This window comes from Amphiura filiformis, chromosome 20, assembly GCF_039555335.1.
Source record: "Amphiura filiformis chromosome 20, Afil_fr2py, whole genome shotgun sequence".
NCBI lineage: Eukaryota > Metazoa > Echinodermata > Ophiuroidea > Amphilepidida > Amphiuridae > Amphiura > Amphiura filiformis.
The window spans coordinates 4,191,092-4,247,937 of record NC_092647.1 but is presented as its reverse complement, the minus strand read 5'-3'; the positions used below and the strand labels follow the sequence as shown (position 1 = coordinate 4,247,937).

The 56,846-nt window shown below is 35.7% G+C and overlaps 2 protein-coding genes across 2 annotated transcripts; both read left to right on the top strand.

Annotated features, from left to right (window-relative positions):
- Positions 1–8,901: 8,901 nt before the first annotated feature.
- Positions 8,902–32,365, top strand: LOC140142999 (uncharacterized). Its single transcript, XM_072165027.1, has 8 exons — positions 8,902–9,152; positions 16,973–17,187; positions 19,714–19,839; positions 21,070–21,244; positions 23,456–23,618; positions 25,378–25,828; positions 28,252–28,493; positions 32,006–32,365. The coding sequence occupies exons 1-8, from the start codon at positions 8,932–8,934 to the stop codon at positions 32,363–32,365; spliced, it is 1,953 nt and encodes a 650-aa protein (XP_072021128.1). The 5' UTR covers positions 8,902–8,931.
- Positions 32,366–34,422: 2,057 nt separating this feature from the next.
- On the top strand, positions 34,423–54,643 carry LOC140141860 (uncharacterized). The gene is made up of 7 exons (XM_072163731.1): positions 34,423–34,591; positions 43,609–43,823; positions 46,728–46,853; positions 47,564–47,738; positions 48,199–48,361; positions 48,932–49,382; positions 53,518–54,643. Exons 1-7 carry the CDS (start codon positions 34,434–34,436, stop codon positions 53,748–53,750), a joined length of 1,521 nt encoding a protein of 506 aa, XP_072019832.1. The 5' UTR covers positions 34,423–34,433; the 3' UTR covers positions 53,751–54,643.
- The last annotated feature ends 2,203 nt before the right edge of the window (positions 54,644–56,846 follow it).

The window sequence follows — 56,846 nt, the reverse complement described above, 5'->3', positions numbered from 1 at the left end:
CGGGGAGCGGGAAAATGAATTTCGGGGGGAGGGGCAAATTCGACAAATTTTGCGCAAAATTGCCGCAAAAAGTAGACATTTTTAATACGTAGGCCTAATTGGGGGAGGTGCCTAAAAAGTGGAGGGGGCAAACTGGGGGAAATATCAGAGGGGGGCGTAGCGCCGCCACTGTAACTGCTGCTTGCTTATTTATTTATTTATTTATTTATTTATTTATTTATTTATTTATTTATTAATCTAATCTAGTAATCTAATCTAGTTATCTAATCTATTATCTAGTAATCTAATCTAGTTATCTTATATAGCTATCTAATCTAGCTATCTAATCTAGTTTAGTTAAATAATCTAGTTATCTCAAGTTATCTAATCTAGTAATCTAATCTAGTAATCTAATCTAATAATCTAATCTAGTAATCTAATCTAGTTATCTAATCTAGTTATCTAATCTAGTTATCTAATCTAGTTATCTAATCTAGTTATCTAATCTAGTTAATTATCTAATCTAGTTATCTAATCTAGTTATCTAATCTAGTTATCTAATCTAGTTATCTAATCTAGTTATCTAATCTAGTTATCTAATCTAGGTATCTAATCTAGTTATCTAATATAGCTATCTAATATAGCTATCTAATCTAGTTTAGTTGTCTAATCTAGTTATCTAGTTAAGTTATCTAGTTAAGTTATCTAATCTAGTTATCTAATCTTGTTATAAGGGAGCGCACCACCATTAAACGCGCCCATTGAAATACACGGTAAAAGGCCTACATTTGGATCTCGTTTTGGCACTTGAATTACGTATTTCAACTATAAAGCTTAGTATCAGATTAAAGCTGATCATGTGTAGAATATTATTCTTTTAACGGAATATATTGCTAACCACCGACTTTTTCTGTTATTTTGCCGCAAAGAAAAATTGTGCAAATTTAACCCTAAAAAATCACTCAATTTGGAAACCGGACGTTGTTCAAATTCGCGCCAGAACTTCAACTCTGAAATAAAAAATTGGGACTTTTTCTCCGAATTCTTCATGTATATACTTGTCGGAAGCAAATGAGCTGAAAACGGGCAAAATTTGACTATACGTTTAGAAAATAAAGCCGAAACAAGCTCAAATAAGCGGTGGACTATTTTAACCGAATTTCACTGTTACATAAATCGTGGAGTGATTTGGTGGTGCGCCCTCTTATCTAATCTAGTTATCTAATCTAGTTATCTAATCTAGTTATCTAATCTAGTCATCTAATCTAGTCATCTAATCTAGTTATCTAATCTAGTTATCTAATCTAGTTATCTAATCTAGTTATCTAATCTAGTTATCTAATCTAGGGATCTAATCTAGTTATCTAATATAGCTATCTCATATAGCTATCTAATCTAGTTTAGTTGCCTAATCTAGTTATCTAGTTAAGTTATCTAGTTAAGTTATCTAATCTAGTTATCTAATCTTGTTATCTAATCTAGTTATCTAATCTAGTTATCTAATCTAGTCATCTAATCTAGTTATCTAATCTAGTTATCTAATCTAGCTATCTAATCCATATGAATCAAGTTATCTAATTTAGCTATCTAATATAGCTATCTAATCTAGTTTAGTTGTCTAATCTAGTTATCTAGTTAAGTTATCTAGTTAAGTTATCTAATCTAGTTATCTAATCTAGTTATCTAATCTAGTTATCTAATCTAGTTATCTAATCTAGTTATCTAATCTAGTTATCTAATCTAGTTATCTAATCTAGTTAAGTTATGTAGTTAAGTTATCTAGTTATCTAGTTAAGTTATCTAGTTAAGTTATGTAATCTAGTTATGTAATCTAGTTATGTAATCTAGTTATGTAATCTAGTTATCTAAAAAAATAATCTAGTTATCTTATCTGGTTATTTATCTAGTTATCTAACCTAGTTATCTAATGTAGTTAAGTTATCTAGTTAATTAAGTTATCCAGTTATCTAGTTCAGTTATCTAGTTCAGTTATCTAATCTAGTTATCTAATCTAGTTATCTAATCTAGTTATCTAATCTAGTTATCTAATCTAGTTATCTAATCTAGTTAAGTTATCTAGTTATCTAGTTAAGTTATCTAGTTAAGTTATGTAATCTAGTTATGTAATCTAGTTATGTAATCTAGTTATCTAAAAAAATAATCTAGTTATCTTATCTAGTTATTTATCTAGTTATCTAACCTGTTATCTAATGTAGTTAAGTTATCTAGTTAATAAAGTTATCCAGTTATCTAGTTAAGTTATCTAGTTAATCTAGTTAAGTTATCTAGTTAATCTAGTTAAGTTATCTAGTTAAGTTATCTAGTTAAGTTATCTAGTTTTGTTATCTAGTTATCTAGTTTAGTTATCTAGTTTAGTTATCTAGTTTAGTCATCTTATTTACTTATCTAATTTAGTTATCTATTTTAGCTATCTAGTTAATTAAGTTATCCAGTTATCTAGTTAAGTTATCTATTTAAGTTATCTAGTTAAGTTATCTAGTTAATCTAGTTAAGTTATCTAGTTAATCTAGTTAAGTTATCTAGTTAAGTTATCTAGTTAAGTTATCTAGTTAAGTTATCTAGTTTAGTTATCTAGTTTAGTTATCTTGTTTAGTTATCTAATTTAGTTATCTATTTTAATTATCTTGTTTAGTTATCTTGTTTAGTTATCTAGTTTAGTTATCTAGTGTAGTTATCTTGTTTAGTCATCTTGTTTAGTTATCTAATTTAGTTATCTATTTAGTTATCTAGTTATCTTATTTAGTTTAGTTATCTAGTTTAGTTATCTAATTTAGTTATCTAAATTAGTTATCCTATTTAGTTATCTAGTTATCTTATTTAGTTTAGTTATCTAGTTAAGTTATCTAATTTAGTTATCTATTTAGTTATTTAGTTATCTTATTTAGTTATCTAATTATCTTATTTAGTTATCTTATTTAGTTATCTAGTTATCTTATTTAGTTATCTAGTTATCTTATTTAGTTATCTAGTTATCTTATTTAGTTTAGTTATCTAGTTATCCCGTTATCTTATGTTGTTTAGTTATCTAGTTATGTTATTTAGTTATCTAATTATTTTATTTAGTTATGTTATTTAGTTATCTAGTTATTTAGTTATCTAGTTATTCAGTTATCTAGTTATTTAGTTATGTTATTTAAACAAGATAACTAAAATAGATAACTAAATTAGATAACTAAACAAGATGACTAAACAAGATAACTAAACTAGATAACTAATCTAGATAACTAAACTAGATAACTAAACTAGATAACTAAACTAGATAACTAAACTAGATAACTAAACTAGATAACTAAACTAGATAACTTAACTAGATAACTTAACTAGATAACTTAACTAGATTAACTTAACTAGATAACTTAACTAGATAACTTAACTAGATAACTTAACTAGATAACTTAACTAGATAACTGATAACTTAATTAACTAGATAACTTAACTACATTAGATAACTAGGTTAGATAACTAGATAAATAACTAGATTAGATAACTAGATTATTTTTTTAGATAACTAGATTACATAACTAGATTACATAACTAGATTACATAACTTAACTAGATAACTTAACTAGATAACTAGATAACTTAACTAGATAACTAGATAACTTAACTAGATAACTTAACTAGATTAGATAACTAGATTAGATAACTAGATTAGATGATAAGATAATTAGATTAGATAACTAGATTAGATTACTAGATTAGATAACTTAACTAGATAACTAGATTAGATAACTAAACTAGATTAGATAGCTAGATTAGATAGCTATATAAGATAACTAGATTCATGGATTAGATAGCTAGATTAGATAACTAGATTAGATAACAAGATTAGATAACTAGATTAGATAACTTAACTAGATAACTTTACTAGATAACTAGATTAGACAACTAAACTAGATTAGATAGCTAGATTAGATAGCTAGATTAGATAACTAGATTCATGGATTAGATAGCTAGATTAGATAACTAGATTAGATAACAAGATTAGATAACTAGATTAGATAACTTAACTAGATAACTTTACTAGATAACTAGATTAGACAACTAAACTAGATTAGATAGCTAGATTAGGGGTGGTGCAATAATTATGTGTACCCCGGGGGTGAATTCTCAAAATGGTCTGCCAAAAATCGCTTGCCCCCCTTTGGCCGTGCCAAAAACCCTTTGCCCCCCCCTTTCGACGTGCCAAAAAACCTTTGCCCCCCCCCTTTTGACGTGCCAAAAATCTTTGCCCCCCTTACACATGCAAGATTTTGGGGAACCCGAATGTAAAACCTTAAATTGTCTTAACATATAATGCGAGCGCAGCGAGCAGGAAATTTTGCATATTTGAACGTGTTTGTAACGTTTTCCTACGCCTTTTTAGGGCGTAATATAGAAACGATGCCCAAAATGTCTGTGCCAAAAATTGCTTGCCCTCCCCTTTCGACCTGCCAAAAATCGCTTGACCCCCCCCTTTCGACCTGCCAAAAAATGCTTGCCCCCCCCCCTTTTGGCCTGCCAAAAAAATCTTTAGATAACTAGATTAGATAACTAACTAGATTAGATAGCTAGATTAGATAGCTATATAAGATAACTAGATTCATGGATTAGATAGCTAGATTAGATAATTAGATTAGATAACAAGATTAGATAACTAGATTAGATAACTTAACTAGATAACTAGATTAGACAACTAAACTAGATTAGATAGCTAGATTAGATAGCTAGATTAGATAACTAGATTAGATAACTAGATTAGATAACTAGATTAGATTACTAAATAAATAAATAAATAAATAAATAAATAAATAAACATTAAATAAATAACTTAACTAGATAACTGATAACTTAATTAACTAGATAACTTAACTACATTAGATAACTAGGTTAGATAACTAGATAAATAACTAGATTAGATAACTAGATTATTTTTTTAGATAACTAGATTACATAACTAGATTACATAACAAGATTACATAACTTAACTAGATAACTTAACTAGATAACTAGATAACTTAACTAGATAACTTAACTAGATAACTTAACTAGATTAGATAACTAGATTAGATAACTAGATTAGATGATTAGATAACTAGATTAGATAACTAGATTAGATTACTAGATTAGATAACTTAACTAGATAACTAGATTAGATAACTAAACTAGATTAGATAGCTAGATTAGATAGCTATATAAGATAACTAGATTCATGGATTAGATAGCTAGATTAGATAACTAGATTAGATAACAAGATTAGATAACTAGATTAGATAACTTAACTAGATAACTTTACTAGATAACTAGATTAGACAACTAAACTAGATTAGATAGCTAGATTAGATAGCTAGATTAGATAACTAGATTCATGGATTAGATAGCTAGATTAGATAACTAGATTAGATAACAAGATTAGATAACTAGATTAGATAACTTAACTAGATAACTTTACTAGATAACTAGATTGAACAACTAAACTAGATTAGATAGCTAGATTAGATAGCTAGATTAGATAACTAGATTAGATAACTAGATTAGATAACTAGATTAGATAACTAGATTAGATAACTAGATTAGATAACTAGATTAGATAACTAGATTAGATAACTAGATTAGATTACTAGATTAGATTACTATATTAGATAACTAGATTAGATTACTAGATTAGATAACTTAACTAGATAACTAGATTAGATAACTAACTAGATTAGATAGCTAGATTAGATAGCTATATAAGATAACTAGTTTCATGGATTAGATAGCTAGATTAGATAACTAGATTAGATAACAAGATTAGATAACTAGATTAGATAACTTAACTAGATAACTGGATTAGACAACTAAACTAGATTAGATAGCTAGATTAGATAGCTAGATTAGATAACTAGATTAGATAACTAGATTAGATAACTAGATTAGATTACTAAATAAATAAATAAATAAATAAATAAATAAATAAATAAATAAATAAATAAATAAACATTAAATAAATAACTTAACTAGATAACTGATAACTTAATTAACTAGATAACTTAACTACATTAGATAACTAGGTTAGATAACTAGATAAACAACTAGATTAGATAACTAGATTATTTTTTTAGATAACTAGATTACATAACTAGATTACATAACTAGATTACATAACTTAACTAGATAACTTAACTAGATAACTAGATAACTTAACTAGATAACTAGATAACTTAACTAGATAACTTAACTAGATTAGATAACTAGATTAGATAACTAGATTAGATGATTAGATAACTAGATTAGATAACTAGATTAGATTACTAGATTAGATAACTTAACTAGATAACTAGATTAGATAACTAAACTAGATTAGATAGCTAGATTAGATAGCTATATAAGATAACTAGATTCATGGATTAGATAGCTAGATTAGATAACTAGATTAGATAACAAGATTAGATAACTAGATTAGATAACTTAACTAGATAACTTTACTAGATAACTAGATTAGACAACTAAACTAGATTAGATAGCTAGATTAGATAGCTAGATTAGATAACTAGATTCATGGATTAGATAGCTAGATTAGATAACTAGATTAGATAACAAGATTAGATAACTAGATTAGATAACTTAACTAGATTAGATAGCTAGATTAGATAGCTAGATTAGATAACTAGATTCATGGATTAGATAGCTAGATTAGATAACTAGATTAGATAACAAGATTAGATAACTAGATTAGATAACTTAACTAGATAACTTTACTAGATAACTAGATTAGACAACTAAACTAGATTAGATAGCTAGATTAGATAGCTAGATTAGATAACTAGATTAGATAACTAGATTAGATAACTAGATTAGATAACTAGATTAGATAACTAGATTAGATTACTAGATTAGATTACTATATTAGATAACTAGATTAGATTACTAGATTAGATAACTTAACTAGATAACTAGATTAGATAACTAACTAGATTAGATAGCTAGATTAGATAGCTATATAAGATAACTAGATTCATGGATTAGATAGCTAGATTAGATAACTAGATTAGATAACAAGATTAGATAACTAGATTAGATAACCTAACTAGATAACTAGATTAGACAACTAAACTAGATTAGATAGCTAGATTAGATAGCTAGATTAGATAACTAGATTAGATAACTAGATTAGATTACTAAATAAATAAATAAATAAATAAATAAATAAATAAATAAATAAATAAATAAATAAATAAATAAATAAATAAACATTAAATAAATAAATAAATGTAGGCCCTATAATTAATAAAATAAATTGCACGAGATCTTAGATTTTCCGATTGATTTACACATGATTGCAATATTGATACACCACCGAGCACCACACTGCAAGTCTGGTACTTCAATCTGTGGATATTACTCGAAAACCTGTTATATACGTCATTGGATTAATTATTCATGAAGTCGGTCCGGCGGTTGGTAATCAGCGATTACCACAAAATGGGAGGTTGCCATTTGCCAACAATTTTCAGTCCGCATAGCGGGGTCAAATAATCGAAAAGTCACCCAATTTTTCTTTTAACAATCATTCTCTATCAAACAGGAAATTATTGAGAGTCGCGGGAGCCAATGTTGAAAAACCATCCAACTGTTGCTTAACCATTGGTTTCTATGGGACGAGAACTTGTAAATTTTACTCATTATTTTTATACATAATTTTCAAAATTTGCCCAATTGGGCTACAAAATCATGGGTTGTCAATCCAAGTCATGATGGCGCTGTGAAAAAAGTTGATCGCATAATTTGCCAAGTAGTGCACGACGCGAAGCGTGTAAAAAACTTTGTGTTAGAATGTTACCTATTAATTTTTTTCGAAGGGGGTGTGGCCGGGGTACAAGCGATTTTTGAAACACACTATTGTAGGCCTAACGATTGAAGCTCATTGAAATGGCAGCCATGTTAAAGGACAGTTCTAAGAATAGTAAGATAGCTTTTAAAAGATGACAGAATCTCTAGACCGATTCGACCACCGCCCCGCAGCCCCCCCCTTGGGCCAGGCGCCATGCCATTGGGCCCCCAAGACATATTTCCATTAATAAAGTAACATTTGAATGTTTATCAGTAGGCCTATAGGCCTAAACATTGGTGTTCTTCTAATTAACACGTTACCGTAACGAATTTAACATCTGAACATTAAAGTAGTATTTCGTCATCCTCTTTTTATGACATTTTTCAGCAGGCCTAGATATCCACTTGAAAAGCTTATTCCCAAAATTTCAGTTCATTCCGATTTTGGATTTGCAAGTTACGCATGATTATGTGCATTGCACCATTGTACACTGCCCCGGGTACACTGCTCCATGGGCCACTGTATTGTCGTTCTGGCAGAATGAAATTCAAATTTGACGATATTTTTGCTAAACGAATTAATCTACAAGAATTGTTTTTTGTAGTCATAAGTTATAATGTATAGCCAGAGGTTTCCAGTATAGTAGGCCTATAATAGGCCTACAAATCATGAAATGTCAACTTTTTTTTTTTGTGAAAAGTGGGGGGATGAGGTTGTGGATCACGAAATGCAATAACATTTGGTTTTGCAAAGATAATAGGCTAGGTACTACCATGATATAGGCCTACTAAAAATAATTTTTAGTATCTATGGTACTAGGTCTCACTCCACAGTGCTGATATGATCACACCGGATCGATTTTAAAACGGCATAATTTTGCGTAGGCCCTATCTATAGTAACTGCGGTTAGTACGGTACACTGTCTATGACATCTGCATGCTATTGTTTTAGGTGATGACGATAACGATTTATATACTAGTAATGAAAATAAATACAATATCTATAACAATGCTTTAAAATTACCATTCAAAAAACAATATTTTCATGGACGACCGACAATTTTCAATTGTTGTCGTTGATGTTGTTCATTGTTTTAGTGACTGAGTAGATCAGTTGCCAATTCTTACGATTATATACAAATGACAAACAGAATTATCAGAATGAAATCACATATGAAATTACTTTATATGTTATCTCTCATTTCTGTTTTTCTTTTGGGGTGGTTTACCGGAAGCAACTTCAAGACAACTCTTCAACATGTTCAAAAACACCGTGTCACATATGATCGGAAAACCTTGTCATATGTAGAACCACAGATCCTGCAGGAAAGAAAACCAAACCCCGCGGACAGTGTTATCAGGTGAGTTTATTGGGTTTGTTTGCAGTGGCGGCACCAGGATTTTTTCGGGGGCATGGGGAGGGCAAAGTGAATTTCAGGGGGGTCGGGGGATCGTCCAATTTTGCACAAAATTGCTTCTAAAGGTGGAAATTTACGTAATTTTTGGGGTTTTGCCTCACAAGGGGGGGGGGGGCAAACTGGGTGGGGTGTGGAAAAGATGACGATATTGGGGCTATTCCAGAAAATAGATGTACACCCTAATAGAGGAGTTCGGATATGCGGACTTTTTGCCCAGTCGTGACTGTTGGAAATCCAGACTTTTAAAGTGCTCAAAGGCAAAAAAATCCGATAGAACAATAGTTCAAAATCAGAAATCTTCAATTTGAGAGCTCAGTTTTAACATTTCCGTGATTTTTCTTTCATTTAATCGGATTTCCAAGCTTTTTCCAGTAACATTGGCAACTGGAATTCCAGTCGTTTTCAGAAAGCAGACTTGGAAATCCGGACATTTCTTTGATTGAAAATTTACTCCTCTATAGGGGGTGTGCACCTATTTTTTGGAATAGCCCATTTGCAAAAAATCCCCTTGTACATGTTGTAGCAAGTTATAGATATGGTAACAATAACATTGACTTTCTTGAGGAAAAATTGGGGCCGAATGTATTTTTAAACTGAAATGTCTGAATTCATATTTGGTCCCATATCTAGAAATAAGGTAAAGGAAAAGGAGACCATCCTGTATAAACAGTGTTCTGTTAGGAGTCCCCATCTCTCTTTTATTGGTGATTGGGCAGGCAAGACTCCTCCTTGTAATGTTGCTTTAGGGGGATCGATACACATCCTCCACAGCGAGTCTGTTACCTTCTCAGCATTTAAGAATGCCAGTCCCCATTTATACACCTGGGTGGAGAGGAGTAATCGAGATAAAGTACCTTACTCAAGGGCACAACACGATGGCGTCGCCGGGGCTCGAACCCGGCAACCTTCCGATGAGATTATGAGTCGGAGCCCGTTCCGCTCGACCATCTAGAATTAATCATCATTATCATTATATCAAACCCGTATAGGCCTACATATATAAACGTATGTGCTAAATTATTTGGCGCTTTTCCTCAAAAAGTGCATAAATTAAAATTTTCTACCATTGGCACAGCAAACACAACACGTTGTCATGGTTGTACACGTTTAGATTTCGGGTTATAAAGGGCACAGAACGTTCTTTAAAAGGCCTTAGTCCCAAATGGATGAGCTCCAATGGTTAAAACATCAGTATTAAGAATGCGTGTTTTATTTTTGTAAGTTTGATGTAATGTTCGTTTGATGTTGTATTTATTTGGTGTTTTATTACATTGGCATCGAATTTGACTTCTAACTTTATTTTTGCAGTTGTTAATTTTTGTTCTCCTGTACTATGTGCATTTCCTCGTGCAATATGTTTAGTTAAGTTTCAGGGCTTTAGATTTATTTGTGTTTCTTTTTATTAATTCTGGTATATTTGCCTTCTTCTAAATATTGTCTTATAATTGACTTATATTTCTAAATATCTTGTACATTATTTTATGTTTTATTGCTGCAGTATAAGCGCTTTGTGGTCGCTTGATGTATGTGCTATATAAAAATAAAGTATTTATTAATATTATTTTTTATTATTATTAATTCGAATCATTTTTGATGATCTACGTTTTACCATGGAAGTAATTGGTGATTTCAACGGTCAGATTCATTACGTTTAAATGTGTTTGTTAATGTTTAATGGGTACGGCCGGCACAGCAGCAGCTGGACGGTGCAAACATGCATGCATAAGTCTGCAAAATAAAAGAACACCAATTTTCATCGATTTTCAATGACACCCAAAACAATGCAGATGTTGTAATGAAATTATATAAGGCTACACTAAAGTTATAGTTCTGCATGTGAAATAGTTTTAACTATTAAATTAAAATTTCCCGATATCGTATTTAAATATAAAGTGCATTTCATACTGGTAATAATCCCGAGATAAACCAGTAGGTCTATGTGATGCGTCTATAAAAGTCACGTCACCGTTCACGAAATCGAGATAGCCCTCAAGATAGACCAGTATAAAATGCACTTTAAATACGATATCGGGAAATTAGCTATATTATTTCACATACAGAACTTCAACTTTAGTGCAGTTTTAAGCAATATTGCATACGTAAATATAATTGGGGCCTAAAGATTCCACTTAAATAAATGTGTTAATAATATGCTTTAATTTAAAACCACTTTCATTAAAATCCATAGTTACCATAGAAAGGTAAGCTTAAAGGCATATATTGGAATGTCATCTTTCCCTGGGTAAGATCTGACAACAGGCCAGCCCATGGCCAGAGGGTAACATGAGTAGGTTTCCCGGGTAGGTTTGTTTCACCTTGAAGGCAAGGATAGTCTTGCTAATATGGGCTAACTTTCCCCTAGGTCATCCAATATGCCATGCATTAGTAGGACTACAACTGGTATCTACTGGTCACTTTATCGCCTATTTCCACATCTGTTAATTTTATATGTGCCTTTAAAGGCCCGTGATTTGCTCATCCGGACGATCATAAAAATCATAAAAATCATCTTTATCATTGTCATAGACATGCGCGTACGCAGGAATTTCTAAAGGGGGTGTGATGATAAAAAAAAAAAAAATAAAGAAATGACCGCGTAGCGGTCATCCCGTCGCGCCTGTGCGACGCAGGGGGGTGTCTGAGGGGGGATGTGCCCCCCTCAGAATTTAGAAACTTTTGCAAAATGAAGACCTAATTGAAGCGATTTGGTGGACAATTTTGGCACTATTAGTGTGTAAAATTTTAATTTGAAAAAGCCGAAAATTTGTGAAATGACGGTCCATGAAGCCTTTCGTGAACAAGTTTTCCCTACAGTTGTAGGCCTATTGTGTTAAACACAAATTGGTAAATGTCGAAAGCAGAAGCCAAAATGGCTACTTGTTTATCCACTACACAGGGGGTGTCTGAGGGGATGTGCCCCCCTGAGAATTAAGAAACTTTTGCAAAATGAAGACCTCATTGAAGCGATTTGGTGGACCATTTTGGCATAACTAGCATTATTAGTGTGTAAAAATTTAGTTTGAAAAAGCCGAAAATTTGTGAAATGACGGTTCATGAAGCCTTTTGTGAACAAGTCTTACTTAAAGTTGTAGGCCTATATATAAATTGTGTTACAAATTGGTAAATGTCGAAACCAGAAGCCAAAATGGCAACTTGTTTATCTACTACACAGAATGCCCCCCCCCCCTCAGAATTAAGAAACTTTGCAAAATGAAGACCTAATTGAGGCGATTTGGCGGACCATTTTGGCACCGTAGTGTGTAAAATTTTGGCTTGAAAAAGCCGAAAATTGGTGAAATAACGGTCCATGAAGTCTTTCGTGAACAAGAGTTTTCCCTCCTGCAGAAGTTGGAAAATTTTGCAAAATGAAGGTCCGATTGAAGCCATTTGGTGCATAATTTTTACACTATTTAAATCATTGCTTCAAACAGAAAAAAGGGCCCGAACTCAATTTGCACAATTAAAACCTTTACGTATGTACGTTGCCGGGGTAGGGGTGTGACGATCTGAGACGAATATACCTAAATATATTCAGGTGACGATATGGAGAGGTGTTGGTGTTAACATGTAGGCCCTATATCCATGTCAATTAACAATTAAATGGGGGTGGGGGGTGTGTGGGAGGGTGTTAACATTAATCGACATATTTACGTACGTTGCCGGTCAGTCAATACCGGGTATAGGGGAGAGAAAAATTTGAGTGGGGGTAGTTAAGACATCTATAGGCCTATGATAATTTGATATTATGTCCCCTATGCCATGCTCATCTCCCTCCTCTCCTCTCTTCTTCCCCCTCCCCCCGGCCCTCTTTCTCTCTCTCCCTCTCTCCGTTCTTTGCCTTTTCTCCCCCCATTTTTATTTTTTGGACAAACCCAAGGGGGGTGTTTCACACACGTAACACCCCCCCTGCGTACGCCAATGGTCATAGATATGCTAAAATAGCCTGCTAGTGGTTCAGCCGAATGCTGTGTATTTAAGACAAAATAAGACATTTTACATGAATCTGTAATTTATATACTGACAGTGTATAAATTAGCTAAACACAGCCAAAAAAGAAAGTCTCCAGTAGTTCCATCCCCATTTAATCAGAGTCTGATGAGTTTATGGCAAAATAATTTATATAATAGTTTTCTATACACTGTCCTTCAAAGGTTGATACCAAATTTGATATCGAAAGTTTAATCATCGTGAGCATAGAAACCGTTGTTTGGAAATTCGCGCAATTTTAAAAATGACATAGGGAATTGTATCACGTAGCAGAGCTAGCGTGAGTGCCAAGAATTACGTCGCCTGAATAGGGCGGCAGGTTAAAGGTTTACCCATGCATGTCAAAATGCAAATCAAATACCCCGCTCTTTCAATTGTTCGCAGGCAAGTGTGCAATGATTCCTGTACGGGTTGTACGGGTTGCTTCAGGCCACATAATAAGCATTGGATTTTGCGTGGTTAATTCGTAATTTGTCATTTTTAAAATGGCACGAATTTCCAAACAACGGCTCCTATGGTCATGATAATTAAACTTTGGATATCAAATTTGGTATCAACGTTTGAGGGAAAGTGTATAGAAAACTATTATATAAATTATTTTGCCATAAACTCATCAGACTCTGATTAAATGGGGATGGAACTACTGGAGACTTTCTTTTTTGGCTGTGTTTACATGTAGGCCTTATTTGAATGGGGCTTCAACTTCGTCAATACCGCTGTTTCATTTATTTTTTACAAAATCTTTCATTTCAAAAATACCAAATGACAATTTGAATGACTTATCCTTCACTTTTAAGCAATTTGTAAACAATTGTATTTTTCTACACTTGCGCTGGGATCACTGAATGAGTCTTTTATACGAAGATTTTCAATTGCGATTTTCTAGAAATGCATGTTTTTCGAGATAGACCATGCAGTATGTGATGCGTCCGACGTTTTGGACCTAACAGTTAGCAGCCTGCACAACCGATTCTTTAGAAATGCTTAGTCGCGCTGAAAGTCGATCGATACATGTTAAAATCAGCACAATTCAGAGATACACCTTTTGCTATGAAATTAATTTTCTCGGTCAAATATAAAGCAATATTATTTTTTCTTCAGTAATGTCAGTTAAAAACTTGGTGCTTGGATATACATTTTTTTTACAAATCCTGGTGTTAAAATTAAGCATCAAATTGTGTCTTTTAGTGTGATATTTTTGATTTTTATAGGCCTTCAGTTCGCACGCGAGCTTTTTACGGAATTCATTTTTAGCGTCTCAAACTAATATAGTTTGCTAAAGAAAGATATTTCCCACCTCTGTAAAGCACATCGTGTGGGTCTATATATTATAGTTTTGTTAGAATTTCCGTTTTTATTTTACCCTTTTTCCCTCCATACTCCGAAAATGTCTAACTCAGTACTTTTATCTCGAGAGCAACCAACAGAAATAGTCGATATTTCCTTTGTTGTTTATCCAGGTCAATTTTCCATTGAAAGCAAATTGCCCGACCAGCGATTTGTTAGCCCAAATCCCCAATTGAGTGTTCTGGTTAAACATGATCAGTAGGAGCGCTATAGGCCTGGGAATTTCTTTGCTATATTGAAGTTCTAGCAACACTGTAGCCATGCCGGTATTCCTATTAAACCCAGGGATATCGATCCACAATGCTAGTATTAGCCTTAGATTTCACTCGTTGATTTTGAAAAATGGTCAGCCGGCAGTTAAAATAGTGAAATGAAAACGCAAATTCTGACAAAACTATGATATATCGCTCACGGTGATGTGCGTTAGAAAGTTGGGAAAAATCCTTCATTAGCGAACTATCTTACTTTGAAAAGCTAAAAGGTTGATCCAAAAAAGGCTCGCGGACAGAGTTTAAGCCTATCAAAATCGAAAATCTTACACTAAATGACTAAATTTCACGCCTAAGTTTAACACTAGAATTTGAAAAAAAAATACAGTATCAAGCACTACAATTTTTCCTGACATTTACTGAAAAAATGAAAATGATTGCTTTTCATTTGGCCGAGAAAATTAATTTTACATCGAAAAGGTGTAACTAAAAATTTAGCTCATTTCAACACCAAATTCGATCGTTTGTATTGCCTCATTAAATGACTGAGTGAGCCTTGCCAAACAAAAGAATCGGTTGTGCAGGCTGCTAACTGCTAAGATTAACCTCTTTGGTATTTAATATTTAGCATTAAAATATAAAAGCAGGGAAATCTGTTCCAGCTGACCAGCAGGGAACCAAAGGTGTCACATTAGCAATGGATAAAATTAAAAACAGGGAAAATGTGAGACAACATCCAATGGGCAATGTACCCATTGGGCGGCTTACCTCATATGACGTCAAGAAACGGAATCGACTCCTTAGATTGCTCAGCTGTGAACTTCATCACAGCCCAACACTACCTCAATCTGCAGTAGCAAATTTATGGAGCACGTTCTCACCCAAATATAACTTCGAACTGGCTGGCAATCACTACCTTCAAATCCATGGCACTGCGATGGGAACACGAACGGCGCCTTCAGAAGCCTGGTTTTTATGGGCCGCCAAGGAGAATTTCTTGAATTCGGCTCTTTACAAAAGCTTGCAATCTGGCTTATATAGTGATGACATTTTCCTTATCTGGATTCATGACCAAGAAGAACTTGAAAACTTCATCATCCATTGCAACACCAAGAGATACCAAGCATCCCAGTGTCAACTCATCGGCGGGTATATGTTGGTGTAGAGGAATATGACGTCCACGGTGCAGAAAAGTGTATTCTTTGGTAGACGACCATGTTGAGTCTTTTAAGATTAAAATTACGAAGAGTCTACAAGGGAAGTCATTGTCATCCTACTTATATTATTTTAAAGTCTGAGGCTTGAGATGTAAATCAACATAATTATATTATCTTCTCTGCAGCAGTTGAACAGCCACTACTGATGATAGGTTTACCAACAGGAATGGTGTTATATTGCTCGTGCATCTTTAGAAGTATGTAGAAATGACCAGGTCTCAATAGCTTGGGATTCAGCGCAGATTGCATTTCTGCATCAATGACACCAGCATCCGCGGGCATCTTTGACTCAGCGGAAACCTTCGTCATGTCAAAGTGTTCGCGCGCTTCGTACGCATTTATCCCGGTAAAGCCATTTAGAGTGCATATCGAAGAGACGGCTTTCCAATTTTTATCTTGGAAATCAATTATTTTTTATTCGAACTTAACCAACCAATCAGAACCCTAACTCCATCCTTTATGTAGAACATGAGTGCTGAGTTCTCCTGATGCCTTTAAAATATCTAAAACCCGTCAGTTTCCGGAAATCTGGCCCCTGGACCCCGTCAACTCCTGGACCCCGGTCCTGGACCCCATCAGAGGCGTATCTGCCGGGGCAATATAGGGAGGGGAGACGGGCAAGTTTCCTCACAGGAAATCCCTAGACAAAAATAAACAAAGGTTGTATTTCCATCATACATCTTCCTTTGGCCGGTTTTAGGAGACAATTGCCCTTTGACGCAAAAGTATGGAAATGGACAATTTTGAGCGATATTCATTTTAGTAACAGGTCAGCGAGACGATTTAGAAATTGTGGCCCCGATAGCTCGGTGCACCAGGTATAGGCCCCTACTCCGCGGCACCAAAGGCGGGCCCTGTACCTTATCCGTTTGAGCTCACGCTTCGCCCTTGACACATTATTAATACCAGCAAAAACTCACATTTTCTCTACACCCCCAGAAAACGGTCTAGAAAAACGGCCTTTCAATCTCACCTTGACCTTTCATGATATCTTCCATTTCAGGCAGGAAACATTCGAAAAGAAATCCAAGCAGCGCAAAATTCTCCTCGACTGTGGTGCTAATGTCGCTTCTACCGTGGAATTATTTAGGAATACGTACCCTGGGGGACGAGATTTTATAATTCACTCCTTCGAAATTGATGAGCGTTTGGCGCCATATTTCAGTCCATATGACAATGTCGTGTTACATTGTCCTGAAGGAGTTGCTGCCAAAGATGGTAGGTACTGAACAACCAGTGGTTTTTTTGGGGGGTGGTTATTAAAAACGATTTTTTTTTTACCCAATGAAATTGGAGAGATGCAATCTAAGTGCGGATAGGTCTGCGCCAGGTTTGGAAGCAACTGGTCTAGTTGATGTGATCTGATTGTGATGATTCACCATGGCAGCCAAATTACAGCGCTTTGAATCCTCCAAGATCTGAAAAAGGCGCTATATAAATCCGATTTTTTTTTCACCCTTAAAAGAGTTGGCTCTAACATGTCTAACATGTCTAATAACATCTCTTTTTACATACAGGCTTTTTATTTTTATTTCAATATCAGCAAAAGCGAGACAAATGATATTTATTCCAGAAAGACGATAGTGCGAAAATAAGTCTAAACAAGAAAAGTCCTTAAAAAGGATTTACTTCCTGACCAGCTCCACATTGACCCTCGTCTTTACCGCTCAGTTAGGGGCCGTCCATAATTTTCGCCATTTTCTCTTACGTACAAAGCGTACGTAAGAGGGAGGGAGGAGGTAAAACTCATGGGCATGTGTACGTAAGAAAAATGGCGATTTGTTTGAGCAATAAACAAAAATGAAAGTGAAAAATTATGGTATTTTCCAATATTTTATTCATAACTTATAACCAATTGACCTAAAATATTGTTCAATTTCTATAACATGCCATGCAAACAATGATTTTCTCTTTACTTTTTAGTCTAATATGCACAGTGGTCCTATTTTACATTGTACATTCATACAAAAATACATTTAAAGTATTTTCTATCTGCGCTAGGATTATTGGCAGAAGTGTGGATTGTCAGTGTGGATTGTCAGTGTTGCGACAAAAGACTACGAAACCCATTGCAATAACACTGTGCATGTTGAAATAGTACCAAAATTCATGCCGAATTGAAGAGATGTCCGCCTGGTTCCCCCTATATATGATGTGATCCCGGGGGTTCTTCGTGGAAAAGAGAGTATTGGGATGCTCAGCAGATGTTGGGGTGCATTAGTCATTTAGTTTAGATTCGGGCTGCATTTTAAACTATATTTTAATTTATTGGTGGCTCTCGTTTACATGAAAATATCTTTTAAAAGGGAAGTTTTTCAGCATTTCTCAACTTATTTATAGAAACATTAATCCAGAACCAACTGTCCTTCTGGAACACTAGCCCTAACCCTAAACCTAATCGAACCTTTAACCAAAACCCTAACCGCAACCGCAACCCCAACCCAACATCTCAATTTTGCTATAGTACGTAGGAGGCATATGCTCACGGAAATCCTTCGCCATTTTATTTGTACGTAACTCGAGGGAGGGAGGGGGGTAAAAGTTACGTACGCTTTGTACGTAAGTGAAAATGGCGAAAATTATGGACGGCCCCTTAGATGCCACGACATTGCCGTTCAAATTCCAAGATCTAAGCGGTCCTTCATTCCATGGACATCCCGCACTTGTACTCCCGTCTCACATTCCTGGAATTGTGAAACGGACTAGCTTCAAAAAGAAAGTTAATAGGTATCTAGGCGCCAACCCGTCAGCTTTATCGTAAAGATAACAGCTGTTAATACCTTGATATGTCTTGACATAAATTTTAAAAAAGTTCCGCTGATGGCCTACCAGCATTGATAGTGACATTTTTCAATCAGTTTCCCAGCAAACACAAAACGTTTTCGACATCATTCGCAAAAGGTTATAAAAGGTTGTCAGAAAACGTTGAAATGTCGGGTTATATAAAGGGTATATTAAGAGTATAAAATGTTTTCATAACCTGAAAAACATTTTTGATAATCTACTGCTCAGCAAACAAAAATGTTTTACAGAAAACGTTTAAATGTCGGGTTATATAAAGGGTATAAAAACGTTTTAATAACATTCCAAAAACATTCTTGAAAACTTGATACAAAACATTCTAAACAGAATGTTATTTGGGGAGTTGAAAAAATATTTTGCGAAAAATGTTTGCCCAAAATATTTTCAATAACGTTTAAAAACGTTTTCATGACCTTTATATAACCCGACATTTAAATGTTATTAAAAGGTTTTGAATAGTTATCATGACCTTTATATAACCCGGCATTTTAATGTTAGTAAAACGTTTTTACCTAAAACCAAAAGCCAAAATATAACTTATTTAAAACGTTTTTAAAACGTTTTTGTGTTTGCTGGGTTGTAACGTGATATGCATCAAATCAATGATGTGCCTTGTTACATAGCCCAGAAGATTTATTTATGAAAAGCGCCGGAACAACTGACCCCATGGGTTGGAAGGGCCATATTCCCATATCACAAAAATGCATTGCTGCCGGATCAGGGCTGGGGGGTTCCGCCCAAATCCGCCCAATTAAGGACGCCATTACTAAACAAGAATTTGTCTACTAAAAAACCCTATTTGTCAGTTGTTCCGGCGCTTTTCACTTGAATAAATCATCTGGGCTCCGGGTCTGAGAGAACGTGTCTCTTATCTGCTTCATCTCCTGGCCTCCATAGTGCAGTGCTAGTGGTTACGCCGAAAGTATCTTTCTCCCTTCGCAGGCAACATGACTGCTTTTGTGGAATCAGTATGGTCACCAACCCGTGGTTTAAACAATGGAAAGGACATGCTATGGGGTGGTGGCTCCTTGTTTGCATACCAAGCTGAAATAAAAGATACGAAAACAGGTATATACTTATAAAATAAACAAAATAAATAAATATAATGGTATATCTAATGGAAATATAATGATTCTCATTTGCATGTAGGCTAGACCTACTATAGGGTCTTTTGACTGTGGTGATCCAAAACCATGCTATACCATAAAACCTGGCTATATCCAGAGAACTGCTAACCCCAGAAAACCGGTTAGTGGGTTTTAGCGGTTCTCGGATATAGTGTGTTTATAAAAGGCCCTATAGTAGGGCTAATGTGGGCCTACATTGTTCAAACCAAGGAGGATATATATAAACATGGAGATGCAACAGATTACGTAACGTGTTGTTCCTTAGATGCCGAATTGGTTTGCCGACAGGCTATTCATAAAATTGGTAGGCCTACCATTGTTTGTAACAAAAGGGTCCTCCCACCAGTAAATTGGTATCTGAGCCGACAGCATATTAACGCTATACACAGTAGGCGAATATCAATAAGTGACGACAACAAAGTCACGTGTAAGGGCACCACTTGACAAAGGGATGTGTTTGAGTTGCTTTGGTCGCAAGCACACAAACCTATACTGTGTATTCAAGGTGGCGCCCAAAGTGATTTGTGCGTCTAATTTGAATACAATGAATGAACACGCTATTACCTGACGATTATAATATCCGGCAGCTCGACAGCTCAGGGCCGGATTTACCACAGAGCACAGTGGGCACTTACTCAGGGGCCACGATCTAGGGAGGCCAAAACTTTATCAATAAAATAATTAAATAACTTTGGAATAATTATTATAACGCACAATCAACCCTTGTATAGAATTTTAGCATTAAAATATCAAATTTCTCGCGCTATACTCGTGTGCTTTTCACCATCCTTGGAATTTTGGCATTATGGGAACAGGCAGGGGCGTAGCAAGCGGGTGGATAGGGTAGACGAAGTCAATGGGACCCGAGTGTTCAGGGCCCCCCGATAATGAAGTGTGTTAGGAATAGGGCTGATAAAGGAGATATTAAAAGGGCCTCGTACTGCTCCATGGGCCCCCGAGGCTTTTGCTACGCCCCTGGGAACAGGCCAGCGATACGGCTTGGAAAACCGGTACAGTGGTGGGAGTAGGGTATAATACTTCGATACGAAGAGCCAGGGGCCAATCATGTTCGGTAGATGTGTGTATAGTGTGGGGCCGGGGGTCGTCGTACATTTGTGCCCTCCGCAATAAAAAGCAACGTTTTTACATGTTGAGATTTTCCTTGACTCAGGTGGCAAGAGGAAACTGGCCGTTAGACCCACTATTCCTACCATTGATCTTTCAAGATGGATACGAGAAAACACAAACAAAGAGGATTACGTCATATTCAAATTAGATGTCGAGGGTGCAGAATTCGACATACTGAAGAAGATGATGGCAGAGGGAACATTCGACTGGGTTGATAAGTATGTAAACCTATTTTGTCTTATCGCTATAAGCCTATGCTATAAGTAATCAGATATAGGAAAAGGCTGCGTCGGCAGTGTGAAGAGTGATATGAAGGTAAGGTACAACATATTTTTTGGTCCTATAGCGCTATAGTATCAGTGCCCGAAAAGGTACCGATAGCACCTTTTATTGTACCCTGAAATTTTGTACAGTGCATTCGGGTTTTTTTTATTTAAATGAAAAACAATAACACTATGCAAATGTTAATGTATTACATCTCGATGTTAAGAGTCGGTAGCCGGGCGCCGATAGTTCTATAGGACCAAATTGGATGTGGTGCCTAAAAAGTACGATACTACTGTAAAATATGCAAAGTTTGGCGAGCTTTCGGCCTTAAGGTTAAACGCAATTGATTTTCAAGGCTTGATTCCAGAAGGGCGGAAGTTAATAATGGAAACAGCCATGCAGAAAAGAATGAACTCACGCGTACAATAGTGTATCAATCTGAACTAGAACACGGACAAACCGCGGCTCGTGAGTCATCCTATATGTTGCAGGGATAGGGAAGGGGCGACCATGATAGGACCATATGGGCTGATATGGGGGGGTGATTGTGGGCAGCCGTTTTCGGCAATTTTCCTTTGGATTTTCTAAATTTTCAATTTTAAATTTATCCTGGATGATATCTGTCGTGAAATAAATCAATGCTTCTATAGGCTATAATAGCCCTAGTATGCCTATTTATACCCTGATTATGCAATATATAGGCCTACAACAATAACTACAACAACAGTAACAAAACCAACAACCAATATTTTGTTAATCTAATTTGTAAAAATATATTCATAGGCCGCGCCTAGACTAGTATAGCCTAAAAATTCCTGAATTATATAATGAAAAAAAAACGGGCAAAAACAATCAATCGCTGCAGTCACAAAGAAAGAAACGAACAAGAAAAAAAGAAAAAAGTGAGAGAAAAATAAAATAAAATAGATGGAATGGACCACATAGGGACTCGAACACGTACCAAAGTTTACCAGCTCAAAACTATTGTATAGTCGAACGTGAGCCCAGCAGCGCGCTAACCGATTGAGCTACTGAGTGATCTGTGAAATCGATTGATCTCAAACTGACTATTATGGAATAGTGCATACCAGGCTCTTATGATAAACAATCTCATCACCGCTGTAAATGTCGGCGATATCGATGGCGAAAAACCTCGATTTTTGCAAAAGTAGCTTAAATTTGGAGTGAAATTCAAATGGGAAAGGAATCGACATACTTTTGACAAATAATGTAGGCAGTTAGAAATCAAAATTAATGTTCCACAATCCAGATATCGATAATGTAACATAACAGTGTTTTGTGGTACAAGATTCTCGAAAATTGTTCCCAAAAACGGGCTAATAAAAATTAATCGGTACTGTTTTTGGTTCTTCCCCATGGCAACATTATTTCTTTGGTCGATTTGTAGTTCAATACAAAAAAGGAGAAAACAATCACTCGGCGTAGTTTTATACGGAGCGAATATTTGAAAAAACTGCATGGAACGTGTTTTTGATCTTGTGAACACGGTGCGTAAAAATGATTTAAACGAAGGATTTTCAAACGGATTCTAAAAATGTGTATAAAGACACAAAAATAATGTTAAGATACGTCCATGCACCAACATTTGACAAACTGCGATATTTGATTGCTGAGAAAACGCGGTTTTAGAGAAAAACTTTATACGTCTTTTATACGTTTTTTATACGTTTCTTCGTGTAACCTTAAGCCTTTTTCATAGCCATAAAAAATTACTTTATAAAGTAATTAGGCTTAGTATATATTTTCCCGTCGTTTTTATTAATATTTCTATCTGATCACACGTCATGATTTCATAAAGAATGCAAATCTCTGGCATATCGATTTTGCTTTTCGCCATTTTTACAGCTCTGCATTTTAGATTACCCGGTTCTTAGACGCAATAACCCATGATTACACATCTTCAACTAAAATAATATGCATGAAAATTCATCTGGGATAGACTTCATAATAATTATACAAATTCAAAGTATTAGTCGGATGATTATTCTAGCGTTGTTGTTGCTGTTGTTGTTTTTGATGTTTGCGCGGTTATTGTTGTAGTTGTCGTCGTCGTTATTATTTTTAATATTACTATTAATAATTCATAACTCATTGTCAATACCATATCATTATCATCATTATTACTATTATCCTGTCAATAGATACTACGGTGAATTCCATGTTATTCAGCCAGTATCTGGGTGGACACAGGAACAAAAAAAAGCCATGGTGGCCAAGGATATCAAAAAAGCTGGTAAACCCATGTTAGATTGGGGAGCTGAATGGAGAGGATACAAGGACTTTGATCAGTTGCATCCGATTAAGGTAATCGATTTCTTTCCTGAGTTAATGTAATTAAAAGATGGTCTTAATTTTGACCAACTTTGAGAAATTTGCACCAAAAATGGTCAAAAAGTGGTCAGTTAAAAAAATCATTAAAAAGCCTGATTTTCGCCAAAATTTCATCTAAATTCCAAAGTTGATCAATTTTTTTGTTAATTTAAAAAAAACGGGTCCTAGGTTTTTAAAAATTAATAAGAAAAATATTTTTGTCACGTGGTCCGTTTGCCCAAATTGGACCTCACAGATGAATTCATCAAGTCTTTGCCATTCCAAACATGTATACTTGTATAACTTTAGACCAACAATTTAGCAGTTATGAGGCTAAAATCCATTATTCCACCCTTAATCAAAACGCCACTAAAAACAGAGGAGAAGAGAGGGGATGGAGGGGAAGGGGAGAGGAGAGGCATCAACTAAAGGTTCATGCGTCAATACGATCTTTCTCCCTTCAAACCCTCACAGATGGCTGCATACCACTTTAAAGGCATTTTAAGTGATACCGCTACAAACTGGGGCAAAACAACAAAAACAGCAAAGGGCACACATAAGAGGGTACCTGATAATATATAGAACTAAAACCTCACAATAGTATAAATATATATTAGCAATTCGTCTGCTGAGAAACTCTCGTACCTGTTATCAAAACAAGCGCGAAGAAGCAACAGCGACGAGCGCGAGCGCAGAAGCTTCCATAGTAAAGACTTGCTTGCGATGAAGAATTTTAGAAAAGCCTCGCAGGGCTGGTATGGCTAAATGAAAAGCTTTGACTTATTTATAGCATGTAGAGTGAAACCTTTACCCCGTTTACATTGGGCAAAAGTCGTAATCGACTTAAGCCGTATTTTGAATTACGACCGCAAATTAATTCGTTTAGTGGGTGTTTACACTGCATCGGCCTAATTCTATTTCAAATTCGCATTCACGAATATCGAATTCGTTTGTTACCAATGGTAACGGCAGATAAATACGAATTCAACAACGTGTTCGTTTACATTAGCAAAAAGTCGTAATTAATGACGACTTATTCGAATTCACTTGAAATTAATGATGATACAAATCATCATTGGAATTACGACTTTTGAATTACGATTAATTACGACTGTACCTGTTTACACGTATGATACGAATTAAGTCGATTACGACTTTAGTGAATTCGATTACGACTTTCGCCCAATGTAAACGGGGTACTTATCTCGGTTTCCAATATACTACAGGTTGTAACAAAAATGTATACAATTTAGAAAATAGTATTATGCAAACATATCACTTATGGCCAATTGTGTAAAGTAGTCCTAAAACAACTCGGGCCACTTTCGTATCTTTGTGAAACAAAAGTGACAGAATTCAGTTGAATAATGAACCATTTGAGTGGTGCTCTTAAGATGGGTATAATTTTAAACAATGGGGCATTTAAAGTGGTATTCTCCCGGGGGTATTCTATTTTAGAAACTTTGAAATAGATATCATATTTTTTATTTACTAATGTCAATTAAGTGAAAATAAAACTTTCATTTTTCATTTAAAGTTTTCACTCGACATTTTATTAATAGTTAGTCTTCAAAAACTAAATTTTAAATTAACCTTCAAGTCCATCCAAGTCATGCTCTTTTAGTCAAAGTTGGCGATGTTTTTTGTTGTTGTTGTTGTTGTTGTTGTTGTTTTTGTATTTGTTTTTTTTACTTTAATAGTCTTATTTAAGATAATAACACATTTCCAACTTTTTTCTTTTTCTTTGTATCAGGTACCTAGTATCACTCCTGGGCGTACCGGAGCAAATTATTCAACGTGCAGCACTGCCACAAAAAAGCTTGCCATATCTATAGCTATTGGCATGAATTTAAAACGTGCGAGCAAAATTGTGTTAATTCTGGAAGCGTATAGAGTGAAAATGCCCGTCATGCTCTTTGTTTATGGAGATTTTGTCGAACTTTATCCGGAAATAATTAAGACTTGGGCGAATCGATTTGATATAGGAATGCGAGAAGACGGGCCGCATCCACCTGGGCATTTTGAATTGTACCGCGATCCATGGGTTCGTGAGGCACTAGTTAGTACTGAACTACGCTTACAAGAATTAGACATTCAACCAGCATTTTACTTATGTCATAATATTACATCAAATATAGTGAAAGCAGCGTCAAGTCGAGGCCTACGGATTATAAAGCCAGCAGCTGATTTTCCACCAAGAGAAGGTAGACTTTCCTTTAATGTTCACAAGCGGCATACCCGCGCGAAGACCTTTACTAGCTGAGCAATCACTAAAACAGGCAGAATTAAAAGATTGAATTAGGCCTATACCAGTCCCGGGGGGACACTCCAACTTTGGAGGTGACGCGTATGTATAGGGCTGTTAAGACCCCCTTTTTCAGCATCGCTGTCACCCAAAGACCCCATATTTTTTTACGAACACATGCTCTGTCACCCGAAGACCCCATATTTTTTCATTTGATCTGTCACCCAAAGACCCTTACAAGTTCAATTTGAACAGCAACTTTCATTTATCACTGATTTTGTTATTTATTTTGAAAAACCAAAGAAATTTGAAGCCATTTAGAACTAGAAATTCGATTTTCGAGGTTTCTGTGGCGCTGTTCCAACTCTCACCCAAAGATTCCATTTAAAAAAAGGCCGTGTTCTCACCCAATGACCCCATATTTTTTTTACATTTTGCTCTCACCGAATGCCAAAAATCATGCTCTCACCCAATGACCCCATATTTTTTACACTTTGCTCTCACCGAATGCCCCTTAGTGCGAAAGTGCCAGCCCTACACCTATATCCATTTCATATTGAAGTCCCCCGTCCCCCCTCCGGGATACCAGTCGATCAATAATCGTGATAATAGAGCACTCTTCTCACAACCACCCTTGACTCTTCTATTCATACAGCCAACTTATTGTATTTCTTCAGTTCGGTTGTATACGTTTTAATGTTTTACGACGATATTGTTTTTTAATGGCTATAAAACATAAGGGGAATAATCATGAGCTACGGGGAGCCCTCCTTTCTCGGTTTGTCCAAAAATCCTTGCCCCTTCTCATGCGACATTTTTGAGAAACCAATTTGCAAACCTTGAATAATGTGATCGTAACGAGCAGACAAGTTTGCATATTTCAAAATTTCATTACTGTTTTCTATAGGCATGATAAGCAAAAAAATGCTTCCCTTTTGACATTCCAAAAATTGTTTCTCCGCCCCCCCCCCCCTCCCTTAGGCTGTTACATTAGTTACAAATTTTAATGAGATATCAGAAATGATATTGATATAATTGAAGTATAAAAATGTAAAAAATAGACGCCTATAAAAGTTCTTTCCAATTTAAAAACTACAAATAACTATTTTGGTCTGTATAACATTTCACATAACTTAATTTTAATTAAAATAATAATAGTATTAGTGTACTTAACAAGCTTTTAAAAATTTCTACTCTCCTCTTTGTTGCACCCGCGGTACACGCGAGGATGTTTTAAAGGATGTCTCCGGCAATCACAACATTATGCCTTATATGTAAGAGAAATAATTATCAAGCACGAATCACATGGTTTTATTTAAAACAAACACATATTGACCATAAAAACGATTAAAAATATCTGTCTCTCAACACGCGATATTAAACTTTTCCCGGGCGCCGAAATTGTCGAGTGCAATGACGTCCCAGTAATACAATGAAGGCTGACGACAATTAAGCACAAATAACCCACTTCAAATAACCATTACGTCATTGCACTCCGGCGCGGGAATTTTGAATATCGCGTGTTCAGAGCCGACTGTTTTATTCATTTTTATGGTCAATATGAGTTTGTTTTAAATAAAACCATGTGATTCGTACTTTCTACCACATAAGGCATAATCCCAGCAAACACAAAACGTTTTCGACATCATTCGCAAAAGGTTGTCAGAAAACGTTTAAATGTCGGGTTATATAAAGGGTATATTAAGAGTATAAAACATTTTCATAACCTTAAAACAAATGTTTTGATAATCTACTGCTCAGCAAACAAAAATGTTTTACAGAAAACGTTTAAATGTCGGGTTATATAAAGGGTATAAAACATTTTAATAACATTCCAAAAACATTCTTGAAAACTTGATACAAAACATTCTAAACAGAATGTTGTTTTGGGAAGTTGAAAAAATATTTTGCGAAAAACGTTTACCCAAAATATTTTCAGTAACGTTTCAAAAACGTTTTCATGACCTTTATATAACCCGACATTTAAATGTTATTAAAAGGTTTTGAAAAAAACATTTTAAGAACATTTCTGTGTTTGCTGGGTTCAAAAATTTTAACATAATGTTATTTAAGTATTGACACAATATTTGGCAAAAATATTTGTAAAAATAGTTTACAACAACATTGTTTGAAAACATTTAAAAATATTGTTGTAGTGTGTTTTCATACAAAACGTTTTAACACGTTATCATGACCTTTATATAACCCGACATTTTAATGTTATTAAAACGTTTTTACCTAAACCAAAAGCCAAAATATAACTTATTTAAAACGTTTTTAAAACGTTTTTGTGTTTGCTGGGATGTTATGATTGCCTGAGACTCCCTTTAATAGGTCTCTGGAATATATTAAAATCACTGTTATTTTCTTCTTTCTTTTCAGGGACTACGTTACAGTATGAGAACTATTACAAATTTAGAGACGTTGAGCGTGTTCCAAAAGCCTTACGTATACTAAATGACAGACTAGAACACACCCATGGAGGTGTTCTGACATTGGACACGGATTTACCAGATACACGTATGAACATTGTATTCTTGTTGGATTTTCTAGTGGAAAAGTCTGGATATGATTTGGTGTCTGTATCGGATTGTGTGGCTTCGTTTGTGACTTTGTGGGAGGGGGTAGGTGGGGATACCCAGCAAACACAAAAACTTTTTAACACGTTTTAAATAAGTTATATTTTGGGCTTTGGTTTAGGTAAAACGTTTTAATAACATTAAAATGTCAGGTTATATAAAGGTCTTAAAATCGTTTTTGTATGAAAACACACTACAACAATATTTTTAAAATGTTTTCGAAATGTCATTGTAAACTATTTTTGCAAACATTTTTGGCCAAATATTTTGTCAACACTTAAATAACATTATATTAAAATATTTGCACCCAGCAAACACAGGAATGTTCTTAAAATGTTTTTTACAAAACGTTTTAATAACATTTAAATGCCGGGTTATATAAATAATTGTAAATATTTTGGGCAAACATTTTTTGCAAAATATTTTTTTAATTTTAAAATAACATTCTGTTTAGAATGATTTGTACCAAGTTTTCACAAATGTTTTTGGAATGTTATTAAAACATTTTTATAGACCACTTGACATCACTGTTTATCAACAAAGGCGAGGGACTCGTCTATCGATATGCTCGAACGAGCCGCTACACTGTTCAATGGCTTTCCTGTACTATATGAAATGTGGCGGGTGATTTAAAATGCACGTGCCCTTAGCAGACTACGATGCGTACGCACACTGCAGGGCAAAGAACAATGGAAATTGCCATAATGCGCGCGCATACTGCCGGGCAATAACGTCAAATGCCAAGTGGTCTGAAAACGTTTTATACCATTAATGTACCCTTTATATAACCCGACATTTAAACGTTTTCTGACAACCTTTTATAACCTTTTGCGAATGATGTCGAAAACGTTTTGTGTTTGCTGGGTATGTCCCGGGGATATGTAAGAAGAGCTAAATGGCGGTGGTGGTAGGTGAGTGTAGGCTTATAGGTGGTAGCGGGTGAGTGGCTGTAGGCGTATGTAAATAGTCAAAAAAAGTGCAATAGAGCAAAGAATCGATATTTATGTAAGAACTACGTTAAACTTTCCAATTATTGAAAGTTTGAAAGTTTCTATAAATGCCACACTCAATACGCACCGTTGTGAAAAATGAAGTCAATCACATCTACTGTTTAATTTTTATGAGTCCTTTTGCTACGATACCCAATTTCCTTATTTATCCACGAGGTACCATGTATTTTGAATGAGAGCACACAATGCACGATAAAGGCACCAGCTCTGAAACTGACTTTAACTTAAATAAGGTTGATTTTTGCGTTATTTCAACTTCTTTTTTCTGTTCAAACACACTTTCTAACATCACTTAAAGTCCTTCATACCTCACTCGGCTTCAACTCCAGGTTTTTTTAATCCCAATATTTCCAACTTACTGGATATTTTATAATTCACTCCACTTCAATTTGCGCGCATTTCATTTCGACATTTGAAAAAACAGAAAAAATCCGTCTACAAATGTGTATGTTTTTGATGGAGAATAAACATCTTTAAAGTAAAGGTAAAATGAAAATAACAACAAATAATGTTTCTTTTCCTAAAACAAGACCAAGGAAAATAACAACTTCAATGCCAATGAGGTTAAGAAAATAGCAGTTGTTCCAAATCTACCTTACACAGAGTGGGCTGACATTCAAATTTTAGATGTTTCTTGGACAAATATTAAAATTAATTATCGCTATAAAATGTGTCATAAAAACAAAACGGTAAATGCTAATTCCTTGATTTTTTTCACACAAGGTCACTAATTTATATATCATTTATAAAATGTTTTAAAACCTAAAAGGTTCAAATCGGTTCTTAAAAAAAATAAATGGATTCTTTTCTCTAATGCACTTTTTTGACTCACCCTGTATGTGTAGCTATACCATGTGTAGATGAGTACAACATAGGCCTACTGTGTGTAAATTGCCAAATGTTCATAGGGCAACAATAAAGACCAGTTGGTTTCCAAGGAGGTACTTCTGAAGTTGGTTCTGTACAACAGCCTAGTCGATAGTATCGACCATAAGGCATATTCTAGCCAAATTTGGCCATTCGGCTATTTTCCCTATACATGTAGGTAGGCTACCTTGCAATATTCATAAATATTGGTCATAATGCCCATATTTGGCATTTGGCAAATACACAAATATTATACACAGAAATATATACGCTAGAAGTCCCCACACACGGAAAACAGCTAGCTCCTCTTTTGATGTTTACTAATGTATGGCGAGTGTGGCCTTCAGCACGTAAAATTGGGAAAGCTTTTTAGCATAACAAAGGATTAGTTCCCATTACACTGTGGAGCAAGTTAAGTGGTCATTTGCATAGTAAATACACTATTAAATCACTGCGAGATGTAAATTGGGTGATGATGTCATAGTTCATTCAAGTTTGTCAATCAGTGTGTATTACAACTTGAGGTTACATAGGGGTCGAAACCTAACAAATGCTCCGATTTGGACCACAATGGTCTCAAATTGCAAGAGCAATTAAATTTAAAAATAATTTGTACCATTTAGTTACATAGGTAACATCGCCAAATAAGTCAAGGTCAATACGGTTCAATGGTATACAAAAGTATGCTTCTTGTATTAATGAGTCAAAAATGTATAGATTGGCCTATCTGCGACGTATATTTAAAGGTCATACCCTCTCATCTCACCGGGTTACTTATGTAGCGAGATATCCTAGATGGTGCAAAGTTCTGCAAACTATTTTTTATTTGAATTGGTATCAAAATCCATACAATTAGAGACCATTTTTATGGAAATGGAGAGTTAAAAGGTTTTGATCCATGTGGTGCCTAAAATGCTACCTTTGACCCTTTTGCTGGAAAACGTGCATCTCAGATATTTTTTTCTGAATCGTTATGATCAGAACAACACTTTGGTGTGGTTTATAACATAATCTGATCTGTGAATACTCTCAATCATCTGGGAATCGTAAACAAGAGATAAGATTAAATCTAGATAACATACCTTGGAGCAACCAACATTGCGGCCAGTACCACTGACCTTCAGTTGGGTTGTGATGTTAAACACCTTGACTCGTGATGACGTCACCTTGCGAGCCCTATGTATTCCTCAAGTTGATGCGGTCAAGTGAAGATATGCGAAGTGTTGTGACCAGATTTAAGCTCGCATGAACGTACTGACTTGTCTCCCGATCAGTTGTCTCCCGATCACTTATTTTAGCTATGGCGGTCAATTCTTCAAACAATCGCATGGTTGCAGTATGGGTTCTCCTATTTCTCCGATCATTTCCAACCTTTATATGGAGAACTTTGAACGCGTAGCTTTGTCGACTTTTGACGGTATCGGTCCATCCAAGTGGTATCGTTATGTGGGTGTTAATCAAAGCCAGTGGACTGGATCGGTTTTTCAAACAAATAATCAAGTCGGCCCCAATATTGAGATCACACAAGAAGGTTTATCAGACAACAAGCTCGCCTTTCTTGATCATGTTGATTGTCTCGTCCTCGTAGAGGAAGACCTTTCCCTGTCAGTATCTGTTTATCGAAAACAGACCCATACTGACTAGTATTTGCAGTTCGATTCAAACCATCCTCTCATCCAGAAACACAGTGTGGTAAAAACTTTATTTCACAGAGCGGATACTATTGTCACCAAGGAATCCGAAAAGAATGCGGAACAAGATCACCTGCGCAAAGCTTTCAAGAACTGGGTCATTAATAAATCCCTGAACTTACGTGGTAAAGACAATAAAGAACCCACCAAACACTCTAGTAATAATCCTTGTAGAACTGCAAGTGCTACAATTCCCTACCACGGTGACTTATCAGAAAAACTTAAGCGTATTTTCAGGGAGTACAACATCACAACCCACTTTAAACCAGTCAACACCATCCGCCAGACCTTAGTCCACTCTAAGGACAAGCAACCCAAAGGCAGGCAGAGTGGACTGGTGTTACATTGACGGTATTGTTAGAATCAAACACTTTTGCTTATTAGTGTATTAATATATTAAAGTCATCAGTGAAAGTCGCCATGTTTCGATACTTAGGCTGTAGTGACGTCACATTGCACACATTGGGCGGGCGCTTAGGTCGTGTGATAAGCGATATTGGCAACACTGAAATTAGCGTGAAACGGAACAAGACAATCAAAAACAACGTACATGTGCAAGCATTACTGTTTCAAAATAGCCCGCCAAAGTCATGCATTTAACTGGTGGATAACATCCAAAAAACTAGCATTGCCCACTCGGTTGTATCGATACTTGGGCTCCCTGGACTGTAGTGACGTCAAGAAATTATCGAAAATGGCCGCCCCTCCCCCATACCCGGAAATTTAAAGATATTTTAATTTAATTTCTTTATAACGGAGAGGTTTTATTTTTATTTTAAGGGGGTACTACACCCATTGCATTTTGTGAAGAAATGAGAAAAAGAAATTGGACAAAGTGGTATGCAAAATGAAGGGGCAAATCTTCTCGTTCAATTGGTGGCATCGGTATCAATGAAGTGTACATGCTTCTAATGGTAGGCCTATAAGCCAAAAGGTGGTACATCACTGATGTTTTAAATTCACTTCATTTTGGAAAGCTTACTATCAACGGATTTCGTTAGAATTTTGGATATGTGTTGCTAACACATTAGGGAAATATTGTTGATATTTTATGACTTCATGAACTTGTTGCTCCACAACTATCAAAAAACGAACCGGTTAAAATGCTTCTATTTCAATGTTGAGCTATATTTTGTATTTTGAACTTGCAACATTACTTCACTGAAACTTAATTAAGCCATAGGTAACAGGTTACCACAACCACACTACAGCAATGTTGTAAAACTTACGGTGCAAAAACTTCACGGATTCCCGGTTATCCAATGAACACACTGATTCTTTGTATATAGCAAATGTAAAACATTTGACCCCAGGGGGCCAATCAATCTTTCTGAGTGCTTACCACTTTTAAGAGCCATATATATTAAAGCTCCACCCACTTTCAAAACTGATAGATAGTAGTTCTGATGAACACTTGCTGGTATTTAGGTTCAGTAAATACCATCTTAAACCTCAATGAGTTTGATAATATCAGAATAATGTTGCTCAAATTCAGAAATTTTACCCGCACAAAAATCCAATTCAGTCTCCTTAAAACCGCCATTGCAGGCTAATTCACTACATTATGAGCGCCATAATAAGTTACAATAACTAATGGAAAGCACATTTTCTGTCAACAAAATATTTTACACCATCTCCCAACACACCCCAATTAATAATTAACCCGTGCGGTTAATGCAGACCCCTTCCAGACCAGTCTTGGAATTTTGCGAAAAAATATTCCATACTAAATGTCAAGTCTGAAAATTAATGCTGATTTTCATTGTCCAACAAGTATACAAATATATAAGCCTTCATAATTTCGGCTTTTTTTGCCAATTTTGAAATTTGTGCCAGGTTTTTATCCGAATAAAAGCATCTTAGAATCGATACACAATGAATGCATTGTCCGATTTTAGTTGTGTGTTTTTTTTTTCTTTTTTTGTTTTTTTTAGTTTTGAAACATTAAATATTTGTTTCTGCTGCGCTTTTCTTTTCTTTCTTTTTTTTCTTTGAAGTGGTGCATATTATCATGTCGATATGCCTGGTTTAGCGCAGCCAACCGTAGTGTTGTCATGGTAATTGCAATGTCACGGTGGAAGGTAAATACATGATAACAATAGTTCTTTCTAGAGTCTATGGTTAGGCCTACATGGTGAAGCAAAGGAAAATAATAAATTGTAATAAGTAAAGTAAAACGTTGTGATCATTATGCCTAGTCTTTCAGTAGCCTGAATCCTTCTGGCCTCTAATGGCGGCGCCATTTTTACCCACAATCCTTCACGTTGCCTTATTCGAGCACAGTGGAACAGCCGTGCGTAAGTATTCGAGGACTGGAGGATCGACTCTACAGCACAGTGGAGCGCCCGTGCGTGAGTACTCGATGACTGGAGGATCGAGTCTAGTCTTTCAGTACACTACTAGCAATCGATGAAACCATGGCTGACGCATGTCTTTCAAAGAAGGAAATATTAATGTTTCTTATTGGAGCTTCCATCGGAGCTTTATTTTTACTATTGTTTATCGGCGAAAGTCCTATGAGCCAAAGCGTGCCTTCGATTTCCACAAGCCGTGTACCAAAGCCCCAAATTGTAAGGTTAGTTTTACAAATTTTATTATCGAATCCAAACAAAACAAAAACAACGTAAATATAACTTAAAGGAGTATTTCGTGATCCTAGCATCCTCTTTTTATGACATTTTTCAGTACATATCCACGAAAAAAGCATATTCCCAAAATTTCAGTTGATTCCGATATTGCGTTTGCGAGTTATGCATGATTATGTGTATTGCACTGCTCCATAGACAATACGTTGTAATTTCGTTCTGGTGCACCAGAACGAAATTCAAATTTCACGATATCTTTGCTAAACGAATTAATCTGCAAGAAATATTTTGTACATAAACATTATGTAGCCAGAGGTTTCCAGTGATATAAAAATCTCAACTTTTTTGAGAAAAGTGTGGGATGCGGCTGTGGATCACGAAATGCCCTTTTAATAGAGACATTGCGATTTCCAAACGTGGACATCGGACGTTCCAAACGTGGACATCGGACGTACGTTGATCTATTCAAAATCACTCTTCTGTATCGAAGCGAGGTCACGTATTTAGCTATTTTGAAGATATTCCACGTAGATACATAGTTGAAAATGCACAAAATTTGTCCATTTCACAATATGTTAACGGTTCATTGATTTCTGAAAGAGTAAAAATCGCAGTTTAACAAATAACGGTTCAAATGCAAGCCAATATTGGGGGCTAATTGTTGTATCACTATGAAAGGCCTGACACCAATATAAACATTTGTTTCGGTGACCCAAGTTCATGGTCATTTCCGCCCACGCATTTTTTTACAGATGGCCTGGAATTTCATATTTGGGTTTCAGCGATTGCCCGAAAAAAGGTGGTATGTTTTTGAAAAGCGTTTCCGCTTGGAATGTATATAGATAGTAAATCTTATACTAATCACGGCGTGTCCGTCCGTCCGTCCGTCCGTCCCTCTGTCCGCGCGCTATCGCGTGCGCGCGTGCTCGTGGTGCGCATCGCGAGCATCCGAGCGGTGCGCTATCGCGTAGTAAAGCTGGAGCGTGACCTCGGTGACCAAAATCTAGAGGCCCTTTGGCAAACATTCATAGCAGGTGATTTAGATAAAAAAATATGTTTCATGTTAGGTACCCCCGTAAGTTGGGAAGAAGGTGGTAATTGTTTCGATATATTTTGCAAATCCTTTTTAAAACGTGCGTGGACATATGTGACCCCTCGGCACAACTGAGCCCGGATGTCGCCAGTGCCACTATTGAGATATGCTCCATTGAACTAACCAATAAACAATAGGAAACAAAGGATTTATTGACTGTTTTATTGATTTTTCACTACTTAAATGTCAAGTACTATATACATGATATATATCATTTTAAAGCTAATTTTAAGCAGAATATTTTGGTTGAATATCTCAAAAATGATGATTGGCGACATCCGGGCTCAGTTGTGCCGAGGAGTCACATATAGATCATCGATTATTAAGGAAATATAAAATTAACTGATAAAGTGATGCTAGTGAAATTTGTTCAAATGTTCTTTATAATTAATTTGTTTAAATGTTCTTTATAATTAATTTGTTTAATTGTAAACCTCTCTTGTACATATATAATATGATTGTAAATATAGTTTAAAATTCAAAATAATTCCAAATCTGCTTCACTATAGGTCTAATACAAATAATGATGCTGGTAAAATCTGTAGGCCTATCAAATGTACTTTGTAACTTGATTTGATTTGATTTAATTCAGCTGTGTACATATGATTGTAAATAGTTATGATTGTAATTATTGTAATATAGGCCCAAATAAGTTTGATTTCGTGTGCATGTGTGTGACCCAGTGGGCACACGGGTCAGTTTCTGACGTTGTATCGACGTTGATACAACGTCGAAATCCTAACCTGTGCCCACTGGGTGAGGGTATGTATGTGTGATATGGGTGTGGGAGAGTAAAGGTGAGAGGGATGAGAGCGTGGGGGTGTGCGTGATTTGATTTGATTTACCTTTGTACATATGATTGTAAATAATTTTGATTGTAATTATTGTAATATAGACCTATTATATACATAAGTTTGATCTTGTGTACATGTGTGTGAGGGTATATTATGTGTGATATGTATGGGGTGAGTAAGGGTGAGAGGGATGAGAGCGTGGGGGTGTGCGTGAGTGGGTTGTGTATCTTTTATACATTGTACATTATTTAATATTTATATTGATTGCTATGAGTTATTGTTGTTGTTGTTTGAAATGTATTTTTTGTCTTTTATATGAACGCACCGCCAATTTAAGCGTGTGCCGCTGATTCAAAAGCGTCTGTTCAAATAAATAAATAAATAAATAAATAAAGTACCAACGGGTGCGGTGCGAGCATCAGAAAGCATTACAGTGTGGCTAATCGTGCAGGTGCATCTGATCGGATCAATAGGCCTATTTTCAACACACACGTGCAGAGGCCTATTACTCAGAACATGACTATTTCCGGGGTATTTTGGGGGGCTCATATGTGGTAGTAGGACAAGGCTTGGAAGAGGCAAACGATGGGTTTCCAGATTACGGCCAAGTAAGCGTCACAGCTACAAAACTACTAAGTTGATTATTGTGTCAAATTGAGTCTTGATCATTGAGAGACGTATATCATAGTTAATTTCAAAGGTCAGGGCAGGTAGGCCTATGGGTAACGGGTGTTGCGTAACGGTCCTATCACGAGAACCACCCAACCCGAGAATCGCGATATCTAGTTATTACTATTACTCTTCGCGATTTTAATTTATGCACTCTTTAGCCGGTAATTTTCAATGCATTTTACATATTAGAAATACCGATAAATACCGATATTTTTAACAGTATCTTTTTTGTTAACCAAAATACCATCCAAATTAGTTCCCAAGACTTTGATGAAATGTGATGAACAGATTTTAAACTAGAATCAAACGAACCAGCGTAGGCCCTCTCAAAATGTACTTTTTAATATATCGCGTTGTGATAAAATGACTGCTTTTTCCTTGTTTTTTATAACAAGGAAAAGCTTTACTTACCTCAAACTTCACACGTAGTGTTGTCTGAATGTGCGTTGCTGCTTGGTATTATTCCGATTATGCGATTCCCATGATTTAGGGCTATTTAGCCTACATCTGAGCAAATATTTGCCACACAATGATCGAATATATTCAAAAAATGGCGCTGCATTCGGTGTCACATTAACGACAAGGTTATGCTAAGATGTGTGAGACTTGCTGACACTATATTCACGGTTTTCCTATTAGCTATTCAAACCTATGATTGCGATTTCCCATTTTGGATTCCAACGTAGAATAAAACGCAGATGCTACGTTGAAATATGCTGATTATGCTGATTAAAGTCATTATGTATGGATGTAGTGATCTTTAATCTACCAAAATATATGTTTTTGAGCAACTATAATATTTGGGGAGCACAAAAAACCAATTAAGTTTAATCAGCATGTAGGTCAACATTTTAGTCAAAATCAAAAGCGGCCTGTTTGAATTAGGCAGAGACTCAGCTTACTGTTATTTTTTCAATCACTATGCCCTCTATCGACCTAGATTAGATTAGATCAAATATTATAGGCTTTATTCCAGCTGACTTGTTCTCCTTCGTGACGAATGAGCACAATCCGTTTTAACGTACGTAAAAACGTACGTGAAAACGTACGTGCCACGTGCTGCGTTTGGAACATCGCAATGTCTCTAATAAATCATAATACCTAATAAACACAAAAAAAATTAAACTTGGTATAAAAACGTGTTTTGGTTTTGGTCAATGCCGAAATCTGATCCCGAAATTCCGAGTAAAATCACTTGAGAATCTAACAAACAGAGGGAATACGGTGACTGTAAAGATCTGATATGAAAATCTACCGATTGTACACAAATTAATACAAATCCGAGTTTTATGCTTGGATATTATAGCCAGAGTATGCACAATGGGCAAGTGGACTACGGTCTACAAGTCTACAAGTTTGAGAATTATTAAGACATTTGATACATTTTACGCTCGTATATAACCCGACATTTCTGTACAATATTTTGTGTTTGCTGGGTTAGCCTACCACCGTTTGTTTTTCAAAGCTGAGCAGACAAAACGATGCATGATTTGCTCCATATACACAAAATTATAATTTTAATTCTGTGGACATTATATCATCATCGTAAAAAGTGTGGTCACCAGGAGTCCAAAATTTATCTTTTAACAAATAAAAATCAATATTTTCGTATTACTGTACTTTACAACTTTTTTACCACTCCCATTGTGGCCTGTACACCATCCGCGATAATGAAAACGCGTAAAAAGGGTAGTTTTTCGTGGGTAAGCACGATACGCGCGTAACGCGTTTAGGGTGTCAAAAACATGAAATATTGGGAAAAAAAGGGTAGCGAAATTGCAATTGTTAATACGCGGAAATACAATTTAGGATATGAAATTTAATGCGAGGAATAAAATCCCTGTTTAGGGTGTGAAAACACCTGTTTAGGGTATTGTTTTAGCCAAGGATTAAATCCATGTTTATGGTGCTTTTCAAAAGTTGAGGATGGTGTACAGGCCACAATGGGAGTGACCCCTCCCCCGGGGATCCCCAGGGGTGAGACCCCCACCCAATTGGGTCAGACACCTGGTAGCAGGAAAACAGAAAACAGAAATGACCCGAAATTACCACATGCATGGAAATATCAGAAAAGACAGAACAATTTAGAGTTATTAATTAGAGAGTTTACAGGAAGGTGTAGAGTTAATGTTGGCGTTAATGTTTGTTGGTTTGTCGTAAGCATGGTAAGGGTGATGAATGGAAATTTCCACTTTTTATTTTTCACTACATTTTGAATTATGAAGGGGGTTGTTGGAATGTATTATGAAGCTAAATTGGAGGAATTAGCCAAAGAAGAAAGAGCGAGGCACCGGATTTGGATTCCCAAGGGAAGGGATAATGAACGCCTAAAGGGAATGACTATCACGAAATGAACCAGATGAAACAGAAATAAGTTTAAGAGATTTATTTTGAATTTACATCAGATAAACTGATCAAAATAACATAATGTATGTGTTAATAAGTGTTACCAAAGACACATTGCAGCATAATAAGTGATTCACGTGCAAGACATGATGAAAATATATTCGCCATCATGTTGACCACTTAACTAAACATCATGGCCAAAATCACCTTTTACCCGAACTCACACGAATGCACAACACAAATACACTGTTTGATTAAGCTAACATAATCTAAGTCTTTAATTGAAAACAAAGTATGCTTGGTACATAACAACAATATACACTAAAATCACACAATCAGTTTTACTCTATCGGTACTTAACCAGCGGTCTTCTTGTTGGTGATTCTAGAGTTCTTGCAATGTTCTGGACGACTGATGTAATATATCCTTATTCACTTGTCCTGCGAAAATCAGCGACGTCCATAGTACACTTGCATTTATAAATCCTTGCGTATACAATCCTCATACGAAAATGATCTCCTTTGCGCTGCTATCTCCACAAATATATCTCCTTGCGCTGCTTTCTCCACAAATATATCTCCTTGCGCTGCTTTTTCCAAAAATGGTGTTTCTTTCACCAATCACTCTTTTCCCAGGGAACAGGTTTCTTTAACACAGCTCCGCTGTTTTTGACAGATGCGTGGCCTTCACAAACCCAGCAAACTCCAGCAATTTGACAGAAGAACTTTTAATCCTTTGATGAGGAAGAGCACTTTTGTGTGCTCGCTGTCTTCTTCGTTGCTGTATTAAAATTAGCTCAATTATTGGCTATATAAACTGGTTAAAATGTACTTCTTTTTTGAAGCACGAAGACCATCACACACATGTGGAGTTTCTCAATCTCCCACGGCATTCTGTAAAGTCCCAACAAAAGCCTCCAGCTTTTTATATCAGTACTCATGCAAAAACCCATCATCTATTAATAAACCATTACTTCAATCACATTTTCACAACATTGCTGCAATCTTGGGATTTCCCAATATTAATTATACACATTCACCTTTCACATTACATCACTTCCTGGGGGTTTCTGACTATGGTGCAATATACCGAACTGGGGATTTCCAGGTTCCAAATATAGATCTTGCTATGTTTACATTAATTTGGGGGGATACCAAAATGACTTTCCACACCATTGTCTTGCACGTACAAGGGGGTTTCCCATCTCATGAAATACTTTCAGCTTGTAAACAAAGTTAAATAATTAAATCAAATCAAATTACTCAGGGCACATCACAATCAGGAGATGAGCCTGGTTACGTCCGTACCGGTTGCAGAGTCAGTGACGTATTTATCAAAGCACAAGCCCGGGATCACAAGTAATACATCGCTCCACGGCTTTCAGTTGACACAGGGACAAAATCCCATTCATTTGATGAACGGGTATCTAAGGCACAATGATCAATATTCAATTATGCAAATGAGTTATCGTCACAACAAATGTCAGAAGTGCAATATCTATCTAGAATCAGTTGATGTTAACCCAATTTGTACATAGGGTTTGAATACCACCCATGCATCCCTGTATAGAGTCAATAGAAAAATTTTAAAAAATCTTAACTCACAATTTTAATTCAGGCTATGCTCAAAAAAATCTTAACTCACAATCTTAATTCAGGCTATGCTCAAAAAGACTGTATCCTAATTATTAAACCTGAAATGAACAACAAATACATTTCAACTGTGTCTGCAAAAAAAATCAGATTTTTGATAAATTTGTTTAAAAAAATAAACCACCCTGTTTGCGTAGGTTATTCAGTTGGTGTTTGAAAACCATGACAGCATTACATTTCCTGTTGATATTATTGATTATATTGAATATTCTATGTTCCTGGTGTTCTTTTGTTGTTGAACTAACGAAAAGTGTTGAGTATGAGCTTTTATAGGTTATCCATTTACTCATGTGTGACTTCTATAAACAAAATACGCTGGTTCCCGTAGTATTCCTCATTCCTCATAAATTCCCGACCTCGGAGTTACCTGCATGACTTTGGCGGGTTATTTTGAAACAGTCATGGTTGCACATGCAGGTACTTCTTTTGGAAGTTCTAAACAGAATAGAACAGATAGAACACGATAAACCTCTATTTGAAGCAGGGGCTATATTAACGTGCCTCCTGGCACGTTCGTGCAGTACGAATAGAAATCCGTGCAGTGAGAATAAAAAATCCGTGCTTAAAATAGTTCTATACTAGTTTCAGCCCGAAAAATTACTAAGAAATTAATGAGAAGTTCCTCCTCAAAGTAAGTCTGATCTAGTCGGGAAATCCTATATTGTATAGTTTGTGGCGATCAGTCCCAAAATGGCCAAAAAATACCCGTTTTTAACCCCAAAAGTCCCGTTTGCGAGCGAAAATCTTTTAAGCCTTCTTGGTCAAAAAGGTCCAAATTTTGGGGAAAAAAAGTCCACTTTTTCAAAATCCGTCCCAGTCCAAAAAGGTCAAATTTTTTCAAAATCCGTCAAGCACACAATGCGAAATAAGGACACCAGATCTTAAACTGGCTTTAACTTAAAGCATTAAAAAGCTGTAAAATATGTCATAAAAACAGAACGGCAAGTGCTAATTATCATGTGTTTTAAATCCTAAAAGTTCAATCTGGTTATAAAATAAAGATGGATTCTTTGCACTTTGCACCCTGTAAATTGCTTGTAGAAAATAAGCACCCTGTTTATGTAATAGACTGAACATTGAGCACTATAGACATTTAGTTCATGAAGAGTGTGTTTAATCTTTTGTAATGAATTTGTATGCAACTTTTGTATGCAATTTGCCGACAACTTATGCACCTTTGCATTACTTGAGTTGCAGAAATCTTATCACATTCACATTGTGAGAACTTTACGCTACTGTGCGACAAGTTTAATAAAAGATGGTAGGAACACGTGTGCATTTCATTCAACATTTAATAAAGAGGTTCTGTGTACTTTTATGGAGTTTTCAAAAATGACAATTCAATTCAATGGAATGACATTTTCAATGAAACCTATTACCTTTCTAAGTAAATCAAAAGGATTTTTATATTATTATTATATTTTACAGATATACATTTGTGCAATTTTAGGCACCTGTGCGCATATATTATTCATTTTTGCAGAGATTGTATTCGTTTTTGCATATCAATACCATCAATACCATAAACTTAATAACGTTTATGATCCTAGTGTGTACTTTCATGGAGCTGTAGGTAATTATAAATGAAATGAATTAGTGAAATACATTAGTGAACCAGACATGAATCAATTTTCAAATTTAAGTGCATATCATTAGATTGATAAACTTAACTTCGGGGATTGTTAATGTCAAAAATGTCATTTTTTAATATAATTTGTCATAAAATTTGTATTAAATCGCAAATTTCAAAAATTCAAAATTATTTAATATCATCGCTATTCCTCGTATTCAGAATGCAATTTGGTATGTCTGAGTGATGTGCTCTCTGCTCTCAGCCCTTAACGTCAAAAATGAGTCAGTAAAATGCGTGATTGTAACGCGTGATTGGTAAAAGTTTACAGAACTTGAGGGGAGCCAACGCCTCTGCCAGCAACCCCTTCCCCTCAAGCTTGTCTCCACTAGCCGATCTTTTAGATTTTACTTTTGCTAACGTGTAGTGACTTTTTTTCTTCTAAAATAGCCCCTGATTTGAAGTGTACATATTGGTAACGATTTTATTTCTTAGGTGAAAACTTAGGTAAGTTTTATCTTCGACAATGAGCTATTCTAGTTGAAATCCATACACCCCCTATGTAAGGCATAATCTTAATCTCGTAGCCAAGGCGGGAGGTAAAGGAGGGACGTCTCGCCCTCTATTGCCCCCTTGTGGGATGCTGGCAGCCCTTATTAAATGTAAACGTTTTAGCCATGTTTGTACTTTTTAGGCCATTTGTGACCATTTTCGTCAAAGTTTATAGCCCTTAAAAATTGTCTTGTCCTCCCGCCCCCTTGCCTATCCTCTGAAAAAGTGCTCTGTGTAGATCAAGGATCGGGAATTTTGAGTTTACGCTTCGGGTTAATCAATTCTCAATCTCACCTTTGACCTTTTATGATATATTCTTCCATTTCAGGCAGGAAACAATCGATGAGAAACCGAAGCAGCGGAAAATTCTCCTCGACTGTGGTGCTAATGTCGCTTCTACCGTGGAATTGTTTAGGAATACGTACCCTGGGGGACGAGATTTTATAATTCACTCTTTTGAAATTGATGAGCGTCTTGCGCCATATTTCAGTCCATATGAAAAACACGTGTTACATTGTCCAGAAGGAGTTGCTGGCAAAGACGGTAGGTATACTGAAAGCTACTGCATTATTTCCTCTTTTGCCCGCGAGTGTTATAAATGCTATGTTTTAGCGCGAATATGCAGCTTTTCAATACTTTTTGTTTTATACAATTTGGTATTGTCATTGGTCAGATATGTCATCTTATACCCTCTAACTCTAAATGTAAACAGGGTAAGAAAAGAATGGAATGAATGAATGAATGAATGAATGAATTAATGAATTAATGAATTAATTAATTAATTAATTAATGAATGAATGATGGCCCACAAACATGACGAGGGCTAAATGTCACTCCAGATGGATTTCAACAGCTATTATCGAGGCCCTGCATGGTTTTATCGATTGGCTTCAAACAGAGGATTTGAACCGGTGTCCTTCACCGTAATCATGGCGCAGTGTTGTCCATGTTGTCATCAACCTATTTGCCCCCTATTTGATCGTAGTGCATCTGTTATGTTTGTGAGATGAACTGTCGCGGTAGATTGCAATCATGCTTTTGTTGAATGCATTTGAGTAGTCCGCCATATTTACGGGATGATACGTCATATGCAGAACCTCTATATTAAAGAGTGTTGACTACTTTTATTCATATTGTTCAAAATATAATCTTCAACATCAAACATGTCAAATAGTGCATGGCACTATGGGTTTGGGGTTTTATTTTCCTACATTAGTGGGACCAATGTTTTTTTGGCATACAAATTTAATTGTTTCCATTTTTATCTATGTCTGCTGTTGTTCCCACGAGGGGTCGAAGGTCACAGTGGGGTCAAAACACAAAAATAGTCTCATCATACTGTACGATATCTCAAATTGTTCCACTCATCACAGGGGAAAAAGGTCAACTGTCATATTTGTCTACGGTGCTTAGTTCAGGAGTTAAAAGGTCGAATAGGTCAAATGTCAACAATTTCATGTCAACACAGAGGTCAAAATTTAAAAATGGTCCGATTTCATCGAAAGTGGTCTTAAATTACCCCCCTTAACATAAAAAATCTCAAACATATTGTGATATTGTGATGTTTTTTGTAGCGTAAGTCTTTTGTAGTTTAAGTTTACTGTAATGCGCCTTGATATTTGATGATAAGGCGCAATATAAATTCGTATATGTATGTATGTATGTATGTGCCCTGAGTAATTTAATTTGATGATTTATCTTTGTTTACAATTAAAATCTATTTCATGAGACATATTAGGGATTCCCCTTTCTTGCATCAACTTGATCAAAAACAAATTGAATGAATCATTTCTAATTTTGGATCATATGGGAATTCCCCTGAGAAACGCCATTTGCACTCTCCGTTTTGCTTCCTTCCTGACAATATTTCTAACAATGTTACCGGAAAAGGTGCAGGTGCTATGTATATACATGATAACAAAAAAATGGTTTATACAGTGCGAACGTGTAAAAAATAAAAGCTGTGTATAAATTACATAACAAGTAAAGGATAAATCATTAAATTTAGTTGTTTTTTAATGAAATATTTGGCAAATTAGGAAAGCAGCATTATTGACAGAGTTCAATCCACATTCAAATGTTACCACATCTGTATGCTAGTTGGATTCTTTGCATCATTTCCTTTCTGTAAATGTGTTACTGACACGAGAATTTTTTTGGGAGACATGAGAGCAGATCAGACATATCGAATTGCATTCTGAATACGAAGAATGTCTTTCTGATATCTAATAATTTTTATTTTTTGAAATTCGCGATATAATGCCAATTTTATGGCAAATTATTACAAATTTGTCTTTAGTACACGGCTTTCGTTAATCACTAGCAGGCTATATTAGCACAACTATGACACTGTGGTCCAGGGCTGTCAACTCTCACGCATTGGCCGTGAGTCTCACGCATAGGGTCACTTTCGCACGGTCTCACGCCAAGGTGGTATAATCTCACGCCTAGATAGTAAATCTCACACAAAAAGCTGGAAAATGAGTAAAATCTCACGCATCGTTATGAATAATTTGTTGCTCCTACCCCCCACCCCCCCACCTCCACTTTTCACATTCTCAAGCGCCGTGGCTCGAATAATCATAGTACAAAATGAACATTGGAGTCGACAAATCCCGGTACGCCTCTGTCTCACGCCAAGCAATTCCAAAAAGTTGACAGCCCTGCTGTGGTCCGTATACCTTCTTCCAGTCAGTAAGGTAAAGTTGTAGGAATCTGCTATGCTAGTTGGATTCTTTACATCGTTTCGTTTCTGAAAATGTATATTTTTATACACTTCTCATCATTATATTTAGGGATACAATAAAAAATGGCACGAGAAAAATATTTTATTTGTGAGACATGAGAGCAGATCAGACATATCGAATTGCATTCTGAATACGAGGAATGTGCCTCTAATATCAAATAATTTATATTTTTTGAAATTCGCGATATAGTACAAATGTTATGGCATATTATTAAAAATTGATATTTTCCAGTCCTCGAAGTAAAATTTATAGATCTAAATGATATTTACTTAAAGTGTATGCGGCTGGAAGGAAAAAACGGCGATCATTTTAAAATTTTGACCTTTCGTATTTATACAGATATACATTTCCCCCAAAAAGACCTAACAAATGTAGGTCTTTTGGGAAACAATGAGTACTCTTCCACACGAAATGTCACAATTTTCAAATGATCGTCGGCTTTTCTTCTCAGCTACATACTCTTTAAGTAAATATATAAATTTTACTTCGAGGACTGAAAAATTTAAAAAAATATCAATTTTGAATAATTTGCCATAAAATTTGTGTTATGTCGCCAATTGCAAAAAATCAAAATTATTTGATATCATCAGGACATTCCTCTTATTCAGAATGTAATTCGATATGTCTGATGCGCTCTCATGTCCCACAAAAATACTGTGCAAATAGTAATATTTTTGAATTTATCTTTCTCTCTCCGCAGGCAACATGACTGCTTTTGTGGAATCAGCATGGTCACCAACCCGTGGTTTAAACAATGGAAAGGACATGCAATGGGGTGGTGGCTCCTTGTTTGCATTCGATGCGGAAAAGAAAGATACGAACACAGGTACATTGAAATTTCAAATAAATAAATAATTATATCGTCAAGCTACTACGATTATTGCCAAAGTATTTTTTTGTAATTTTGAGAACAAGTACAAAATAAGCTTTAAGCATATTTAGATATATTTATTCTTTGCACAAGAACTAATGACATGAATGATAATGCTACAAATTAAACGAAATAATCCGAAATATTAGCGTGATTACGTAAATGGTGCGTGCTTGAACCACATTTTGTACTTTGTTCTCAAAATTACAAAAAATTACTTTGGCAATTATCGTGGTAGTGACGATATGGTAGCATCAACTATATGTAGTATGTGGAGAACATACATTTTATTTGCATTTGCAAACAAAGAAGGATACCCTAATCATCCCAATGGGCCCCTAAAATCTTTCCTTTCGGGCCCATTATGGCATCCGTTCTTTTCTGTTTTATGGGCGAACATCGATCAGGGCAATAAGAAACCTTTTCATTAAGGTCTTTTCTTTTCTTTTACCGGCCCCGTATTCGAGATCTCTTTTCTTTTGTATACAAATAAGCAACGTTACGTATTTAAGGTATTAAGGGGCGGTATCAAAGCTCGGCATCAAAGCCCGGACCACCGGTTGACCGGCGGTTGAATGCAGTTGAACAGCGTTCAATTGTTTAAATCAATATAAACCGGACAGAGCCAGCGGGTAACTGTCGGTTGAATGTATTTTTCATCTCAGGTGGCATGAGGAAACTGGCCGTTAGACCCACTATTCCTACCATTGATCTTTCAAGATGGATACGAGAAAACACAAACAAAGAGGATTACGTCATATTCAAATTAGATGTCGAGGGTGCAGAATTCGACATACTGAAGAAGATGATGGCAGAGGGAACATTCGACTGGGTTGATAAGTATGTAAACCTATTTTGACTTGGTTATTGGGCCTAATATATTTTCCTGACGTTTTTTCTGCTGCGACATACGTTGCATTCACCATGGACCACAATGGCCTCATCCAAATGGCATACTTCAATAACCTCAATTAAACAATCATAGTGCAAAACTTGACCTCAAGTTGCGGAGTATGTTTTTGTACCCAAATTTTCTAAGGTCGTTCAATGAATGTACAAATATATTGGGTTAAAGAAATGTGCCCTGATAGATGAACATGTTGTGGATCCTTGTGATTTTAGGCTCTCTGCAGCGAGTTTCGGTACTATACTGCACGTTTGGTTTCTCAATCGCGATTTTCCGCTCAACTTTGTCTGTAAATTGTACAGTTTTGTAAAAATTCAATGAAAATGTTTTAGTATTAGTATTTACAATGAAAATGTTTTAGTATTAGTATCATTATCATTATTTTGCCAATAGATACTACGGAGAGTTCCATGTTTGGCAGCCAGTATCTGGGTGGACACAGGAACAAAAAAAAGCCATGGTGAACAAGGATATCAAAAAAGCTGGTAAATCTATGGTTGGATGGGCCGCTGAAAACAGAGGATACAAGGACTTTGATCAGTTGCATCCAATAAAGGTACTCGATAATGTAATTACAGCCATGAATAACAGAGAAGAAAAAAGGGATGTGAATGTGTCTCCTCTTTTCTCCCTTCCTCCTCCATGTCCTCGCACACCGAGATCGCCCAGATAATAATTACATTACACAGCAGAGACACTGAAATGAATACCCGATACTCTGCCATGAAGATATCGGGGCGTTGACACTGTGCCTCGTTTTGTCGTTTATTTTGCCAAGAAAAGTAAAAGGATTCTGAACAGACCTATTTCAACAGCAGAGCTACATTTGAATTTGAAATCTATGCACCATAGGTTATCGGAGAATTGGCGGATAATTATCTTATTTTACAAAAATATCGGTAAAAACTATATTAGTTCATTATGTGTATTAATCAAATGATTGCCCCCCCCCTCAGTTCCGGAGCCACTGTCAATAATGTACGTTTTAATGGTTCTGAGCATCTCAAACTTATATTGCTCGAGTTAAAGTTGAGTCGAAAAAATACCGCATTCCACATTGAGACACGTCATATTTTGGCCATATTTAATACAATAACATAATAAACCATTTTCTTCTTTCTATCAGGTACCTAGTAACACTCCTGGGAGTACCGGAGCAAATTATTCAACGTGCGGCACTACCGCAAAAAAGCTTGCCATATCTATAGCAATTGGCATGAATTTAAAACGTGCGAGCAAAATTGTGTCAATTCTGGAAGCGTATAGAGTAAAAATGCCTGTTATGCTCTTTGTTTATGGAGATTTTGCCGAACTTTATCCAGATAAAGTCAAGGCTTGGGCGAATCGATTTGATATAGGAATGCGAGAAGATGGGCCGCATCCACCTGGGCATTTTGAATTGTACCGCGATCCATGGGTTCGTGAGGCACTAGTTAGTACTGAACTACGCCTACAAGAATTAGACATTCAACCAGCATTTTACTTATGTCATAATTCTACATCAAATATAGTGAAAGCAGCGTCAAGTCGAGGCCTACGGATTATAAAGCCGGCAGCTGATTTTCCACCAAGAGCAGGTATGAATTGATTAATATACTGCGCCAAAAAGTATCCAAAAAAGTACAATTGGAAAAATAATCACAATTCCAAATTTGGAATAAAGTTTTTTAATAGATGCACTATCTAATTCTGCACATTATGAGACCACATTGAACATGTTGAATCTAATTTGACCTCAAGAATTAAAGTTACAGGTAATTGAATAGGCGAAGGTCCAGTTTTAAAAGTGACAAACTGGCCTATATACAAAGCGCAAAAAGATTCCAAAAAGCGCACCAAAGAGACAACACAGTTTCTTCAATAAAGCTTTAATTAAAGCAGTTTTTATTTCAGTTTTTACTTCTCTGTATTTTTCATAACTTTCATTTTATTTGTCAGTTCTTTGGTTTCAGTTTTCTTTTGTTCCTTTTGTTTTAAATTAAAGGCACGCTTAAATTAGCCATTCGCCACTCTCAAATGATGTCTATATCCGTGGAGATTTGAAGAGGCTAGTTTGTCACTTTTAAATTGGACCGTCGTCTAATCAAATGCTTGTAACTTTGCTTCTTGAAGTCACATTGGATTCAACGGGTGTCATAATATGCCGGATGAGAGTGCATCTATTAAACAAATGAATTTACCCAAAAATGGTTTAGTTTATTAGGATTTTTCTTCCAAGTGTAAGGATACTTTTGGCGCAGTATACATGTATTAGGCGACAAAAACCCTATTTTACGGGCCTGACCCACTCAAATTTTGCGTTTTGGGAGAATTCTATATTTTTAACTATATTTTTAACATGTAAAATCATGTTTTGGGGACAAAGTGTATTGATTTTGACTGAAAAGTTTTGAAGGAAATATGTTTGCAAAAACAAAAATCATCAAATTTGTACTAAATTTTCGGTGATATTTTACATACTGCAGTTACTGTCCGTTTTCCTATACACAATACACATACCTCTCACAATTGACGCGTGACCTACAAGTAGTGTATGTTAGAAGTATAGGCAATTGCCTAGTTAACGTCACTGTGTGAAAAATAGCCGGCTAATATTTAAAGTATTCTCTGAAATTCTAGAAAATATATTTTTGTAACATGTCCTAAATTTTTAGCTAATTTAGGTGTTTGGAAATATTCGCACTTTGGTGTTTTAGTGTATGTTATAGGTAATAGAACATTGCCTAGTTAACGTCACTGTGTGAAAAATAACCGGCGAATATTTAAAGTATTCTCTGAAATTCTAGAAAATATAGTTTTGTAAATGTCCTAAATTTTTAGCTAATTTAGGTGTTTGCAAAATATTCGCACTTTTGTGTTTTAGGAAGGATATGTAAACGACAGATAACACCAGAAAATATGAAGAAATTATTTCCAAACCGAGTTAAGTCTGCAAACCATTATGCTTCTCATTTTCAAGAACGCTGGTTAACAATAAGCAGACTGTTGTCTCATTTCGTAAACAAAAGCCCTCCAGTATTGTTACTTTGCTTTCGCTTTATAATCGTTCACCCAACTGAAACTATAATACCAGCTCATTGCTCATTGCACAGGTAAAACAGAAACATGTGTAGTGTGGATTTAACCAGAGAAGATATGATTTAATCAGTTGAGCTGGGGTTTAAGTCCTGCAAAGGTCGTGGTGCATTCTACTGTAGACATGACTGCATCACTACTTTTGGCACAGATATTTTGGGCATCGTTTCTATATAACGTCCTAAAAAGGTGTACGAAAACATTAGGAACACGTTCAAATATGCAAAATTTCCTGCTCGCTACGCTCGCATTATATGATAAGACATATTAAGGTTATAAATTAGGGTTCCCCAAAATCTTAGTGTGTAAAGGGGGGGCAAAGATTTTTTGGCACGTCGAAAGAGTGGGCAAAAGTTTTTTGGCACGTCGAAAGAGTGGACAAAGTTTTTTTGGCACGTCGAAAGGGGGGGCAAGCGATTTTTGGCAGACCACTTTGAGAATTCACCACCCCGGTGTACACATAAATAATGCACAGCCCCTAAGTGTTTGGAGAACGGCGCAAGGAGTTAAAGCCATATTATAACATTTCTGTAAAAATAGATTAGTATTTATTTTCCATAAAATGTTAGCTTTTACTGTCAGATATGTCCCCTTTTTTTTGAGCCGACCAAGTGAGGTAAAGCATAGAAAATTGGAATTTACTACTAGCGCTCATGCATGTTACTCACGCGGTTGTGATACGGTACGACCCTCGGGTGTGTATGTGTATCCCGCACGCCGTGTATGTACTGTGCATACGTGTTCGACTAATATTTCCATCGTAATAATAAAACGCCGGTTCCATCGTTTTATTACAAAAACTAGAGCACCTTTTTGCAGAGTATCTTTATTGACTAAAGTACATTACAATGGTGTAAAAACCAGAATTTAAATGTTATAATATGGCTTTAAGTTAGGAGAAAGCAGCACCATTTTTGTGCGAAGATTTTATACGCAAGGATATATAAATGAAAGTGTACAATGGATAAGTGAATAAGGACAATTACATCAGCCGTCCAGAACATTACAAGAACTCTATGATCACCTACAATACTGTTGGTTAAGTACTGAGTACACTGTAAAAGTCATAGAACACTTGACACTAGTATTCTGTCTTTGTTTTTGATTAGTTATGAAAAGATGTCTGCATATCCATATTAAAATTTGCCTGAAATAATGTCTTCTTACCTAGCACTATCACAAAAAGCAAACATTGTTACATTAATATTTGATTTTGAAAAATAAGACATTTTCAAAATTATAATACATATGTAACACATTTTGAAAACTTGACACGTGTTCTTTATTTCCTTATGTCTTGCTTTGTTTCATTTGAACACTGGTGTTCTTGTAGTTTGAACACTGATGTTCTGAAATATTTTAGAACACTTATTACACATGTGTCATATGTTCAACTGTATCTTATGAACAGGTCTCATGTGTTCACACTAGGTTCTCTAAAATAAGTTGTACACGTGTCATGTGTTAAAAAACCGTTACATTAATGAACGCGTTCCATGTGTTCTGGCCAATTTACAGTGTAGTTAAAATATTATTGTGATTGTGTGATGATTTTATATGTGCATTTGTTGTCATAATTGCAATAATTTAATAGTGCGCTCTATATTAGATTTAGATAATCAACTGGTTATATTTAAAAGCGTTTTATGACATAGAGTAAAACAAAATGCCAAGTTGATTTGTTCAAAATATCAGATAAGACGGCAATGAATGACAATAATAACTTATATATATATATTGAGTTCATTGTGTGAAAATTTCGGGTTTTGTTTTGGGCCTCGGTATTTTTCCTCGGGAGCTACCGCTCCCTTGGAAAAATACCTCGGCACAAATCAAAACCTTCCGCTTTGACACAATGGCCTCAAAATAGATGGTGCGCAGTTATTATTGTCTAATCAGAAAATAAATTGGAGTTATTTAGAAGGGTATATATGTTTTCATTTAAAATACATTGTGTTTACTTAGCTACAGCTTGCTTGATGAAAGGATAGTTTACTGATATGCAACGGTATTATTTTTAAAAATGTTAATCAGAATGTACAAACGCATACAAACTCTGCAAATATGCTTTAAATACGGCATAGTAACAATATAAATGTGCTCTTTTATTTTATGACATAAAATGTGAAAAATATTGTAAGGAACACTTGAGGTTTTGACTTTTAAAATCTACATTTTGGTCAAAAAATGTGCTTGGATAAGTAGTTTTCAACAGATTTTCCACATTCACTCTGCTGTAGTAACATTGAATTGCATTATCTGTTGACCTAATGGGGAAAAGTGTGTTTAGGGGGAAGTGTTAGCTTTCGTTTGATATAAAAAAATTCTGATTAGATGAAGGGAACACTTGAGGTTTCGACAAAAACCAATCACAGAGGCATATTTTCCAGCTAGAAGCTCACACAGCTCTTACGATGCTATGCACTCAACCGTGTAATGTAATCAAAGACTGTGTAGAGACAATTCACTGCTTCTTTGGAAGCTCTTGAACGAAAATGTGTGCTCAGGTGTATCGAGGTGAAAACTGTGCATAGATGGTTTATAAGAGAATCGGTTTTTTTATACAAACATTTCCATATGTTTAACTAGTTCACTGGACTATAATAAAGTCACTGTTATTTTCTTCTTTCTTTTCAGGGACTACGTTACAGTTTGACAACTATTACAAATTCAGAGACGTTGAGCGTGTTCCAAAAGCGTTGCGTATACTAAATGACAGGTTAGAACATACAAATGGAGGTGTTCTGACATTGGACACGGATTTACCAGATACACGTATGAACATTGTATTCTTGTTGGATTTTTTAGTGGAAAAGTCTGGATATGATTTGCTGTCTGTATCGGATTGTGTGGCTTCGTTTGTGGCTTGAAATACCTGTAACTTTGTGGGTGGGGGAGATATGTAGGGAGAGATATATGGTGGTGGTAGGTGAGTGTATAGGTGGAAGCGGGTGATAGTCCAGGCCCTGTCCTACAGACCCGTATACATTTTTCAAAGAGGAAAGTTTGAAAGTTGATTCGAGTAGGGTATGCATAGGTCTTCCAAATTCTACTAGGTGGAAAATTCAAAACCCGGGCAAACTCTGTATATGGCCATTTTTCAAAATGGCCGCCAAAATGTACTTATGAACAAGGTAAAATGACAATAACTCTGAAACTACTTGACCTAGAGGGGTGATTGAGGTGTCTATCCCCACTAAATCAATGCTTTCTGATTGAATGAAGGGGGTTTCATGGATATCTGAGGTCCAGGACACCTGGAATCCAAGATGACCACCCGTAGCAACCATAATCATCATATTAGCCAGATGATTTGACAATAATTTGGAATCTGCCTGACGCAAGGGTCATTGAGGTGTCTATCCTAAAATCAAGGCTGGCTGAGTGAATGAAGGGGTTTCATGGATATCTGAGGTTCAGGACACCTGAAATCCAAGATGGCCACCCATAGCAACCATAAATCATCAAATTAGCCAGGATTTCAGGTGTCCTGGACCTCAGACATCCATGAAACCTCCTTCATTCACTCAGCCAGCCTTGATTTAGTGGGGATAGACACCTCAATCACCCTGGTAGGTCAGGCAGATTCCGAATTATTGTCATGTCATCTTTCCTCTTTGAAAAATGTATACGGGTCTGTAGGACAGGGCCAGGACTATGAGTGGCTGTAGGCGATCATTGTGTAAATTTGCAGTTGTTGACCCCACTATATGATGAACCATTGTGTTGAACAATGGCGTAACCCCCTCCCCTTGATTTGAAACTTTAGAAAATCCCATTGGAGAATTGCTGAAAACAACTTGTGCCTCAACCCACCCCCCCCCCCATCAGGCCCGCCCCCCCCCCCCCTCATCCATCATCATGGCCGGTGCCCCTCTCATGAGTCATGCCTATACTGTTAAACGTTAAGGTACAGGCATTGTTAGGGTCAAACTATTCAGCCTGTGATAAAAGTACAGTGGAAGATAAACCTAAAAATCTCTTAAAGAGAATGATCTCGTTATACTTGAATATAATGTAGACCCCCTGTTTTGATGCAAACCATATACCCAATGACCGCTTACACGCAATGACCCCCTGTTTGAAGGAGTGCACACCAAATCTGCATATTTCGGGCGCTTCCCGTACATTTTGAATAAATTGAACATTTTGTGGGCAATTTTGGCTTTAAAATTTGCAATTTTTTTGCAAAATTGAGCTCATTGTTTTTAGCAGAAAGTTATTTTGCACTGTCATTGACCCCCGGGTATTGACCTCCAATTTTAGCGATCCCACACTGAATGACCCTCATTTTCTTGGAATTTTTTAGAAAAAAATCCTACATCGATAGACCCCTAGGTCCGTAAGCACAAAAGACTTATACCAGGTCTAAAGTTAGACCTGGTCTAAGTGGAATTTAGTTCCATCAGGAATGGTCCTTTACTCTGATTTCCCTCCTAGCGTAGCAATACAAATTTTTAAGATTTAAATGCAAAGTTCAAAAATGATTCAAAATAACTTTAGAAAACATGAACGAAAATGTCCTTTCTCCTGGTACTAAATTCCACTTAGACCAGGTCTAACTTTAGACTCGGTCTAACTCTTTTGTGCATACGGACCTTAAGGTCGTACTCAGCTCCGGTAGGCACGGGTGTGTCACTTTCATATATATGTATATTCTGTAGTTTCTTTAACAAAATCAGGTTTTTTGTACTTTAAACGAACCAGGTATGTTTAAAATTAATAAACAATGATAATACAGGGTGAGTCAAAAAAAGTCGATATTTATGTAAAAACCAAGTTGAACGTTCCCATTATTGAACGTTTTTATAAATGCCACACTCAATAGCCACGTTCTGTGAAAAAATGAAGTGACTCGCTTCTACCGTTTAATTTTTATGAGTCCTTTTGCTGCGATACCCAATTTCATTATTTGTCCACGAGGTACCATGTATTTTGAATGGCGCACATAATACAAGATAAATGCACCAGCTCTGAAACTGACCTTAATTTAAATAAGGTTGATTTTAGCGTTATTTTTATTTCTTTTTTGTGTTCAAACAATCTTTCTAACATTACTTTAAGTCCTTCATACCTCACTAGACCCCAACTCCAGTTTTTTTAATCCAAACATGTCCACTTTACTGGATGTTTTGTAATTCACTCCACTCCAATTTGCGCGCATTTCATTTCGACATTTGAAAAACCCGCCTACAAATTTATATGGTTTTGATAGAGAATAAACATCTTTAAAATAAATGGAAAATGAAAATAACAACAAATAATGTTTCTTCTCCTTAAACAAGACCAAGGGCAATAACACTTTGGACGCTCCATTTTATTTTAATGCCAATGAGGTTAAGAAACTAGCAGTTGTTCCAAATCTACCTTACACAGAGTGGGCTGACATTCAAATTTTAGGTGTCTCTTGGACAAACATTAAAATTGGGTATAGCTATAAAATGTGTCGTAAAAACAAAACGGTAAATGCTAATTCCTCGATTTTTTTCACTCAAGATCACTAATGGATATGTTATTTATAAAATGTTTTAAAACCTAAAAGGTTCAACTCGGTTTTTAAATAAAAATGGATTCTTTTCTCTATTGCACTTTTTTTGACTCACCCTGTAGAGCAAAACATAACATAACCGACCAGTCCCTTTAAATGTGGTACATACCAAGAAAGTTCGAATGCCCCCCCCGTAAAATTCGCGGATTCCTGGTTATCCAATGAACCTGTTCTTTGTATACAGTAAGTTTATAACATTTGGCCCCAGGGGGGCCATTCAAACTTTCTGAGTACTTACCACTTTTAAGAGCCATCTATTTTAAAGCTCCACCCACTTTCAAAACTGGTAGATTACAAACGCATTTCAGTTCTGATGAACACATGCTGGTATTTAGGTTCAGTAAATATCGCCTTAAACCTCAATAAGTTTGATAATATCAGCATAATGTTGTTCAAGTTCAGAAATTTTACCCCCGCA

Bases quoted from the DNA above. Each gene is read 5' to 3' on its own strand.
- LOC140142999 (XM_072165027.1), top strand. From the start codon at position 8,932: ATGACAAACAGAATTATCAGAATGAAATCACATATGAAATTACTTTAT. The intron at 17,188-19,713 runs GTAGGTACTGAA...CTCCCTTCGCAG, and splicing joins AGGAGTTGCTGCCAAAGATG to GCAACATGACTGCTTTTGTG. The intron at 21,245-23,455 runs GTATGTAAACCT...TCCTGTCAATAG, and splicing joins ACATTCGACTGGGTTGATAA to ATACTACGGTGAATTCCATG.
- LOC140141860 (XM_072163731.1), top strand. From the start codon at position 34,434: ATGGCTGACGCATGTCTTTCAAAGAAGGAAATATTAATGTTTCTTATT. The intron at 43,824-46,727 runs GTAGGTATACTG...CTCTCTCCGCAG, and splicing joins AGGAGTTGCTGGCAAAGACG to GCAACATGACTGCTTTTGTG. The intron at 49,383-53,517 runs GTATGAATTGAT...CTTTCTTTTCAG, and splicing joins TGATTTTCCACCAAGAGCAG to GGACTACGTTACAGTTTGAC.